This window comes from Drosophila montana, unplaced genomic scaffold, assembly GCF_035044405.1.
Source record: "Drosophila montana isolate Dmon_TW-CO22-7 unplaced genomic scaffold, ASM3504440v1 contig_1505_1, whole genome shotgun sequence".
NCBI lineage: Eukaryota > Metazoa > Arthropoda > Insecta > Diptera > Drosophilidae > Drosophila > Drosophila montana.
Genome location: NW_026996452.1, coordinates 435,724 through 502,316, shown reverse-complemented (window position 1 = coordinate 502,316; position 66,593 = coordinate 435,724). Strand labels below are relative to the sequence as shown.

Here is a 66,593-nt window from a genome sequence, read left to right as displayed (position 1 = left end):
AGCTCAGACAGCCGCAACGAGCTTCGGCTATTCCTTGCAGTTTTTCCGAGCCCCAACCGAGTGGGCGAAAGCTTGCCACACCAACACACACGCACAGCGCGACTTTTAGCTCCATTCATGACCAAGGTTTAAATTTGGCCCGAAGTCACGAAGTCGCTTTTCACTTTCGTTTGGGCTCCAGAACGAAATTGGAGCTTTGAAGTTTGCCCAAGATAACGAAACAAAAACAAAAAAACTGTACCCCTTTTCCCTTGTGTGTTTTTCCTGCTCAGCCTCAACTGATTTGTTAGTGCAACTCCCAATTATGGCTAATTAACTGTTGACAAATTATCTGTATTGCTTCGATTAAATGCAAATTGCGTTTCGTGTTGCACAACAATTTCATTTGTCATGGGCTCAAAATAAAAACCTCTCTCCCCTCCTCATTAGCGCTCAACAATTTGCGAGGCATTAGCAAACAGCAAAGCCGAATGTTGCCCCAACGGTTGACGCACGTGTCACTACGTGCTTGGCGCTGTTTACAAAACCGGAATTATGACTTACAACAAACGTAATCACAGTGAACGAACCTAATAAACATTAGATAGAGCAAAACAGAATTTAAACCGAACACCATTAAGGAACTTAATGCAAATCTGCGGACTTAAAGTTTAATCAAAAAAGCTTTAAGAAAGTAGCAGCAATTTGAGCAGCTGATCAAAAACATATTCCTTAAGCTCAACATAACTAAGAAGTCAGGTATGACTGCTTTAGTCGGCAGTGCACGACTAGGATATACCCTAAAGCCAACACGAAACTCCTGTTGCAAATATTCTGTGCTTCTTCCCTTCGCTGTCATGATTAGCATCGGGGCTTATAGGCCGATATTTATGTAATCTTACAAATATGCCATATTAATGTTTACTAAGGCATACAAATATTCCCCTAGACATTCGTTTTTTTATAACTTTGGTTGCAACCATTTTATTTTAAATATTTAAATATTTTATAATTAACAAGTTCACTTCTAGCTAATATTGGCACCTTAAGCTAGTAGGGGGGAAAATAAATGTAACAAAACTTACTGCTAATAGCTTGACGGACAGGCTATACATTTTCGCCCACCGGGTCGTGGATTTCCCATCAACATCTCTTTATCCTATCTACTTAACACTCTATATATTCTTGTATAAATTGCTTTACTTAATAACTTCTTTCTTTTTCCTATTTTTTGTATTTTCTTAAATAATATAGTAAATTACGATTATTTTTAATTTTTCTTAAGAACACGGTTTTCTCTACTAGCTCCTTCCATCCGGGCAGATAAAACACCTCCATCGTTCGGTGATGCTATTAGAAAATTGTGTATCCTAATTACGCTTTTAGCATTTAATTTGTATAATTTGAGGTATTGAATAATTAGGAAAACACTCGTTTTTGTCGACCATAAATAAATAAAAAAAATTAGTCTAAGGTGTACAAGGGTATTTTTTCTTAGAGCATCCTGTCAGGTTCTTGCCCTCTAAAAGGCAAACTCCTGAAGTGGGCCACCTAATTCTTGTTCTTCCAGGAGAAGCAGGGCGCCATGCCAGCGGGTTGGGATGGGAGCGAAGGGGCTCAAAGTATCGTTTGGCATGTTGACAGATTATGTCTTATACTTCGGAAACTCTTAGGTCTTTCTCGATGTCCCTCAAGAGCATTACATATCCTTCTAAGAATCTTACTTTGTGCGACGCTTACTTTGTAAGGTGGGATTTGCCGCCAATCCCGTACATGTGCAGCGCATATTTCCATATAGGAGTCAATATTTTTTTATATATCTTCACTTTGTTATAAGAGAAAGCTTTTTTTTAGCAGAATGCAGGCATGTCATCTTTTAGACAAAAATGTTCGTTGAACCAGTGAGATATATCTGAATGTGACCTTTCTGTCAAAACTGACTCCGAGCTATTTGGAACGAGGTAATAGAAAAGTGAAATATTCTGGATGCAAACATGATATTTAGGGGCAATTAGATAAGATACTCTTAAAATTTGTAGTCTATAGCTCTTAAGGTTCTCGAACTCGGTGAGTTCATACATACGGTAGGAAAGACAGACAGACAAGAAAATATATATACTTTATAGAGTCGGAGACGCCTCCTTCTGCCTTTTTATATATAAGCAATAGACAATTCTCTTTTCAATGGATTCAAGATATACAAATTACTAGATACTGCCCCATGAACACAATTTATAAGTTGAATTGAGGTTTTATATTTATATTTACCCCGTCACCAGCGTAAAGTCCCATTAGCAATAATAATTAGAGCACATTCAGCGACTTGTGCCAGATTTGTCATTTAAAAAGATTTATAGCCCTATTGGAGGAATTTTTAAATTGATTTTGGGTTTTTAGAAACCAGACCTGACCATATTTAGAGCACAGCAAATGTAAATCCCATATAAAATATAGCTCTAAGTTGTTATGAATTACAACACTTATTAAAATTAAAACTAAAAAAAAAAAATGAACTTAAATAAGCCCATTTTCGTTATGACTTGCAATTAGCTGATTTATATTATTAAGTTATTCCCAAGTATATTTTTAATTTAAGCCCCGCTGCGCTTATTGATTTATTTATTTACAAATCTAATTCGATAGCGCGCAAGTTGCTAATAAATTTTATAAATCAACAACAATAAGAACGACTGTGCCACGTGCTGCACGCAAATTAGATTACGTATACGCCACGCGGCCCATGTAAACAAAATGTAAACTTATTTTTTGTACGACAAGACAAGAACACATAAACCATATGAAACTCGAGGTAAACAATGCAATAAAAGTTGCCAACAATTTAATGAGTTTAAAGGTTTTGGCTTGAAATCAAATTAGTTAACAGCGTCTTGTCTTTCTGCGCTGTCATATGCGGCGTATGCGCAACTTTTTCTATGCAAATTGCTGCTGTCAATTAGAGACACGCCAAGCTCTTCGTCAATATATGTTATTATCCTTGTGGCCTTGGCGAAAATTCGACTCAACTTAAGTGCCCAAGTTCAGCAATAAACTTGCAACACGCATAAACCAAGTTGCAGCAATAAATCCACGCACTTGGCTCTGAGACGAAGAAGAAGCGCCTTTGGCAAACTTGGGCAGGGACATGATTCAGCGTAACTTTTAACAATTTGCCATATGTATGTAAACAGCTTCTCCTTGTCAAAACTGTATCGATTTCTTTTACTACGCCCCACACTATCTATGGGAAATGTGTTCTTGTTTAACTTTGATGAAATTTTGAGGGCCCGTTTATACTAAGTCTATATAAACTATATGATAACTTACACATTAAGTCTGATGCTTTGAAACCTTTGCAAATCGCTTTTTATCGACAGAAAGTTCTAAACGAGAACTTACATATACAGTCTGGTGTATTTAACGATTTTAATTTTCGAATAGGGCTTTAAAACCATTGAAAATCGATATTTTTCGATAGGAAAGGGGAAGGGGAAGTGAAATATTCCTAATCTATATACACTATACGAGAACTTTCATCTTATGTCTGATGCATCTAGCTCTTCTAATTTTATTATTGTTAGTATTATTAGTTTTCATTTCAAAACCTCTGAAAATCGATATTTATCGAGAGGAAGGGGGAGGGGGAAGTGAAATGTTCCCAATCTTTACACGTCTGATATATGTAGCTCTAATAATTGTTCGAGTTATGTCTTCAAAACCACTGAAAATCGGTATTTATCGATGCAACGAAAATGGGCGGGGGTTGGAGCATTAAGAATGCACAAGCTATAATTTTTGTCAATTTGAACAGGAAATTATGCACTGAGCATTTGATACGCTTAGTGCTGCTGAGCTCGGGTTCAACAGCCTTTGACCCGGCACATAAACTAATTACCCACATATTACAGCGACGTTTCTGGGCTAAAATGAGTTGAGAACAGAAAACGTTCCCAGGAGCTGGCAATTAAGTTTGTTTGCTCAGTCCAAAACCGGATGTTGTAGCTTAGCATTATCTTAACTGAATCTAACGAATCACCTGCACTTTGAGCATCACAATCTTGATCTCGACTTTATCGCGTGGCGGGCTGCTGGCACGTGTCTGAAACGGCGACTGGGCCAGAGGTTGGGGTTCAAACTCTGTGAATTGTTTGTTGCTGACTTTGAGCAGCTGTTGAGCCCGCGCCGCCTCGTTGTTGCCATTGGTTCCCATTAGGCTGGCATCGGGATGTATAAAACTCATTTGAAATCAATAGAAAACTCCACGCAAACTAAATCTGTGGCGAATATTCAACAAGTATGCACAATTGTTGTTGTGTAATTTCTTTTCGATCTCTTTGCTTAGTTGGTTGCACTTTATATAATCACAGCACAATTTGGGTGTTTTTTATTTGGTTAACAATTTGTTGCTGCATTCTGGCTGCCAAATTAATTAATTACAATTATTAGAATTTAATTTAAAGCCAAAGAGCATAGCAAATATTGTAATCACAGAACGGCCGAATCGCTGCGGTCGCACTGAGACGCACTGAGGTTTAGCTAAGGGCCGTCAGCGAACATTTCTTGGCTGCTTTTTCTATTATTTTCTTTTTTTCTTACTCTTTTTTCATTCGGTCGCTGAGTGGCAAAGTGTCTGTGTCTCGATTTCCGCCAGTGCCGCTCAAAAGGAAGCAAGAGCAGCACTTGTCTCCTAGGGTATTTATAGCTGGCCGCGCAGCACGCGGCAACAAGATACAAATCTATCTGCATGCTGCATTTGGCGGCAACTTCCGTTCGCTGCGACGGCTCAAAGTCAAGTTCAAGTTTACTTAGCTAGCCAACACAGTGGGAGAGTGATAGCGAGTAAAAGAAGGAGAGGGAGCGCGAGAGGGCGACTGTATTGGCCAGTTCATGACGTTCTGTTGTACTTGATGCCAAAACTACTGACTGACACACACATACACACGCACGTGTGGGTGCACACATTACGTCTGCTCTTCTTCTGTGTACAATGCTTGCCAATAAAGAAACAGAGGAAAGCATAACTGCAGATTGCCGAAACTTAAATACCCTTGCAAAGGCGGCATATATAACTATACAATATATAATATGCAATATAAAGTATATATAACTATACTATACAATCGAGAGGTTCCATATGCATAATATATCATTAGATATGGTAAAAGACGCTGCTCGTAGCTGTTTAGCTTGGTAAAGTTATCTTGATATTGGTTATTCATAACTAAACTAAGCTGACAACTGATATTTTCTCCGTCAGCTATAAGCTATAGTAGTACGATCTGCATGATATTTTGCGGTCCATTATTAAGATTCTAATGGCCACTCTATATACTTCGAAAAAGAAAAAGTGTTTCTTTGAAGATCTAAATACATATATATATAGTCGGATGAACCCGACTGGCTACGACAGAGGCACAGTCGCATCTATGCTAAGTTCCATCAAGATATCATCGAAAATGAGAGACTGATCCGACATGGAAACCTCTACCAACTGAGCGCCTGTTACTGATCAAGAATATATATGCCCTAAAGACGTTTAGATATCTTTTTCAATGCGATGTCTTCTTCATATCGTCACAAAAATATCATACCCAGTGCATAGAATGCTCACAAAACGCGCATACGCCCCGTCAGCCAAGCAATTCGTTTCATTCGAATTTTCTCTCTTTTATTTCGTTTCGTTTGCTTAAGTGTTTTCTAGATGTTGTTGTTGTTGTTGTTGTTGTTGTAATTGTCTTTGTTATTTTTCCTTTTCAATGCTGCTTTCGTTCAAGTGTCAGCCTGTGTATTTGTTTAGTCTTGCTCGACAAGCTTTTATTTGTTTTAATTCTTTTTTATTTATTTTTTATACTCAGCTGCCATAAGTCAAAACCTTATCGAAAATCGGGAATTTATATGGATACACATATATGTGTTTATAATGAGCGCAACACGTTCTCAGCAGCACGTTTTACACTTGTGTTTGCCTAAGAAGTTAGCTCGATTCATTCCATTAGACTTTACTTTGAATTGACGAGAGTTTCGGCTTCTTAGAGGCAAAACTTGTTTTCGGCTATACACTTTTTCTTTTCTTCAGCAACGAGTCGCAGTAACGTCTGATCCTATTCTAATTTAATTTTAAATTTATAATTATTGTTGTTTTGGCTACATTCCCATATGTACAAATAATATAATAGTTCTTAAGTAAAATTACATTTTAGAGAACGATGTTGCCCTTTTAAGACTGGCTTTTCTTCTGTTAGGAAATTATTTTCGTGGCAATTCTCGATAGGAGGTTGTTGGTTCGAATCCCAGACAAATGCATGGAAAGGTGTTAGAGCTATTTAAAAATTTTAGGCTGTCAGTTTATAACTCTGTTCTAAAATCTGTTAATAATATAAATAAAAACATTTTAAGATCTGCATTCTAAAATGTAAATTCAATTTTCTTCTATAAATATATATATTTTTAAATTTTTGAAAGCCTACAAGCTGGAATTCTTTAATTTGGAATACTTAAGAACAGTTTGTCTATACTCTCTCTCTCTCTCTCCCTCTTTCTCTCTCCCTCTATCTCCCTCCATCTCCCTCACCATCTCTCTGCAGCTTGATGGATTATCTAGCAACTGGGAAGCGGGCTGCATTCAAGCATGCCCATATGAATTTCCCACAAGTGCGATTTAGTATTCCGTTTGCTAATTTACATTGAATTCTGCATGAAGAAAATGTACTTATATATGTTTTGCTCGAGTCTTTCAATTGCATAATTTGCATGCACGTGTAAAAGTAAGCACGACAACAAGATGCAATAAAAATAGAAAAATAAAACTAGCCCATTTTCCGCATAAATCCCATCGAATCTAATGATAATCGTGTGTAATTTAGTATAGTATCTGCAATTAATCTTGCGCTGCTGCTGCTGCAATTAGTCATTAATTAAAAACAGAACCAAGTGCAACAAAATGCCAAAGGCGTGGAATTTTGCACTGGCTTGTTCAGTGGCAGAGTCGGGTAAAAAGTTCATGAATATGACGTAGCTGTTTAAAGTTCTGTAACGGCAGCCATTAGTCATATATATGTATATTTATATATATAGAGGGTTTGATTATAAATGCATTTGTATATTAGCTAATGGGCGAAACCTGTCACGTGCCCAACTCTTTATAATTCATCTATCTTATACCAAATGCGGTACTTTTTGTGTCCAGTATTTGCTAAGCGACTACTCTCCACAATTGTTGAGCGATTCATGAAGAGATCATGTTTTCCTCCAGTTACTGACCCCTGAAATAGGCGCAAAACACGTTTTTTTTATTTCTATTTTATATTTCATATTTATTTTTCTCTCTGATCTCGTATATCTCTCGCTCGCGCGCTCTCTCTATTTCTGTGCAAAAACCTTTTCTTTAATTCATTTTATGCATAATTCATTGGGCTTTGCGCCTCATTGCGCAGCGTCATGTGTAAATCGCGCGACGCTCGCGCCAATAGTAAATATATAAAAATTATATATTTGTATATTCCCCCGAACTCTGTAATTTCCCACAAACAGCGCTCCAATAATTAACTGGAAGATTTCATAGCTACTGACACTGACTAGACATAGACATCGACAATTGCAGATTAGGAAATAGCTAAATGAATAATTATAATTGCGATAAACCACAAAATTTATCACTTTTTAATAAACGTATTGCAGCAAATCGTGAAATTCTATTTATACGATATAACGATATTAATGACATTATACAATTATTTTACCAGGATCATTATCAGTTCTGTTTAAAGGGAGTTTTCCAAAAAAACATTTTAAAATCTGGTCACACTTTAAATATTTCCTGGAATACTTAAACTACTATTTTGAAGGATCATTTTTATTTTTTATATTAATATTGAATTTTTAAATGCACCAATTAAAAACCTTATTCAATTTTAAGTAAAAAAAAATGGTCACACTTATTTTTGGAACTCCTTTGGACACTCACCTATTTATTGTTATATTTGTATTTGGTATCACTGATATCCAGTCAGGATCAGTTTTCTATTCTTGGTATCATATTTCTTTCTATTCGCTAAAGCACTTTGAACACAGTGTTGGGGGCTTTCTTCGAAATATCCTTTATATCTATGTATTGTTCACTTTCTTAAGATCCTCGTCCGTTCGCAGCGAGCATAAAACGGATACTGATCTCAATAGCGTTTCGCTGGTTTTCTTCACACTTCACTTAAAGTGCCAAAAACTCAAGCTCCAGTAGTTTCTACACACGCACACACACGCACGAGCACAATGTCGCCAACTGGCAGCCAAAGAAATATATATATGATAATAACTGTATATACATATATATTGAGCAAATATTTATGTTAATAAACAGCGAATTATAAGAACTGCGAAAACAGCGCGCTTATTTGCTTTTAGAATTTAGCGCTTGTTGCGAAATGAAAACCGTTTTTGAAACTGAACTCAACTCGCGGACTGAGGTCGCGCGCCAAGCAAAAAAAAACAAAACGGGGAAAAAAACAGACCTAGCCAATCGGCAATCAACGATCGACGCCGATTAGCGATGGACGATTGCACGAGCGGTTAACCGATGACGCAGTCGTCGATAACAAAGCGACGGCTTCTGGTCACACGCAAGAACAAGAAGAAGCAGCACGGCAAACGGGTAACGAGCGTGGAAATTTTTGTTTATTGCACGCAGCGCATGTTCCATCAATTTGCACATTTTCGCGGGAATTTGCTTAGTTACAATTAGTTTAACTAATCTACTTTATTGATTGACTTTAGCATATTATCCGGTTCGGGTCAGTTTGCTTCTTCTTCTTCCTCTTCTTCTTTGTCATTTATTAGGCTTTCCTTTTGTTTGCGCGCAAAAAAACAATCATATGATGCCTTTGATTAACATTTAATAACTAATTTACGAATTAAGTTAAACTCGTTTTTGGCCAAAAAAGTGTCACGTTTATTTTGCACGAGCGCCTGACGGTCAGCATTTGTGACGTTCGTCTTTAAATCGTGTGTAAACAGCTCCTTAAACTTGGCAAATAACATGACTTAACCAAAATAGGCAAATATCGTTTATATTCAAATAAAATCAAGCAGATTTGCATCTCGAAAAATCGCAAATAAAAGACTAAAGATATTCTTTTGAATTCCTGAGTTAAATTTAAGAAACTTTCTTATAGCTGCTATGGATAGTAGATCATGCTTTGCTCAACTTTTGTAGGTTATGTAGATCTTTAGGGGATTTTTTTTTGTCCGATTTCAATTTGTTTTTATGCATATCTCACATTTTTGGTTAGCGTTTGACCGTGACTTTAATTTGGCCAGTTATTCAGAGCAACTATTAGCACAGCATTTAAATAATCTTTTTTAATGTATGTTAAACTTAACTTTTCTAGGTTATGTAGAAATTGTGTTTCTACACGAACAGTGTTTAATTAAAACAAATATATTATTTGATGTTTTATTTAATTACGTTTACGTAATTTAAGCACAGCTTCACATAGCAACATATTTAAGGATAATTCAACATTGCTTTTCTTACGTTTTATAGGTTATGTAGAGAACAATAATATCAAATAATCTTTATGCTTATAATAAACTTAACTCTTGTAGGCTTTGTAGAAATTGTTTCTACACGAACATATGTTTGATCTTTTATATAATTACGTTTATGTAATTTAGGCACAAATTTAAGCAACACATTTAACGATAATTCAACAATGCTTTCCTTACGTTTTATAGGTTATGTAGAGCCAGTTCGCCCAATAATTCGGTTCCTTTTAAAATGAATAACATATCTGATGTTTGTATTCGTTTTGATTATACTTCGAATACAGATACAGCTATCAAATTTATGCTAATTACTTGTGACGATTATTTTGCCAACTGGTAAATAAAGGCGACAGTTGGAGCGTTGGGAATTGCGAATTGGATGGATCTATGGGTCTATGGGTGGGGGGAAGTTGATATTATGCGTTTAGCCTTGTTATTGAACTCGCTGCCAACTGATTTTTACCTGTTGCCAGCGATATTTTTCGCAGCTGGCAACTAAGTGAGACCTATTAAATGCGACACAATAGCAGCAAAATCAACAAAACAGGTGACAAAAAATTTTGGCGAAAAAAAAGAAGTTTGCTTTCATATGCATACAAATACTTTTTTATTTGCCACTGTTGCTAATTAAATTAATTTGTTTTGTGTTTATTTACTTTTGAAATTTACCATATTTACGCTATTTGCATGTGCATTTCGCATATCATTATGTATGTATGTCAGCCTAAATGAATATGAATATGAATCCCGGTTCGAGCAATAATAATTATGATACATAAATTATAATATAAATTATATCAATTCGAATAACTCAATTTATGTTACGCTAATTATGGCGAAGTTTTCCCATATTATCTGGCTGTAAAATGCAAATTAAACACCTCGAAACGTTTTGGACACGCCTCTTAATTGGCAGCAAAACGGAAAATAGAGGAGAATAGAGAAAATAGAGAATATGGCTTGAACCAGCGACCCGTTCGATTTCTGGTTCCTGGTTTCGCTTTGAACCATATTCAATTATTCAATGAATATAAATAGTATTTTGAAAAGGGCAAGAAATTCTTTCTTAGCGTTAAAATTGTTCGTTTTACTGCTAATAATGTAAATAGTTGAAGGTGCATAGTTTTTGTAAACAAATTAATTTGGTTCGCATTTTAGTTCGATTCTAAACCAGCTTTGCGGCTTGCTATTAACTTTTGACTTTGATAAATTTGGCAGTCGGTTTTACCGTGGACTGGTCACAGCCATTGGAGCTGCCTGGCTGGGCGCCGGGATGCGGTAGGGGCAATTGTAGCATAAACATCCTTTCGGCGATCTTGTCAAGCTTCCTGTTGATCCCTGAAAGTATTTTCAATGTTAGGCCAATTCGAGCACTGACACGCGCACCAACTTCTATAGTTCGGATTCCGCATGAAGGTGCTCTGCCTGTATGGGATCTTTAGCCTGTATGACTGCTTTTTTTTCGTTAATTTCCCAGGACCAGGTCTAACGGCACCTCCATCTTCATTTAAATCCAGCCTGTTTTCATTAGGTATGAAAGCATCCGGTTCAATGGCCATCGTTTCTGGACTTGGCGCCCCACTCCTTTTGTATTCATCCCGATCCATGTCGCGTTTTTGTTTGATGGGCATCTTGCCTTGCTCGGGAATCTTGCAAAGGACCTGGGCGTGCAACGTGGGCGCACATATTAAGATAAATAAAAGAACGGACATCAGCGTTCCACTCATGTTAGATATTGCACAAAAAATGAAGAGCTTTCCTAGTTTTGGATATAGCATTTATGTGTGTCGCTTTAGCTTTGGTTTGATTTAATTAATTTTAAGCGAAGCATGCTTAACAAATAGCAGGCTCTAGTCGGGAGTGCCCGACTAGGGCATACCCTGAACCCTCTTCTATCAACACAGATAATTAATATATATATATATACTAGCGGATATAACCCGGCCTTGCCCGTGGCACGTATGTTATAAAATCAAAAAAGCTTTGAAAATGATTTTAAAACTGATCGGACGGGAATCAAACAACTTTTATGCAAATCGGACAAAACTTAAAATTCACCAAAAAAAAACTTTGAAATGCATTTTCCACCGAAAGAGTTAAGATTTTGCGAAAAATGTGAAACACGTCTCAAATGATTTTTCTTATAGATCTTTGAAAATAAATTTGAACACAAAACGTCACCCACCAAATCTTTGACCTCCATTTCCGCCAAGGAGGATGCGTTGATCACCAATCAGTCAGTCAGTCAGTCAGGACAAACAGTTTTATATATAGAGATATATATATACTATTCAAGAAGCTATGTTAAATTGGTTGACCCTAGCTCTTAAAACCTATGAGATTATCTCAAAAAACAGCATTTGGATATCGATTTTAATCGATTGCTTGGAAATTTATCGATTATCGAGCTGTGCAAGCTCGTACAGACTCTGAGATCTGATACGGACCGACAGACGATCAAAAATATATACATATTTTTTGCTTCTGCCTTTTACATGCATTTTTTACAAACACAATTCAATCCTTTTTTTACATTTTCATGGGTATAAAAATGTCACTTAAAACTTCCTTTTGCGTTTTTGCAGCAATAAAGTAAAACTATCTAGTTGCTGTTATAATTCCAAAATGTTTTGCATGCTAATACTTACATTTAAGCGAGTAAACTGTTCAAATTTAGCAACACGGGTTAATTTTTTTTTGTTAAACTTGCAGGAAGTTCGAATTTGTAACAGTCGGCTATATCAATTAGCTTTTTGACATGCACTCGCACACAAGCATTTATTGCAACGCCTTCAGTTATCGACAAGCCGCCACATTCTAGGCATTGTTGTGGTATCATTGTGGATATTGAGTGCGGTCACATTTAAGTTATTCGCGTCTAATTTGCCTAAAAAATTGTGAAGTTTTCTGAAATTTGTTAAATAAATTAAATAGAGTGGACAATCAGAAATGCCGCCCACTATAAACAATTCGGCAGTCAATAGCGCCGCCGAGAAGCGGCCGCAACGGCAAACGGAACGCAAGTAAGTATCATATATTAAATGAAGCATCATCCACGAGGAACTAACCTGCGTTTGCATGCAATACCCAGATCCGAGATAATTTGCCGCGTCAAATATGGCAATAATCTGCCGGATATACCCTTCGATCTGAAGTTCCTGCAGTATCCCTTCGATGGCAATCGTTTTGTGCAGTATAATCCCACGTCGCTCGAGCGCAATTTTAAATACGATGTGCTGACTGAACATGATTTGGGCGTCACAGTGGATCTGATTAATCGGGAGCTGTACCAGGCGGATCCCATGTCACAATTGGATCCGGCCGATGAAAAACTGCTCGAGGAGGAGACGCTGACGCCCACAGATTCAGTGCGCTCGCGCCAGCATTCGCGCACCGTGTCCTGGTTGCGCAAATCCGAATATATATCCACGGAGCAAACACGCTTTCAGCCGCAGAATCTGGAGAATATCGAAGCCAAGGTGGGCTACAATGTTAAGAAGTCGCTGCGCGAGGAGACGCTCTATCTGGATCGCGATGCACAAATCAAGGCAATCGAGAAGACGTTCAGCGACACCAAGAACGATATTACCAAGCACTACTCAAAGCCAAATGTGGTTCCCGTGGAGGTGTTGCCAATATTCCCCGACTTTACCAATTGGAAATATCCGTGTGCGCAGGTCATATTCGATAGCGATCCGGCGCCACAGGGAAAAAATGTGCCCGCACAGCTGGAGGAGATGTCGCAGGCCATGATTCGTGGTGTGATGGACGAGAGTGGTGAACAGTTTGTTGCCTACTTTCTGCCCACGGAGCCAACGCTGGAGAAGCGTCGCATCGATTTTGTGGCCGGTGAGCTTTACAAAGACGACGAGGAGTATGAATATAAGATTGCGCGCGAATACAATTGGAATGTCAAGACAAAAGCATCCAAGGGCTACGAGGAGAACTACTTCTTTGTCATGCGGCAAGATGGCATATACTACAACGAGCTGGAGACCCGTGTGCGGCTCAACAAGCGACGTGTCAAGGTCGGACAGCAGCCCAACAACACGAAATTGGTGCGTATTAAACAAATATTTCCCTCAATTATTAGCTAATCCTATTGAGATTGTGCCCTGCAGGTGGTTAAGCATCGACCGCTGGACGCCATGGAGCATCGCATGCAACGCTATCGTGAGCGCCAGCTGGAGGTGCCCGGCGAAGAGGAGGAGGAGGAAGAAGATGATGAAATGGAAGCAGTTGTTCAGCAAACACAGCCAGCATCTGAGCTGGAGCCGCAAGCAACAGCGGACAATTCAGATAACTCAAAAACACCACTTGATGTTAATGTTGCCGCTGCTGCTGCTGCTGCTGCTGCTGTTGGGTCCACGCCTGCACCGGATGTACAGCAGCAACGTGAGCGACAGTCACGGTCAAGAACCCACTCCGGAGGCACACGTTCACGCACGCGCAGCCGCAGCGTTGGCAGTGGCAGTGCAGCCAGCGGTTCGCGCAGTCGCAGCCGTTCCAGCTCAGCCAGCGGCTCGGGCTCACGTGCCAGCAGCCGTTCCAAGTCGGGCACACGCTCACCCAGCGGCTCACGTTCACGCTCCCAGACGCCAGCCGGCTCCCACAAGTCGCGCAGTCACACGCCCTCAAAATCTATATCAAAGTCACGCAGTCGCAGTCGCAGTGCTTCCGGCTCGCGTTCTGGCTCCGGCTCACGCTCGCCCAGCCGTTCGCGGAGCGGCACGCCCAGCGGCTCTGGCTCCAGCTCTGGCAGTGGCACCGAGGAGGAGTAAAACGAAACATAAATAGAAACTTTTGCAACCTGTAATATTAAGAGCAATACACAAACAATTTTACACAGAAGACAAACAAACAGAGAATTGGAACTTCCTCAACTACGTTGCGTCCATTAGGAAATGGCGAAAGAGCTCACCATCCGAGCTGGTGGGCTGTTCCGCCTGCTGCGGCGAGTAGAGGCGCAAATTCTGCAGCTGCTGCAGCGGAGAGCTGCTGCCATCAAAGTGCACGCTGCTGTCCATGATCACCGGCTGTGGCTGCTGTGGCGGCTCCACGCTGCAAATGCCCAGCTTTTGGCAGCTCTCGACCACAATGTCATCAATGGTTTGTGAGAGCAACGCCTCCTGATCCCCTCCATTCATCTGAATGGCCGCATTAATTGCCACATTCTCTGTCTGCACATGGCCCACTGTCACATTGGAGGACTCCAGCAGCGCCTTGATTAGCTGCTCTGGTGTCTGTGGCTCGTCCTCCGCATTGACAGCGCATTTATGTGTGCGCAACGAGACCTTGTAGCGAAATGTCTTCTGGCAGTGCTCACATTTGTAGGGCATGACGCCAGTATGAATGCGTGTGTGTACCAGAAAGGAGACGCGTTGCCGAAAACATTTACCTGTGCGTGTAGAGACATTTTTGGGTGAGCCAGAGAATTCATTAATTATCAGATACCCTATAACTAATTCTTAAATGACTCCGACTTTTGGGACCGTTCTTAATTGTTAATTGCAAAAGTTGCAAGGCACTTTATCTGCATTGTAAGTGCTGCTACTGGGCAACAGCGCACTGAAAACCATTTCAATCAACCTTGTTAAGACGTGCCGAATAAACAGCATTTATCCTCATGGCAGCTGCCATGAACTTTGCAATGAACCTGAGAAAACGCGACTAACTACAAGTTCTGTGCGTCTGTTTTCTTGCTCTTTGATCAAAATATCGGACTACCAGATTAAATAAGTTAAAATTAGGCGCTGTACCCAAACAAATGGGTATGTATCAGTTACAAGGAGATACTTCCGATATATATATATATAGAGTATATATGTATATATATACATTGAGTCTATTTGGATAGAAACAGACGTTTCCTTTGCCAACTAGTTTGCCCTGGCCTGGGGAAACGGTGGCCAAACTTTGTAATTTCTTTGACTGAGCGTCGGACTAACAAGCGGAAAGTTGCCAGTTCAAATTGGGTAGCTATTTTTTTAATTTGTTGGTGAAGACCGCAATTTATGACCCAGGCGAGTTCGGGTAATTTGTTTTAGTACGTACCGCACACCTCACACTTGAAGGGCTTCTCGCCGCTGTGGATACGCTGGTGATTGTGCAGTGTGGACAGCTCCTTGAAGGCACGTCCGCAGATGCTGCAGCCGTGTGGCTTCACCTCGCTGTGGTAGAGTAAATGCTTGTGATAGGACTGCTGGAAGGTGAAGGTGCGGGCGCAGTACTGGCAGGTGTACGGCATTTCGCCCGTGTGCAGACGTTTGTGCTTCTTCAGGAAATACTTGGTGGTGAACATTTTGGTGCACACATCGCACTCCCAGTTCTTGGGCGTGCTGCCGTACTCCGAGCCCGGCGCCGCATCTGTCGCAGCTCCCGGCAGCTCCTGCTTGAGCATGCAAATGGCCCCGCTCAATGCGTACGGTTGGCTGTTGCTGCACCCAGTGGAGGAGGCGACGCTGCTGGCGGACGCCTCCTTGTGCCGAATGCGATCGCAAATGCTAATTTTGGGCGTGGCATTGAGGCTGTTACTTGTATTGTTCTGGCTGCTGTTGCAGCTGTTGCCGTTTCCGTTGCCGTTGCTGCTGCTGCTGCTTCCGAGCGTTGCTCCCACCGTGTGCAGGACCTTGAGATGCACACGCAGCGAGCCCTTCATGCGGAACGTCTTCGAGCACAGATGACACTTGTAGGGCTCCTGCTGTGGCTGCTGTGGCTGCTGCTCCGTCAGCTCCGCATTCTCGTGCACCAACCGGATGTGAATGTCGCGCAGCTCTTCGTTGCGAAAATTAAACTCGCATATGTCGCATCTCGCTGGCGGCGGGACGGGCTCTGGCAGCGGCGGCGGCACAACTGGCGGCGGCTGCTCCAAGGGCTTGGCACGCGATTTCTTGCCACGTCGCTTGGGCACCGCGGCAACAGTCGAAGACGTTGGCGGCGGCGGCGAACTGGCTGCAGCGGGGCAAGGCTTGGTTGGAGGCAGAAGGGGAGCAGCAGGTTCTGCAGCTGGCGGAGCTGCTGCACCTGTTTCGGGCTGGTCCATCAGGCTGGTGTGGCTGAACAGATGTATGGTCAGCTTGTCCAAGCCCAGGAACAGCTCCTTGCAGTGCGGAAAGGGGCAGGCCAAAGGTCCATTCGCCGCCTTGATCAGACGTTGCTGCAATGCATCGATGCTATTGAAACTGGGCACCGCGCACAGCGGACACAGCACCGACATGGAGCACATTTTACAAAGTACAAACTACTGCGAGGAACTTTCCAATACGCGAACAATCCTCAAGCATTGCTGACCGACAAAAACTTGAAAAGATTGTTGTTTTTTTTTTTCCTATTCAGAAATCTTCTAAAAATACCTGCAACGAAAATATTGAAAAATTTTGCCTGCCGACCGCGACGACGTTCGTCTGGGCGATATCGAAAATAATGAAAATTATTGCGCTCCCAGGCCGGCGAGAATTGAAAGAAAAATCGGAATTTCGAAAAAGTACGAACTGTGCCGAAAAGTAGCCCGTAGACAGCTGTCTGCTGCTGCTGCTTCTTCTTCATCTTCCTCTCGCTTTTTGGGGCACCAAAACCCGCCGCCCAGCTAGTGGGCGTATGTAGTATAGCAGATCGCTTGGCTCTTTGTTTTGATCTTGCTATGTAAATGGATCGGAATGGGGCAGCTGCTAGGCCCAAAATGTGACATATTCTATAGATATATTTGGAAATAAATGGGCGACAGCTAAAAGCTTTAAAGGGTATTCTTGGTAATATTTTAGAAAATGGCAGAAAAGTTTAAGAGACAGCCAAAGATCTTACTTCCATATGGAAAATATTATCCACATTTCAGTTTTTCAAATAATAGTCGACTTCAGGGATTTGGATTTGCCGAAATTGGTTAAAAAAGAAAATGGTTACATTATTTTAAAAACGATTTTCATATATTTTCGTATATTAAATTTACATTTAACCCTTTTTCACCCATTTTTCACTCTTCGAGATGGAATTTCGAACATATTTTATAGATATATTTGGAAATAAATGGGCTACAGCTAAAAGCTTTAAAGGGTACTCTTGGTATAAATAATATATCAGAAAATGTTTGAAAAGCTTAAGAGACAGCTAAAGATCTTTTTCTATATGGCAAGTATTATGCGCCTTATCAAATATTATCCGACTTCAGGGATTTGGGTGTTCCGAGATCTGTTAAAAAAAAAGGAATGCCTACATTCTTTTAAAAGGGTTTTGATAACTTTCCTATATTTCGAAAGTGCTCCAATAAATTTTCATTTACCCGTTTCTCACCCATTTTTCACTTTGCGGATGGAATTCCAAAATCAATCGATTCAGTCGGGAAAGGTTTACTAAAAAAAATGCCAGAAAATAATATATTATTTGCTGCTTGCTTAACATTTAATGATCGAATTAGTTGGGTTAACCTAGTTGATATAGTGTATTAATCAGTTTGTGATCTGGGCGCCCAGGCTTTTAGGTTTGATAAAGAAGGTAGAGTATTTGCGTAGCTAGCAGCTGGTTTGTGCATATAGTTCAGTCAAGGGTATGCGCTGGCTGTGCACTCTCCAACGCTATTTATAATCAAGTATACCTACATACTATATATATATATGTATATATAAATATGTGTGTATATATTATATTGCATATCTGCTGCTCTCTTGTTTCTTGTTGATATCTGGTCAGCGCTTTGTTGTGCGCTATTTTTATGGTTCTTGTTGTTTTCTTTCTTGCTGCGCGATTTATTCGTGTTTCTGTTTAGTTGTCCGATTTGTAAACAGTTCATTGGCCAAGCACGTGAGAGCGAAACAAACAGAAGGAAAAGTTGTGGAAAATTATTTCTTCTTTTCGGGCGGAAAGTCCAGGGAGACGACGCTAATGCGAGCCGAGCTGGCCTCCTCTTTGCCCAGGCTCACCTCCGAGGTGGAGGAGCGTGCGCTGTAACCTATATTTGGGAGGTACATATTAGATAACTCTCTCTCTCTCTCTCTCTCTCTTACTCTCTCTATCACTCTCGACCCACCTTTGACTGAGTAGCAATCCAGCGAGGAGTACGAGGTTGTCCTGGAGGACACGCAGCTGCGTGCGGGCTTCAAATGCTGCGGCAGCTTCAGTCCTTTGCTCAGCATATAGTTTATTATCTGAGCTCCGTCGACGTCGCTGTTGGCCATATCTGACAATAGGTTTAGGGCCTTTCTGTTGCGATTCTCTAGCTCCTGCAGATTGAGATCGCGTTCGAACAGCGAGAGGTATTCGGCGCTAATGGACTTCTGTTTGATTTCCTTCAGTAGCAAATGAATATCGCGATTGGCTCGTTCGATTTTCGATTTTTGGTCCTGCAGCTCTTTGTTTAGTCGTTCCAGTGCGTCCGCATCTTCTGAGCATTTTTGCTTTTCCATTTCGATTTGCTTAATCAGCTCCTCCAGCGACCGTTTCTGATTCTCGATTTTATTATCGAACGACTCCGCCTTGCAGCGCAGCACCTTCAGCTTCTCCAGATCGTTGCAGTAGATCTCCTGCACTTTCTTTAGCTCCTCCTCGGCACGCTGTTCATCTAGGGGAAGAAAAAATCGATAAACTTATGACTGACTGATTGACTGATTGATGATTGAAACTGCAAGAACTAGGCAACTACATTTTCTATGGCTGTCCTTTGTGATGTAAAGCCCGAATAAGACTGAGTTTCGGAAACGATTTTATGCAACTCTTTTGTGTATATTTTTAAAAATCTTTGCATTGCTTACGTATTTTATGAAATGGAAAATATGAGACTATGATAATATAATGAAAAGTTGCAAAATGGGCGGATAACCTTCTTATTCATTTCTAATAAAGTCTTCAATACTTGTCCACATCCACGTTAACGCGCGGAACATAGGCGGAAAACTTATTATACCCTTGTAGAGGGCATTATAATTTTGTCTCGAAATGTGTAACGCATGGAAGGAGACATCTCCGAACCTATAAAGTATATATATTCTTGAGATCATGGCCGTCTGTCTGTTTCTATGCGAACTAGTCTCTCGGCTTTAAAGCTAGCTTTATGAAACTTTGCAGAAGTTCTTCTTTGTGTTGCACTGGAAAATTATTAAACATGTTTATGCAGAATCCTATCAACATCGGACGTCTATATCATATAGCTGCCATAGGAACGATCGGTCGAAAATGAGGTTCTTGTGTGAAAAACTTTTTGTTTTACAAGATATCTTAACCATACTCGGCATTAACTATGTTATGAAAAGGTTCGGCCTGCAAGGGTATTAAATTCTCGACGTGTCAAAGATAATCTTTTTTTTTCGTTGAATGGAAGTTTTGGTTATTCTTCTGACTCATATCTAAGGTCTGTTAAAAGAAGAAGACCTGTTTTAAGATGAAAAAATGCCTGTTTCATCGAAAACCGAAAACGGAAGTGCTGATATGAAATGGAATGGCAAATCCTTTGTCAGGGCAAAGCCGAAGAAGACATACTTATTGGAGTACTCACCCTTTGAGTTGTCCTCGTAGGTTTTTAGGTTCTGGCGATAGTTGTCGTTTGATTTATCAAACTGACGCAGTGTATTCTCTAAAGCGATGACCTCCTTCTCAGCCTTGAGCACCTTCTTGTTAAGAGAATCACCCTCGTCGGCGAGCAGCTGTCGCTCCTGGGCATTCTCGACCTTCAGCTGGGTGGCCGTGATCACGGTGCCGTCCTCGTTGACGCCCAGCAGGGCAGATGTCAGCTCGTAGCGGGCGCGCATGGCGGTAATATGTTTCTTGCGCTCGCCGAGATCGGCGCGCAGGGTGCTCAGCTCCTCGTTGAGATGTTTGCGCTTGAGCAGCAGGACATCCTGCTGGCTTTTTAGCTCCACAAAGCGATCCTTGATGATGCGCTGGAAGGCCAGTCGATGCTGATTCAGACTGTAGGTGCCCTTCTCGCAATTGTCGATCACATTCTGGAGATCACAACAGCGCATCTTGAGCAGACTCAGCTCCACGACAAACTCGGAGTTGTCGTAGCGATTCATGCGCAGCCGCTTGATGGTGCCCTCGCAATAGACCTGCGCCTCCTTGATCTTGAACTTGACCAGCTCCAGATCCTTGGCATCGCTGTTGTAGACAATCACCAGAGCGTTCATGCTATAGTTGAGCTTCTTGTTCTGCGCCTCCGTCGAGCTCAAACGACGATGCAGCTTGGCCAGATACTGTTCCTGTTCGGCGAGCACCAGCTGATTGCGCGCCTCCGTCTCGGGGTCCGCGTTCTTGCCAAGCAAATCGGCCATACGACGCTCGCTCTGCAGATACTTAAAGGACATTTCGTAGTATATTTCCGTCTGGCGTTTGAGCTCCAGCCCCACCTGCCGCTGATTGCGATTGACGGCCAGCAGCGTGGAATGCAGCGCCGCACTCTGCACTATGAAGGTCTTCTGCTCATCCTTCAGGTCGCTGATCTGGCGCTGGGCGCGATAAAGCAGCTCATTGCAGCGCTGCTGCTCTTTGTTTAGCAGAATGAGCGCCTCCTCTTCGCCCTTCATCATCTCGTCCAGTATTTGGAGGCGCTGATTGGCATCGATATGCTTGTTCTCGATCGACTTGAGGCGATCCTCCACCTGCTTCAGCGTCTGGTCAAAGTTCTCAATCTCCGTGTTCTTGTCGTCGCGTTGCTTGAGCAGCTTGCGATTTTCCAGTCGCTGCGAATGCACCATATTGGACAGATTCTCTAGCTCGTGACGCAGGGCCTGAATCTCGCGCTCCTTGAGCAGCGAGGCATCTATTAGGCGCTGTATTTCATTTTTCGCCTCCGAGGTCTCCGTATTCAGCATTTCGATGCCCTGCTCTACCATTCGATTGTTCTCCAGGACATCGTTCAGCTGCTCGTTCGCAATGCGATAGCCGGTGGCCATCGCCTCCGCCTGCTCCATGAGCTGGGCGCACTCCGTCTCACTGTTCTGTATCTCCAATTCGCGCTGTGTCATTTGATTGACCGCCTGCTTCCAGGTCTCCACCATCTGGCGGCGCTCCAGATGCGCCTCCCTATACAGGCAGGCGGTGCGCTCCAGATTCTTCTCCAATGTGTTCTGCTCATCGTACAGCATGATAATCAGCTTGCGCCGCTTGTCAATGTCCTCCTGCAGCAGCTGGCGGCGCGCGTTCAGCTCCCGTGCCCGCTGCTGATCGTCCTGGTAGTAGCGATCGATCAGCTGGTAGCCCTTGTTGCCATCCTCCATGGCCTCGGCCCAGTCGACCAGGCTCGTTTTGGCCGTCTTGATGCGCTTCGTCAGATCATCAATTTCGCGCTTGTTCTTCGTGATTTTACCTGCAATTCAATTTACAATATGAAGCAGCAAGAGCGACTAGATCAGCCGAGTCACCGGGAAGAACAATAGGTTGACCATCTACTGGGTGCCGGGTCGTGCGGGAATGGAGCCAGTTAACCTATATGTGCAGTCAAAGACATTCTGTGGGATCGGACCATGCCTAACCATAATATTTGTCTAGAGCCGTGAGGCATAGTAGGGAGCTAGACAGCAACAACTGATAAATAACCTCCTTAGATCCTTCTCATTAACCGACTATCCTACGGAGCCATGCAGAGCATGCTAGCATCTAGACAAGCAAATGAATGTGGAAAGTGTACACTGCAGACTCTGCCTCGAGCTCGGCGAGACGCCAGAGCACTTTCTACATAGGGGTGAGACTTAACTTAAAGGGGTACAGACTCGGATAGGGAATTAAGGATCCTAGACCAGGGATAATCAGGAAAACTGGACAGAGGCACAATAGACCCGATATCGATCGCATTAAAAGGAACTTCAAATAACAATAATGACTGAGCATCAGCCATTGATTGACTCACGTAGTGTGTGCTCCGCGTATTCCGTGTACTCCGCCAGTTCCTTTTGATTTTGGCGCTTATCCTCCTTCAGCTTGTTGCGCTCCAATATAACCAGCTGCGTGCGATGCGCCTCCTTCAGCACATCGTTCTTCACCGAGTTGAAGAAGGTCTGTAGTCGAGATTAACTTTGCATTATTGTACAGAAGCCAACTCCTCCCTGTCTCACTCACAATATTCTGCTGAAGCGTGGCCTCAATATTCCGCTTGTGCCGCTCGATCGCCTTGTTGCGCTCATCCAGGGCCAAGATTCGCTGCTGCAGATTGAATTTCTCTGCGCGCATGCTGACCATCTGCTGGAGTATGGCCAGATTCTCTGCATTGGCCATGGGTATGTCTGCCTCCACGGTCCAGCCCATGGAGCGCATCGCCTCCAGCTTGAACTCGTCGAGCGAGCTGCTCTTCATGTCGTCCGTTTTATTCTCGCCGTCGTTGCCCATTCTGGTATATGAAGTATATCAAGCTGTATATACTGTATATAGATTTGTACTATATCCAGCTCTGATTTTATAAATTTGAAGTTCACATTCGACAAACAAACCAACCTGATTCCCAATGGCAACCGGCTTGTTCAGTTTATCTGCTGTCCCGAGCAACGCCCGTTGTTTGCGCTCGCCAAGGGGCATTTCCCAAGCCATGGGAGAGTCGCTTTGATTATAATATCTAACAAAAGTAATTCAGTTGTGTGTACCACACTAGCAGATACCCTGTAACCTACCAATAGGAGTAATCATTCCCAATTAACTTTTTTACATATATGTATATATGCTGAAAGATTCAGTTCAAATCAAGCTTTTTCAGATCTTCAATCTATATATATATTCTTTTAACATATTTGGGAGACAGGACACAGCAAACGAGGGATCGCTGGTTCAAACCCAGCAAAGATGTTTTGTAGTTGTTTTGAAGTTTATTATCGGATCGCATGGGTTTTTTGTTATAAACCAAAGTCCTCGGCAAACTTGCATAGACCAGGATAGTTGACATTCATGCCCGTACCACACTGGCAGATACCCTGTAAGCTACTTATATTCATAGAAATACGAAATATTATTCTCAAATAACTTTTTAAAGATTAAATTAAAATCAAGAATTTAAAGATCATAAAGTTGTATATATATTATTTTTTTTTATATATTTGGGAGATTGGAGATGTCTGAGCGTCGGACTAGCAAACGAGTGATCGCTGTTTCAAACCCAGCAACAATTGTCAAATGATATTTTTAAGTTGCTTTTTATGAATAATCTTGTTTATTATCGGATCGCATGGATTATTTGTTATATATCAAAGTCCTCGGCAAACTTGCATAGACCAGGATAATTGACATTCATGCCCGTTTGGCAACCTGCGCCCACTGGGCCACTCACGTAGACCGGCTGGCCAGCGACATTGTCCACGGCATAGTTGCAGGCGAGTAGGAACTGGTTGAGGCCGTTCTTGAAGAAGCGGGCGGCAGCACACCCCAAGGCAATATTCCGCTGCTGCGCCATCAGAGTAAAGCGTTCAATGGAACTGTGAAAGAGAAGAGCGGGTTTGGCTGAAGGAGTTTCTATTGGGGCTGACTGCACCTGGTACTCACTCTCCACTCCAGTTGCTGGGATAACTATCGATGACTGCCATGTCGGCATTGTCCCGCTCCTGCCACCAGTTGGTGACGGCCTGCGTCAGCAGATACTGATCCGTTCGAGAGCTCGCCTCACCCTCATAGCCGAAGAGGGCTATATTCTGGCCGCTGTTGCGGAATCGGTCCGTATTGTGGCAGGCATCCCGCTGGCGCACACACTGCTTCACATTCAGCTCCGCCAGGCTGGCCAACTCGTCGTTCCAGCGCATAAGCGCCATTCTCCGCGCCGAAATATAGCCAGCCAGCTCTCCCAGTGCCAGGCGATTGCGTCGAGCATTGTGGGTCGCCACCATGAATTCGCGCAGATCCTGGCTCATGTTGATGATGTAGGGCGCGGGACTGGTTGGGCAGCTCGAAGACCAGGCCTGAAAAAGACAAAGAGTCAAAGAGAAGGTCTTAGTAGACTCCCAATACTTCCCCTGCAGCTGCACTTACTCCACTATTCTGGCAAGCGATGTGCGTGCTCCCGCTGCTGCACAGACCCTGCTGACAGTAGTTGGTCTGGCCGAGGGCCAAGGTCAACATCAGGCTAAGCACAAACAGTCGCAGCATGTTGAAAAGAACTAACTTATCCAAGATCCAAGGTCTAGGGCTTATATAGTCCCAACATGTATTTGAGTTCAATAAAAACTTATTGAACTTTGATAGTCAAACTGTAATTAGATAAAGCGTGGGAACAGCTGTGTTTGTTTGCCGGGATATTCCACACATCTGTAACATATCTAAGTTAGAGTAAACATCTTTGTATTTACTTAAATTCTATATAGTATTTTATCATCTCAAATCTTAAATACATATGTAGAATCATAAAGCATATCAATGGGTAACTTGAAATGGCGCATATTGTGGTTATGTTAACTACGTTTGCCCGAAATCGATAATTATCGATTTTCAGATACGGGCAATAGAATAGCTATAAAAGCTTTAGCCAGCAAACTTAATATGCAGCAGATAAATTTGATTTTGTATTATCAGTACTTCCCGTCATCTCTCTTAAAATCGATAAATATCGATTGGCAGTTGCGGTTTTATTTGAGTAAGCCATTTTCCGCGCACGTTCTCCTGTACCAAGCGCCAATAAAATCGATTATTTATTATTCACAATTGCCAGGCTCTGGCTTAAGATCGATTAATATTGATTTCAAAATCCGATTAATCGAATAATTTATTCAATAAAGATAATCAGCTCCGATGTTATTAGCACATATCGGATTTTTTAGGTAGGTTGCAACTAATTAAGCTGGACTATAGGGTATCTTTCAGTCGGTCAGCTGATACTAAACATTATTGTTACTAACTCAGATCTTACATAAAGTCCCAAAAAATATTAATTTTTGCTAGTTGTTGTTTTTGAGGGCCCATCTGTCAATTGTTTAAACAATTTGACAAAGCAAATAATAAAAAGAGAAATCTATAAACATTTTAATTGTAAAATATTTTCGGGTTTCTTTCTTTTTGTTTTATATGCTTGCTTTTGTTAACTTTTGGGTATTAATTATAATTGTAAATCATTAAAATGTGGCACATTTGTTAACTTGTCTAACCTTTTCTTCACCTTCTTTGCAGCGGTCGCCCGTGGACCTGCAGCTGACCATCGGATCGCAAGGCTTATAAAAGCTTACGTAAGAGCATGGAGGCTTTTGATGAAGTTGGACGAGAATTGCTCTGAATCCTACAGGACGAGCACTTTCATACCCAAGCTGCAGATCGAGCTAAAGGACACATCCACACGGGGATTCGCCCAGTCTGTTCTTGAATGTGCGGAACAATAATAATCGCATTCTGCGTAAATAACTGCTTCAAGGTTATTTACCCTCAAATTAAACATGTTCTATTAGCCTTTCAGTGGGGCGTCTTCTTCTTCTCTGCTCTCTTCAACGCACCATCGTCCTGGAGACAGTGGCATCTGAATATCTGACCAATCAGCAGCTTAAGCACGTTCCTATCGACAAGTCTTAGTCCAATAAGAACCGTAGGATAAGGACAGTAGCTCTAAGTTTTCTATTTATTTGATTAATTATTTATGTTAGTGCGAAAAAAACAAAGTATTAAACAATATCCCTACACACTGTGTGGCTTAAACAACTGCGTTTCCTCATCTGCTCTCACTCCCCGTCTCTCCTTGGGGGATAAGGGTATTAAGAAAAGGAGTTGGAGCTATTTTTCGGAAAAGAACTTGTCTGATCCATTGATTACCCTTTTTTTACTTTAATGCCAATCGATGGAGTTAATCATTGCAAGTATAAAACAGGAAGTCCTGTCAAAATCCGCAATGATTTAGCTGAGTTACGACTGTTTTTCTAAAAAGGATATTAATATAGCAGATAGTCCTTGTTCTGCCAATTCAAAATGTGCAATAATAAGGACGAAATGACCAATTTATAAGAACATTTGTCTGTACACAAATAAGGCTATAACGTGGCCATAGCCTTACGGATGCTGAAAAGTTCTGTGTCAAACCACTTTTACGGACCAGGGCTATCAACTGTCTTAAGGACATCAAAATCGTCCTTGTAGTTTCCGAGATATGGCTATTTTTATAAACAGGACATTCTTTAATGGCCATATCTCGGACATATCCTTAAGGATCTTGGAAGAATATACCTTTTAGAGCTCGTAGAACTTAGGACTATCGACTGGCATTCAAGGATTTCCAGGGTGCGATAAAAAATTTTCCTTCCATATCGGCAAGGGGGTTAGTCAGAAAATCGAAAATTTCAGGACTAACTTCGCCATTTGAAGGACTATCGGGATGCCATTTTGCTAGTTAATAGTCCTCATCCTCCAGGCTCAACTGCATCGATCTGCATTAAAAAATTATGGGGTCATCTAAGAATCTAGCACTTGTCAAATTTTCGTCGCGGGCCGCAAGGAAATTGGCTTAAAAACACAAAATTGACGATATCCCCTAAACTAACGGGACGATTTGGATGTCCTTTGGGCAGTTGGTAGCCCTGGCCCATAGAAATTAATTGACACATAAATCGCCAGGATACGCAAGGATACGGCCGAATTATAAGAACTTTTGTGTTTAGAAAAAATCCCTATATCTCAGCTATTTGAAGGACTTTCGTCCTTTGGATTGCTAATTCGTTATCTGGAGGATGAGGACTTTTAACTGGCAAAAGGACATCCCGATAGTCCTTCAAATGGCGAAGTTAGTCCTGAAATTTTCGATTTTCTGACTAACCCCCTTGCTGATATGGAAGGAAAATTTTTTATCGCACCCTGGAAATCCTTGAATGCCAGTCGATAGTCCTAAGTTCTACGAGCTCTTAAAGGTGTGTCCTTCCGAGGTCCTTAAGGATATGGCCGAGATATGGCTATATTAAAAAATTTCCTGTTTAAAAAAATTACCATATCTAGAAAACCACAAGGACGATTTTTATGTCCTTTAAACAGTTGATAGGGAGGATCAGTAAAAGTTGTTTGACACAGGACTTGTAAGGATCGGCAAGGACACGGCCGCGTTATTTTTTAACAGACAAATGTCCTTATAACTTAGCTCCTTGAAGGATTTTCATCCTCATTTTTGCATATTCTGGATTGGCGGGACAAGGACTATTTGTTGGTGAAAGGACATCATGATTGATCTTGAAATGGCCAAGTTATGAACGATTTCTAGTTAATATCCTTTTTTGGAAAATTACCATAACGCGGCCGTATCCTTGCGAGTCCTGTGTCAAAAATCTCGTACGAACCAGCGCTTTCAGTTGGTCAGTTACCAAAGGACCTTGGAATCGTTCTTGTAGATTCCGAGCTATAAAGGATTTTATTTTCTGGAGTTTTGTCCTTAGAGAAATGAAAGGATATGGCCGTTGACATATACATTTTAGTAAAAACCCAAGAAACTATAAGATCTACATATAAGCATTTTGTCTTATATTTTGTTTTTATTTCACGTTTTATTTGCTTGTTTTTGTTGATTTCATTGATAAAGAGCAATTGTTGTTGCTGTAACTATTTTGTAATTTTTATATGATAATTTAATGCTAGCTTTTTGTTTTGATAACTTGACGCGGTATCCTTAATATTTGTATAATTATTATAATTGTAAATCATTATTATTATTATGATCAGTACTGCAAAAGTTGATAAATCGCTTAATATGCTCAGTTATATATATGTGTGTGTGCATATCGACTATATATTGATATATATATATATATATATCTTTATTTCTCGATTTTGTAAGTCGATTTATTTATCTTGTTTAAACAAACTCAAGAATCGTATATGCGTGTGCTTTTAAATACAATACAATTACAATTACAGTTATTCAATAGATATTTGATTTATTTATAAGTATGATTATATAGATATTGTTTATATAATGTGAACTAAACGCTAGCGAACTCCCAGTTCTTCCTGGTCTTTCCTTTCCAATCAATTGCTGCTCCTTTTGCCCTTTCTCTCTCCAGCTTTGTTGGCTATTTCATTCAAGTTGACACAGCTTGCAGATGAATTGCTCAAGGGCGGCTTGTTAGATACATAAGTGTATGTTCTTTTAATTTTATAATTATAATTATGCATATTTCTATATATATTTATGTATATATATAAATGTATTATTCATAAATTTAAATTTCAAGGGTGGGCGTTCTTTTTATTATTTATACGTTTATTTTGCTTTGAATTCATTTCATTTCTACATATATTTATAAGTTTTGAGGGGAAATCAAACTAAATTGCCGCATTATCAGATTGCCACAGTAATATATAGCATATATATGTGTATGTATAGCATAAATAAGCGTTTCCATTTGAATGCTTATAGAGAATATACACATAAAATAAAAACATTCGAAGCGCCCGCAACATAACAAAAACTTAATAGCAAAATATGGATTGATTAATTCAAAAATATGAACAAAAGCCAAATCCAAGTATTTGAAACTAAACAAATTTAGGTGGAAAACGATGAAAACTCGATTTTCCATTTTCGTTTTCTTGCAATTTATGCGCTTTACTAATTAATTTATTTAATAGCATTTTAATTGTTGGCCTTTTTTGTTTAGTGTGTGTTTTTGGGTGTGGGTGTGGGTGTGTGTGTGGGTGTGTGTGTGTGTGTGTGCGTGTGTGAATGCAACCACTTATGCAGAGAGGGGGCAAGTGTATGTATGAGTGTGGGTGGGGTTGTGGGTGGTTTTAACAACAGGCTGCACACACGCAAAAGTGAGCCAGTGTCACATTTTTTTGTTTCTTTTTTTTGTTTTTTTGCAAATTTGAGAATATTACAAAATATATATAATATATATATGATATATCGAAATTTGGCCAATTGTAGAGTGTGCGTGTGTGTGTGTATTTGGGTGTGCGTATGTGTGTAAAAGAGAAAGAGAGAAATTGCAGAAGTGCGCAAACATTTGAAGGTCGTTTTTGTTGTTGTTTGGGTCCGGTTGCTGCAGTGTTTTACAGAGATACTATCATCAGATACTACAGATAGATAGTACTATATAGAGTGTAATCGAGTGTGTGTGGGTGTGAGTGTATAACGTTTTGTTTAGTTAATATTTGCTTTTGTTTTTCTTTTTAAGACAGATGGAAGGACATGCTGCCCTCGTTGGCAGCCACTTTCAGCTTCTGTCGCATCACATCACGACTGGAGTAGTCCGGCAACTTGAGATAGTTGACACAGGTCATCACAGATGGTAGATAATCATTGGGATTCTGATTCCCATCCAAGGTCTTGCGCACAATGGTCAGCGGCGGGGTCAGCGACTTGAAGCCGCCAGTTGGCAGGCGAGGCGAGCCTGTCACAAACTGAAGGAACGCTCGCTGCTCATCACGATTGTAAGAGACGAGAATCTCGTAGAGAAATTGTATGGCTTGCGATTCCTGATGGAAGCCATGATCGGTGCGGCAGCTGTCCTGCAGCATTTTGAGATCCCAACGCTGATGCTGTTCGCTGCCAGAGCCGCAAAACACGCACTCCAGCTCCTCCGGATAAAACATGCGCAGGCGTTGTATCGGAAAAATGGAGTCAAAGCCTGCAAAAAGACATGCGAATATAGCAAATAGCTTTTGGGCTATGTATATGCGAGTTTTTATTCATACCCTCGCGCAGCGCTTCGAACTGCTTCTGCACGCCCTCGACGAGGAACCAGTAGGTGACCAGCGAGATGTACTGATGCAAGTTGTGCACGGTTACGGGCGTATCGCGTCCGCCGCGACAGAGCTCAATATTGGCATGTCCGGGCAATACAAAGTCCAAGCCCAAATCGGCAATGGGGCAGCCATCCAAATCCAGTTGCTCCATCTGCACAACAAGAAATATATGTTTGTTTTATTTGACTGTTGCGAGAGAATTTACGGATGCTCACCTTTTCCTTCTTCTCCATGGCATCCAGATTGGCATCCGTTTGGATATCCTCGCGCTGGCGCACCACATCCTGCAGACGCACCAGCGTGGTCTGCACCTCGGGCGCCACGCGCATTAAATCGGACAGTCCAATTGAGAGCTCCTCGCTGACCAGCCAGCGGTAGAAGGGCAGAGAGAATGGCAAATCCAGCTGAAGAAGGGGGCGAGACCGAAGCAAAGTGTATTTTATTATATTTATATATTAAATATTGGAGAGGGGGTTAGGCTCCGGGTAAAGCCGAGTAATAGAATAGATATATAGCCGGATTGGATTTCTTACCATGCGACTGTCCATTACCGCCTTGGCCATAAACTTGCCCAGGAACTTAAACTTGGACTTGGCCTTGGTCATTTGTGGCAGCTTGGAGGATTTGCCAAGCGGCAATGGGAACAGGCCGTGCGCCGTGTGGACATAGCTGATGGTGGATGCAGTCTGTATTGTTGTTGTTGTTGCTGTGACCGTTCCAGCTGCTGTTGTTGTCGTCGTCGTCTGCTGCTCGAGCACTTGGGGGGAGTTGTTGGCGCCACCATCAGTGGCCGCCATATCACTAAACTGCTGTGCGATGATCATGTTTAAAGCGTTATCATTCGAGCTGGAGGAGCTGTGCTCCGCCAGCAACTGTTGCTGCTGCTGGTGGCGCAGCGCATTGCTGCGACTGCTGCTGCGGGTCAGATGTGCGTTCGTCGTTGTTTGTGAGGTGCTGTTGGTGGTGCTGCTAACCACTGTGGTCAGCACAGCCGTCTCGCTGTTGGGCTCCAGTGCATCCTCGATGTGCAGCACAGCGCTGCTGGACTTGACCACATCCGCAATATTGGATGAGTTATGGCGATAGCTGTCACTGCCATTCCACAGGCCCAGATCGGTGCGCTGCAGCTCGGCAGAGACCAGAGCATAGAACTCCAGCGTGGGTCCCAGGCCAGTGCCCACCTGAACGAATAAAGAGACATTTAATATAGACGCTTCTATGACCAAGCTCCACCCCCAACTCACCTCATTCTCGTACTGGATCTCCAGCAGCGCCTTGGAGTTACCAAAGTCCTGGAGTATGTGCTCGGCCTGCTTGAGTAGCTCGGCGCGTGAAATGGCCCGTTTGCGCCTGTCCAGACGCGGCGCCACACGCTCCGACGACTCCGCCGAGTTCAGATCCGGCGTGGTGTCCAGCAGTCGCTGCAGTGCACGATCCCGATCAAAGCTGGTGGCGTAGAACAGTAAATGGCGCGTCTCGAAGGGGAACAGGAATGGGCAGGCCATGCCAATCTGTGGCAGCCATTGGGGCAGATTGCCCGTCATGATGACCAACGGATCCTGCAGCTGACGATTCGCCTTAGCCGTGATCTTCGGATGCACAAACTCGGCATTGGCAATGATATTTTGACGCACCACACAGCCATAAAGATGCTCCCAGTGGCGATTCAGTGCATAGATGACGCGCAGCATGCACAGCGCATCCAGAGAGGCGTCCTGCACGGTGACCACATCCCCGGGCAGGCAGCTGCACAGGAATGGCTTCAGCGGCGACAGCATCGGCGGGGCAATACCCTCGTGCCACAATTCCGTTTTCTTGCGCATGAATTTGCTGCTGGACTTGTGCGACTTCTTGCCGGCGGCGGCAGTAGCACTCGAGCTGGCCGCCGAATGGGATGACGTGGAGTTGGAGCCCGAACCGGCGGCGCTGGACGTGCCATGGTTAGCGCCGCTGCTGCTGCTGTGGGCCAGCTGCTTGTGGGCCTGACTGCCGCTGCTGCTGCTGCAAGAGCTGTTGGCACCAGAGCCGGCGGCGAGCAACTCCTCCTCGACGGGGCGATAGTAGATGGTGTGCTGCTGCACCCAAATGCTGCTGTTGCCTGTGGATTTGGATGAGTATCAGTATTTGTTGCTTTTAATATTTCCTCCCCAGCCACACTCTTACCTAGCAGCATCTCCGACTCGTTGTCCGTCTCGTGCTGCTCGTTGACCAGCGGTGAGAACTGTTTGACCGCCTGGTAGACGGTCATGTTGTAGGGCAAGACATGCTCGCCAATGAGAAACTGCAGCTTGTGCTTGAAGCCCGACTGGGTCATCACCACGGCGGCCACATTATCGTCCATATCCTCCTCGCTGTCATCGTCAGAGTCGGCGCGTATGCCGCCATAGCCGCGCACCACCAAGTATCGTTCGATGGCCTGGACCATGGCCAGGGGGTCGATTTTGACGGTGCCGCCCTTCCATTGACGCAGATTGCTGCACTGTGGATGACGCTGCAGATTGCACTGGAGCAGAAATACGAAAAACAAAATTAGTAAGCGCTTGCGAGATTTGGCTCCAGATTAAACCCAACTTACCTTCAGCTGATGCGTATTGAAGAAACGCAGCGCGCTCTGATTGGTGCGCCCACCGGGTCCGGCCTGGAAGTCGTGCACCTTGACCGGAAACTGTTCCAGCTGCGTGACGCAGCCATTTAGCTTGGCCACAAAGGCGCCAAAGGCGAGCGGCTCAATGGCCGGCAGCTGGCCCACATTCTGGAGCAGCGGCTCCAGCGGCAGCCCGGCAAAGACGTGCATAAAACTGCGCAAACGCGCATCGCGCTCCACCAGACCCGATTCACTGGTCATGTAGTTGAGCATGGCCTTTATCAGACCCGAGTGGTTCACCTCGAAGGGCGAGATATCGCTCTCCAGCAGTATGGTCTTCAGCTCGAGCAGCGCATCCAGGCAGTCGTGATAGCTGCCGTTCAGCTTGAGCAGAATGCTCGACAGACGCTCCAGGACGCTGGTGCTGGCCAGCGATGTGGTTGCCGAGGCAACTGATGATGCGCAGCTGGAGCCACCGGTTCCACCAGTCGCTGCTCCGCCCGCGGCACTGTTGCCGCCCTCGCTTTCGCGTGCCTTGCTGCGCCGCGCCTCCTGCTCCGTGTAGCGTTTGACAAAATCGATGGCCTGTTCGCGCACCCATTGTCGGGCACGCTCCCGATTGGCCGCCGCCATCAGATTGGCATGCGAGATGCTCTTGCTAATGCTGGCCGCCACAGCGGCGGCATTCATGCCTCCGGCACCAGAGCCCGTATAGGTCAGGCCCGAAGCAGAGCCGCAGGCGCCAGCACCAGTCGAGGAGCTGCCGCCGCTGCTGTTGGTGGTGTTGCTGCCATCTTTGGTAAGTCCGTGGTGCGATCCGGTGGATTGCTGCTGATGATGGTGCGCCGCCTGGCGGCCCCAGCGTGCCGGATTAAGCGAGGCCAGAAATGAGGATTTGGTCGAGGAGCTGCTTGTGGTGTTGTTTGTGTTGCCGGCGCTAAAGCGAGACTTTGAATTGCTTGAGCCGGTGCCGGTGCCGGAGCCTGAACCGGAGCCAGAGCCAGAACCAGAGCTGGGCGTGCTGCGGCCACCAGTGTTGCTGCCAAGACCTAGCGAAGAGAGTGAGAGAAATTGAAATGGAGTTCGGAAAAATGTTCATGAGCTGAACACTTACTCGTGGCACGGCTGAGCAGCTCGTGCATAGCAGAGCTGGCCGAGCTGGCGGCAGCAGCTGCTGCGGCATCCTCCTGCCTGGACTTGGCGCGTCCGCTACTCTGGGATTTGCGCTTGGGCGGCGCCTTGCGCTTCAGCATGTCCGTCATTTTATGCTGCAGCGCCGAGGAGGAGCAATTGTTGCTGCTGCTGTTGTTGTTGTTGGCGCTGCTGCTGTTGGCAGCTGCGGCGCTGGTGGAGGCAACGGCCACAGTCATCTGCTGCTGCTGGTAGTTGGTGACACCCGGCGCATTGCTATAGACGATCTGTGTGGGAGGCAACTGTTGCTGCTGCTGTGCTGCATTGTTGGGCAGCAGCTCGAGCGGCGCAGCTGGCTGCTGGAAATTCAGATACTGGCGTGGATCAGCAGCTGCTGTGGCGGCCACAAAGTAGGCAGCGGGTGCAGGCGCCGCAGAGGCGACAGCTCCAGAGGAGCAGGGCGCGGAGCTGCTGTAGTTGTAGCCAGCAGCAGCTCCAGTTGCGTCCAAAGCAGCCGCAACAGTTGCTGTCTGCTGATGCTGATGTCCATGTTGCTGGTGGTGTTGTTGCTTGACCACCGCATTGGCGCTGGCGGTGAGCGCGTTCATGGCATGCGAGAAGCTCTTCACGCTGTACGATTGATGCTTCGAGCTGCTGGGCGTTGCATTGGCGCTGCTGGAGCCACCACCAGTTGTCGCTGAGCCGGCTGAGGCAGCGCTCACATTGTCCATAAAGAAGGGATTCACCTGCAGGCTATTCGCCGAGGCTGGCGCGCTTTGTGACCCACCAGCATTTGCCGTGGGCGTGGCGCTGGTGCTCAGCGGCTTGGGCGAGGGATTGGCGCATATGGGATTGCTGGGATCGGTCAGCTGTGTGAACTGATAGATGACGCCCTCGCGACGAAAATGCGTGCCAAATACATCGGGCAACTGGCGCATCAGAATCTCAGCCATTTGCAGAGCACCGACCACGATGCGCAAATCGTTGCTGCCCAGCATGCCGGCAATATGGCTGGATACCAGCTGATACTTGAGCACCTGGCGCAGCAGCTCCGGCGTCGCATAGTAGACCATGCGCAGCAGGGCGCGCAGACATTTATAGCGCACATTGGGACCCGCCGAGGAGCTGTACACCTCGTACAGTACGTTAAAGATGTGCTTGATGAAATCGGCGGCCAGACCGCGCTCCTCCTTCAGGCAGGCGATCCGAGCGTCTAACGAGGGTCGTCGCTTTACCGCCAGATGCGACGAGTTGTTGTTATTGTTGTTGTTGTTGTTGTTGCTGCTGGCTGTAGCAGCCGCTGCTGCTGTCGATGTGGTTGCCGCTGCTGTTGCACCAGTTGTGCTCAAATCCTGTCCACTTGCAACTGCTGCTGCTGCGGCCGCTGCTGCTGCCGCGGGTGCCACATAATTGGGATTGTGTTTGCGCTGCACGGGTCGTGTGGTGCCCGTGTCCTCGTTGATCTGTTGCATGGCATGAAAGTCGACCGTGTAGGTGCGTCCCAGTGTGCTCAGGCTAATCTCATCCTCGCTGCTCTGGTGCGCTGCCTCAATTAGACGCGAATCAATTGTCGAATAGTTGTGCCAGGCGCCGCGATCGTCGCGCCATTGCCACTGCACCTGGTCCTGGGTATTGAGTGTGGGCCGATCCAGTAGAGCGTCCACGGCAAAGATGCCATCCAGTGGCAGGCGTGGCATTAGCTCGCCAATTAAGCAGGTCAGCTCGAGCAGTTCGAGCGGCGGACGTGTGACCAGATCCACATGATTGGCACTGGCTTCCGCCGGCTCCGCATTTCCGGTGAGCAGATAAAGCAATGTGGAGGCTATATCGTTGCGCAGCAGCGAAATGGCCAGATCCGGGCAGGCGGCGCACATGAGGCTCAGCATGCGCACCACATTGGTGAAGGTGCCCGTATTGAGTATGGCCGGCGTCACCAACAATAGCTGCTGGCAGTTCTTGAGCAGATCGGGGCTGGCGATCTGCTGCAGTCGCTTGCCATCGTGGGGGAAACTCTCGACCAGACGCCAGAAGGCGGTGCAAACGCTGTCCACACACTTCTTGTCCTGCTGCGACAACAGCCGGGCAAGCTGAGGCAGACTCTCCGACACGAAATGAAACTCCTCGGCGTGCATGTTCTGGCAGCAATTGGCCGTGATCGACAAGGCGGCACGTTGGGCCACAATCGAGAAGAAATCCAAATAGGTCAGGCAGGCGCTGATGCCATTTGCCTGCAGAATGGCCTTGTTGTGACGGCGCGAGAGTATCTCCAGTGCGGTCAGACTCTGTTCGGCCACGTCCATGCACTGGATAACCTGTAGTTTCTCCAGAAAGACGGGCACCGCCTCCACGACAGTGCCGGCGGACCGAGGCAGTGCCTCCAGCATGTAGGCCAGGGCGCGGCAGGCATTGTTCATGATATCGAAATTATGCTCCATGCGCAGCAGCTGGATGAGAGCCGGCACCACCTGCTTGACGGGAAAGCCAGCGAGCGTATCCTCGTTACCCATGACCAGCATTTGACACATCTCGATGGCTGCCTGCAGCTGCTGGGATTCATCGTGCGACTGCAGACCCTGCAGCAGCTGATTCGCCTTTGAGGTGCTGCTGTTGCCAATGGTCCGATGCAGGATGTGGGTCATGCGTGGCCCCAATGCCCCAAATAGATGAGGCGGCAGGCCGCGTGCCTCAAGCAGAGCCTGAAGACGTCCCACTTCGCTGTCATCGCTTTCCGAATCCGCTGCCGCTGCAGCAGCAGCAGCAGCAGCTGCGGCCGCAGCATTCACAGCAGCAGCAGCGCCTGTTGTGGCAGCCGCCGCTCCTGTTGCTGTTGTCGATTGTGCAGCAGCAGTAGCGGATGCAGTTGCTGCTGCTGTCGATGATGTTGTTGTGGTTACATTGTTGCTGCTGCCGCTGGCTGAGGCAATGTTGCCGCTGCCGCCGCCGCCAGCGCTGCTGCTGCTGTTGGCGCCCACTGCGCTGCTAACGTTGACGTTGACTGCGGAGTCGCGTGCGGCGCTCAATGCGGCTGCGACAATGCTGAGATTGGCCGAATTAGTGCCTGTGTGCGAGAGAGAGAGAGAGACAAAATATTGCAATTAACATAAATTGTTGCTGTTGCTGCTGCTGTTAAAGAGGAAACTAGTCAAAATGTAAACGTACAGACAAACAAAGTTAGAGTGATAAAGGGAGAGAGAGGGGGAAGTAAATAGAAAACAAAAATTTAACAAACAAAAAATGTTAGAACTAACATAGCGCTATTTATCAATAGTTAACAGTCTTGGCAAAAAAAAAATAAATAAGATCAAATGTTAACAGCAGTCAAATGTTAACAGCAGTCAACTGTTAACCGGAGTCACCCTGTGTGCCGTGTGTGTGAATTGTAAATTAGGAAATCAAATAAAGTGTAATGTATGTATGTGTATTTGTGTGTATGGGTTAGGTGCGCGTGTGCTTGTTGTATTGCTGAGTTTTTACCTGACGTCAGTTGCTGTCCACCTGCATGCGGCGGTCCATTTGGCGCTTGATGTTGTTGCTGTTGTGCCATCAAACTATATGTTAAAGCATCCGAAGCTGCTGAATTGAAATTTTTTTTTTTGTAACAGAGCGCGCGAGCGAGGGAAAGAGAGAGAAATGCAAAGAGTTATTAGAACTGCTTTTTCTTCGTTTCGTTTCGTTTAGTTTTTTTTCTTTTGGCTGGGTGGGTGGTGTGGGAGCAGGGGCAGACACCGCGAGCAAAGCGACGCGCGCGACGGCAGCAGAGTAGTGGATAGGGGACAGGGTGGGGGTCAATGTATGTATGTATATATGATGTACAGATGGAATGGTAAAGCGCAAAAATTAAACTTTCGATTGTGCACAAAACAGTTATCGATGCCCAAACAAAATATAATAAGGATGTTCCGTGTTAATAGAAAAAGAAACAAACATAAAAAGAAAGTTCTGTTATCGATAGTTTTTCTTCTGGGGGCGACTGTTTTGTGCAGTTAAACTAGATTTGCTTGATTGATTGATAACCCAACACCAGTTGATAATTTATGCACCAACACAATCCGAGACACCGTGACCAAGTATATATATACATATATATACACAAACTGTACAAATCGCGGACCACGCCTACACTCTGCCTCAACCTAACCCAAAAGTAGAACGTAAAGTGCTTGCGTGCGTATGTGTGTGGGCTTACAAAAAAAATATATATGTAGAAGGAGATTGAGGGAAAAAAAATTGAGAACTGTTTCAAGCAAATGTGATTGATTGATTGATTTATGATGGTCGCAATCGGCGTCCCGCTTTGCTGGCCGCTCCTCCGCTTTTGCCTCGTTCTCCACACTCCGACTCCGAGCTCTCCTCCGTGTCCGTCCACACGACTTACCACTGCTGTGCGTCGCTTTGGGCTGCTGCTGTTGCTGCTGTGGCGGCTGGCTATGATTGCTGCGGTAGCTGAACAGAAAACCAGGCTGAACAATTGTGGCACGCTGTTGTTGTTGTTGTTGGTGTTGCAGCGCCTGCTGATGCAGTTGCTGATGTTGCTGCTGAAGAGCCGCGTGTTGCTGCTGCTGCTGCTGTTGATGCTGACGCACAGCAACAACCACCGTATTGCCGCCCAATTGCTGATGATGATATTGATAATGGCTTGGCGGCTGTGGCTGTTGTGCAGCAGCAGCCGCGTTGCCGGGCGCAACAACAACAGCTGCTGCCAATTGATGTTGCTGCTGTTGCAGATGATGCTGCTGCTGCTGCTGTGCGGCTGCTGCGGAACTGACACAGGAACCCGTTTTGCTACGTGAACTGCGGCGCAGTGAAGAATGCTGCTGCTGCTGTTGTGCGTAGGCCGCGTGTTGCTGCTGTTGCTGCGCTGCCGTTGGCGGCGGCACAAATGTTGCTGCTGCGTAACGCTGCTGCTGATAGATAATGGGCGGCGGCGGCGCTGTGCGTGGCTGTTGCGTCCCTGTGGAGTTATAGTGATGTGGTTGTGGGTGTTGCTGCTGCAGATTGAGCACAGCGACAGCAGCAGCTGAACTATGATAATAATGCGGCTGCTGTCGTTGCTGTTGCTGCTGATGATGTTGTTGCTGTTGCTGTTGGTGCTGCTGATGATGGTGTTGGTGTTGTGGATGCTGTTGATGATGTTGCTGCTGCTGCTGTGCGGCTGTGAAATATGCTGCCGCTTGAAAATGTTGCGCTGCTGCTGCTGGCGCTGTTGGCGTCACAAAGGAAGACAAATGAGCAGCAGCAAACTGATGGGCGGGCAGCAACTGTTGCGGATGCGGCACTGACTGTTGCTGCTGTGGCGGTGCATAGGGCGTCGCCATATGTGTGGCGGCAACTGCTGCTGCTGCTGCCGCTGTTGGTGGCGCGGCCAGCACGCTATAATCAACAATGCCAACAGCAGCGGCAGCAGAGCTATTGTTGCGTGTGGCACGTGCCGCCCCGTGCCCGTGGCCAGGGGGGGCGGCACGCTGATAGCCGGACGTTGTAGTTGTTGTTATGCCAGTTGCTGTTGCTGCTGCTGCAGCGACTGCGGCTGCTGCTGGAGTTGTTGCCGACGCTGTCGGAGGCGCAGCTGATGATGAATATGTTGCCAGCGTGTTTTTGTTCGCTTTGCTGTTGCTGTTGTTGTTCTGAGTTGTTGTTGTTGTTGTGTGTTTGTTGCCGCTGCTGCTGCTGCGTTTTGAGTATGGCGCACCTTTTGTTGTTGTTGTTGCTTTTGTGTTGTGCGTTTTTGTCGTTGGGCGGCAAGTAAAGAGGGGGGTAGAGTAGTGGGAGACAACAGTTAAACAGCTTTGATTTTTTTTTATAGTTTGTTATTTTTGCTTGCAGCTACTCTACTACGTTAGTTGTTGTTGTTGCTTTTGGGAAATGGTAAAATGCACAGGCATATGGATAAGGGGGAGTGGTTGGTTTGTGCTAGACAAAGGGGCAGGCGGGTTTGGGACGCTCAGTCGCTGACAATGATGATGTTGCTGCTGCTTGCTGATGCTGCTGCTGCTCGTCACTAAACTAATTTATGTTGTTGCTGTAGGCATGTATGTATGTTTGTTTATAAGAACACACACGCACACACCCACACACACACACGCGCAAGCTCAAGACACTGCAGCAACATGTTGCTGTTGCTGCTGCTGCTGCTACAGTTGCTGCTGTTCATAAGGCTGTTGCTGCTGTTTTTGCCCATCGCTTTTCGTTGTTGCTGCACTTTTGTTGTTGCTGCTGCTAATAGTTGTTGTTGTTGTTGTTGTTGTCGTTGTTGTTGTTGTTGTTGGTGCTGCTGCTGCCGCTGCTGCTACTTAAAAAATTCTCTTTCTCTCTCGCTCGCTCTCTCCCTTACGCTCTTCTGCCCATATTCCTGCCCTGCTCTGCGAAGGCGCCTCTGCTTGCGCATATATATGTTAATTATATATGTCTACATGATATATATAATATACAATTTTGTTTGCTTGCACAAAAACAACAACATCATCATCATCATCAACAACACAAGGCATCAGCAATGAAATATGTTTTACATATATATTTCTATATTTATTTGTATATATGTACATATATGTATAGATGTATATACACACAGATATTTATATATACAGTAAAATTGTTAAATATATATATATTCTGGCATTAACAATAATATTATTTAAATTAAACAACAATAGAAAATTTGCAACAACAGCAACGTGCAAAATGAGATATCAAAAATGAAAAAAAAAACTGTTGCATTTTTCAACACTGTTTTGGCACCCCACAGAAAACGGTAATAAATAAATACAAACAAAATGTGTACACACTGGCCACGTACATCACTTAAAAATAATTTGTGATGCATAAATAAGTAATAAGTAATAAAAATAAATTGAATAAAAATACAAATAAAATAAATGTGCAGTTGAAATTAATGGGCGTTTTTTCATCGGAATGCGATATTGAGTAGATGAGTGGAACTGAATATTAACTGACGGTTGAACGGATAGATATATTTACAAATGTTGTTGTATATTAAAATGTAAGCCCTGCTTTCTGACAGATGATAGCACAGCACACAGGGGTTTGCAGGGGGGTGGGTGTGGGTGGTTGGTTATGAGTCGGCAGGCGAAAGTACGCACACCTCAGAGCCTAGATAATTATTATGGCTATAAAATACATTATCGATCAGTCAGCAGAAGTGCTGATATAGTCGTTCCGTATAATATTATTCGATGTAATTAAGTTAGTTTTATTTATTCGAGTTATCTTGTAGAAATTTGACGCATATCCGTCCTTTTGTTGCAGACAGCACACAAGTCGTCATCGACTAGGTCGGAACGCTATTGTGAAGTCTCCATAGCAATAATATATACCCTAAATATCTGCAAGGGTTTTTAAAACTCGGCAAACTGAAGACTTCTTGATTTTATTTTCACAATTCTTTAAATTTTTCGATCTAAGCAGCGCGACGTAAAAGTTGCAACTGGATTTTGCCAAAGTGCGTTGCCATTGCGAAACATTATATACACGTATATGTATATATATATTTTTTTTATCAACAAAACAATTAATTTAATACGTATATATATATGTGTGTATGTAGACTGCATGACGCTGCGCAAAAGGCAGTTGTACAAGAAAATGTTTCAGTTGTTGATAAGAAATTCGCGCACTTGACAAAAAAGCCGAGCACGAAATAATTAATTGTTTTTGTATTTTTTAATTTTATGGTGTGGTAGCACTGGCCCGTCGTATGTTAATTTGGTGAAAAATATGAGAAAAATAAAGCATTCGGGTTTTAATAGAAAGAGAACAATAGAAAAATATAAAACTACACAAATTTGAACTATATACAAAACGGAAAATACAAGCGATTCGTAAAGTCAACCAAAGAGAAAAAAGTTATCTACAGAAACAAAATGTACATAATTTTGGGTAAATATGTTCAAGATATAACACTGGAATTCACCAACAAGATAATATGGTCGGTCTATTTGATACACAACAATAATAAAAAGAAAAAAGAAAAGAAAACAGAAACTTATCACACAATTTATGAAAACAGATGCTCAACTGTATAAACTTCACACTGCCAAATATTTTCTTGCTTTACAAGGTTACTTTGGAAGTTTTATAGCGAGGTGCTATTGCTCGTAATCAATTGTTATCGATATCTACAATTTGTGACGCGTGACTGAAAATCGATAAATCAAATTTGAGGTAAACTAGAAATTAGCCATCAAATGATCAGATCAGTAGGGCAATAAAATTAGGGATAAGTATTCCAATCGGACGAATAATACTAAAAATCAATATACCGTCTATTTACGTATGAACAGAGTATACCTTGAGCCTCTACATTTCTAAGCAATTCTGTTCACTTTAATATAATTTTTTCTATTTTTTCTTGTTGTAAATTCCAGTTTATATATGTACTGACAATTCGGTTAAATTTTCAATATTGAACAATTGAGATAATCAACCGATTTGTACATTTAAACCCTTTGCAAACCTAATTGTTAAACAAATATCAAACTAATATTTTATATTACAAAGATCAGTATATATTCTATGGTGTATATATCTTTTTAAGTAGAGTGACAAAAACTCACCACCAAGTTCACCAATAATATGCTCAGCGAATTCACCCTCTGAGAGATCGTCTTCTTCCTCGTCGAAGTCCTCTTCAAGATCGTCGTCCTCCTCGTCGTCGACGTCCTCCTCTTCGCTGAGTTCGTCCTCTTCGGCAACAATTTGGGCGTCCTCCTCGTACGATGAATCCGCCGAGTTGACTATCTCGTAGAAACCCACCTCCTCCTCTTCGGCTTCCACTTCCTCCTCCTGGTCTTGATCTTCGTCTTCGTCCGGCTCCTGCTCGTCCTCGTCGGCAGAGTTGATGCCGCTGGCGACCTCAAAGTGCGCGTTCGCAGCGTCTACGTTGTTGGACTCCCGCTCAACTTCTGCGGCACCTCCTGTTTGTTGCTGCTGATCCACCAAGCTGCCGTAAGGGTGCTCGTTGTGTTCCTCGTTCGCGTCGTCCTCGCCTCCAATTTTGTCCGCTGTGGCGTCAATCCTGGCGAGCAGCTGTTGCTGATAGTTGCGTAAACTTTTGCGGTACTTTGTGTACTTGTTGTTGCTGTTGCTCTTCTTATCCAGGCGCTTCACAGCGACGTTGTTGTTGCTGCTGGACTCGTGACGAGCTGCGTCTATGGCGGCAGCGGCTGCTATAACCGCCGAGCTGCTGGCCTGCAAGCGCGCGTTGCTTGTCTCCGCGAATTTGCCAATCAAATCTTCCTGCTGTTGTTGCAGTTGTGCTCCAGTCGTTGCCGCGGGCTTGGGGCGCGTGTGGCTCACCTTGCGCGTCTTGCGGTAATAGTTGAGCAGGTTGCCCCCGCTGCTGCTGTTGCCGCCGCCGCTGCTTGTGCTGCGTGCTGCTGCGCGGGCGGCTGCTCCACGCTGTGGCGTCGCCCCAATCACGTGCTGGCAGCTGCTCTCACTATACTGCTTGTTGTTGCTGCAGTTGCTGCTGCTGTTATGGCGCGCTGCGGCCGCGCTGCTGGTGCTGGGCAGCTCTTCGGGCGTGAGTGTTTTGGAGCGTGTGCGCTGGGCCACACAATCGCCGCCAGAGGTCAAACGCGGCGTATTCTGCTGCTGCAGCAGATGGTGCGGCGAGGCTTCGACTGATGCAGTTGCTCCACCTGGCGAGACGACCTCACTGACAACGGATGCAACTGCAACTGCTGCTGCAGCTACTGTTTGTGGCTGTTGCTGCTGCACGCGACGCTTCTTCAGCGGCGAATTGAGCTCTACGTACTGATCTCCACCGGGCGCAGCTGTAAAGGACATGATGATAACGGCGAAGGCTTTAGTTGCGAGTGTGTGCGTATGTTTAATTTTCAGTTTGGGGCTTGAAGTTGGGGGGTGGGTTGATGGGTGGGGGGTGAAAAACTTGCTTATAAATTTGACGATTCGAGAAACCAAAAAAAAAACTTGGCAAAATTGTTTCTAGTCTTTTTTAGTTTAGAATATTTTTGATTTTTTGAAGGGTGTGGCGCTGCTGCTGTTGATGACCTTTTCAATTTTGAGAAACAAAATAGTATGCTGTACCGAGAAGCAATAACATTTCTCTCTCTCTCTCTTTCTCTCGATTCCTACGAATTTGGATTTTCAGCATAGAGACATAAGGGTTTCGACTTTTTAAATGCAAATGAGTTTGCGATAAATCGACAACTAAGTATCGATTGGTAATGCACGACTAACTATCGACTATCGATAAATATGAAATCAAATTACACTGGTCACTCTTAAATATAATAAGCAGTTCGTTTTCTATCGATAAAACAAGTTGAGTGTTGCCAACTGCACTTTCCAAATATAGCCACGATTCAAATAGCCTAATTAGCTTTATGATCGCGAATTGTTAAGCAGGCAAAACTAGAGATGGCCGAGGTTCGAGATAACTATAATATTAAGCATTTATCGAGCCTATCGATATATTAGTTTTTAATCTTTGCCCTCTGCTAAGACTTCTATCGAAAAAAATTGGAATATGAGGTATACTATAACATGACTTGATTAAATCTATCTATGAGCCCATGGACGACTTTTTGACTTAAGCTTTCGACACATTTACTTACATTGGATGTTGTTGCGATGTTGCTGGTGGTTGTTGTTGCTGATGTTGCTGTGGCTGTTGCACTGTTGCTGCTGTTGATGCTGACGCTTGCGACTGCCTGGCGATAAGGACGAATCGTTGGCGTTGTTTGACGAGGTGGTGTTGATGGATGAACGCGAGCTGGTTACGCCCCCAAATGCTGTGGAGCGTCGAGGAACGTCTGCGATAGCTGTGGATTTCTTGCTGTTCTTGCAGTTGCTGCTGCTTGTTGTTGTTGTCGTATTTGTATTTGTATTTGTAGTTGCTTTTGTGAGGCTGCGACCCTTGCTGCGCGAACGACGTGCGGCAGTTACGTTGGGGGCGACGACTACGGTGGATGTGGCAGCAGCAGCAGTTGTTGCCGCTGCTATATTGCGTTTCTTGTTGATGTTATTATTGCTTTTGCTATTATTATTATTATTATAACTATTGTAACGCCTGTGCGTATTGGCTGTGGCTGTATTTATTGCTGTAGCTGTTGCAGTTGTTGTTGTACTACCGTCGTGCTGCCCCTCCGTCAATGCAGAGAGCGTTTGACTTTTAACGGACTCGGCCATAGACGACACTTAACCGCACTGGCATCGAACACACTTAACATGCCAACTTCACGGAGAATTGTTTGCAATTATAATTTGTCTTAAATCTAAAATGTTTTGCTAAATATAAAGTAAACCACACTTTTTTGTTTGTTTTGTTAATCGAGTGCTGCGCCAAGGATAGCAGAACGCCTTGGTACAATTTGATATAGATCAATAATATTATTAGTTGGTTTTCACACACTTTTCAGAGTTTTGAGGACTTTGTTTTGTCGAGTTCTGCTGAGTGCGCGGCATCAACTGTTTATTGCGGGCAGAGCTGAGGAGTTTTGTGCTGTAATTGTAAAAATAATAGAGAGCACACAATTTATTTAGTAAATTTGAAGGAGGCAAGTTTTTTATTATTATTTATTTTTTCTGCTTTGTATTTGCTGTCGTTTACACACTAATAACTTAAAGCAAACGATTACAGTTGTGTTTTGTTGCAATCGATAAATGTTTTATGTAGCCAACTTAACAAAAAAAAAAATAAAAAACAAAGCGCGGCGAATTTAAATTTAAATAGGTAAAAACTTGAACGCTGACTTGATGACCGAATGCATGGATAGCCAAATGAGAATTAACAGAAAAGATCATAGGGGTTGTGTGTGTGTGTGTTTGCGTGTGTGTGTGTGTGTGCAGGCAGGCTTAAACAAGGAACCGGCCGCTGTCACCAAGGGTAGTCAGAGATTTGCTGCCCCTTTCAGACAGGTACTCGCATGTACGCAGAAGTAATGGAACAGGCAGCAAGAATGAAAATTGATAAGCAGCCAGCAGCGAGCAGCACAAAAGAATACACCACCACCAGCAGCGACACACACACACCAATGCAATCACATACTCACTCACTCGCACGGACTGACGCAGTTGAGCATATTTTAACAACATATGTGCGCAGTAAACATACACAAATATGTAAATAAATTAACAGCTGTTCGCAGCAGCAGTCACCAACACGTGCATATGCCCAAGAGAGTTGAGTGAGCGAGCGCGCATACGATTGTGAGCGACTTGTTTTGAGTGAAAACTGTTTACAGCGCACTCACTCACTCGCGCACACACAACCACACAGCTCTCGAGCTTACATAAAGTAACCGCGCACATGCTGCGCTGTTAATCAGCTGTTCTCGGCCGTTTTGTTTATATTTTGGTATTCGTAAGCAGCGCTGCGCTGTTGGCTGACTGCCCCTTCTTCCTATGTATGTGCGAGCGAGCGAGCAGGCAACGAGTTCGGACTCGTTTGTGTGACTTGTCATGCTTGTTTCGCTGCGAGAACGCAATGCACGATCCCGCAAATACATATATATATACACACACACACACACACACACACACGCGCGCATACATACGTATAACAATACAATAAGCACACGCGACGAACAAAAAATAAAAGCAAAACAACCAAAAGGCAATTGTAGCAGCAGCAGCAAAACGTGTTGGCGGCGGCGACGTCAACTGCGCCCTTTGCAAAGCCAGCAGCGACGTCGCGTCGTCGTCTTCGCTACACTATAGAAAATAAATGCGTAGTTCATGCGATGCGTGTGCGCCCTCATATTTAGCCGTTACATTGCCAACAACTCAAATCTGACATGAAACCCAACAAACCCAACAACTGTCAATCACAACCAAAAAAATCAAATTCAGTTCAAGGCCGCTTTAAATGAAACCAGCAACGCAGTCACCGTCGTCATGAAAATTTGTTTGAATTTGGTTTTTTTTTTCTTATCTTTTTTCGCCAGTTTTGTCTATCTTGCAACCACAAGTTTTTCACACCAAAAAACAACAGACATGAAAAAATTTGCGAGGCCGCAAATGGCAGCGCCGTCATGTATGTTTATATGTACATATGTATGTTTGTGTGCGTGCGCTCCGAGCATTTTCCTTGCGTGTGGCAACTCCAACATATGGCATGTGGTTGTTTGTCAATGCTGCTGCTTTATCTATCGGCAGCAATTGAAAAATGTAAAGGGCCTCGAGTTGTATACTGTAATTATGTACAACCTATGTACATATATATAAATACACATACAGTAAAAGCTGTATGAACGGGCAGCTTCTTTAGCGGGTCAAATTAGAACAGTGGCTACTCGCAAAGGCGAGCTTTCACTGTACGTTCGTATATTACAAAGTATATTTAAGCCATGTGCATTGTAATTACCATTTGTCAACCCTGAAGGCAAAAATAATTGATAAAAATTTTGTTCACTTACTATATCGCCTTTTTCATACCCCACCCCCGCCAACAGCTACCCCTTACTTTATCTAGTGCGTATTGTTTGTAACTTATTTGTATATACACACACACACATTGCTGTAAACTCAGTCGAGCATATGATGCCAGTGAATATAACGGACAACTAACAGTGTTGCCCCATCAAGTTTTGTTATTTATTTTTTCATTTTGTATTTCTTGCTGCTTTTCTATTTTCTATTACGAAACTGCTTTTGTGGCCTACGCACAGCTGAGCAGCAGCCGCAGCAGCGCTCGCCGAATGTGCGAGCGAGAGCACAAGCTACGAGAGTGGGGTGTGTGTTAGTGGGTTTGTGTGTGTGCAGAAGCAGCGCTTTCTACAGGGTGGAAGGGGAGACAACACAATAATCAAAGGGCCCGTCGTCACTGTGGCAACTTAACCGTAAAGTAAATTGCATTGGAAATTTTTCGTGTCGCGCTGCGACTGCGACGCAGCTAAAGCCAGGTTGAAACATTACAAGAACGCAATAAAGCACTCGAAATATTTGTACATATGTATTTATATGGCAGCCCTGACAAGCTAAGTGCATGCAACAATTAAGCAGAAACCTTGCCATTGTTATTGTTGCGGTTGCCAAGCAGTGGAAGGTCTGCGGCAAGAGTTGATATTCGAGTAACGCTTACTAAAAGTTTTTATAAGTTCTGTTAAAATATACAGAATAACTTGTTGCAAGGCGTAGTAGCAAACGTCAGAGGTAGTAAATACATACTACATACCTACGTCGATGATGGGCACTTACAAAATGCTATACATTGACAAACGGGCTATATAAGCATTCCCACGTACACACGCACACCCTGTATACTGTTATACACACAAAGATTTCCTCTCTAAATACTACGGACAACGTATAAATTTGCTCCATTTCCATAGAAAAAAAGGTTATAAGGAGTTTTCTTAAAATCTGCACAAATTTTAATTTAATATGTGTGTTCCCTTATTTACTTTTCCTTTAAGTCTGTTTCTGCTTCCTTTGCTGACGACTAACTGTCGATTTCCAGCAAATAAAAAAAATACGAAAAGGGAGCACTGGCAGCGACGCAGACAGCGTCAGCGACGTCAAAGTTGTCGCTTGCCTCGGCCTGTGCATGACAGAGAACGCACGAGGGGCAAACACATGACGACTTTACACTAACACACACACAGCCCCAATCTTTTACACACAAAGGCATACACACTCAAGCGTATATACGTATACGTGTGTACATAACGCAAGAAAGGCGAAGTCGAAAGAATTGCTAGAAATAAACGAATGCATAAACTTTGAATCAACCAAATTTTGCATAGTTTTAAACTGCTACGTAATAAGTTATGAATGTACCTATTTTTTATTATATAAATATGTACTGCACCTTTGCTATACATTATGTACTTGCACACAGTTATATAGAAAAATAACGTTTGCACGAACCATTTTGCAGCTGTGCACGCACTCAAAGCCAACTCACGACTGACGATGGCATCAGCAGCGACAACGTCAATGGCGACCCCGTGTGAACGAAACGAAACTAGTGAGCGAACGAGCGAATGAGCACAAAATGAGTGAGAGTGAGTGCGTCAGGCAAGAATACATTTGAAAGCATACACACACACACAGATAATATACGCTAAATACAATATTCTTTATATAGCGTTATTTATCAAGTTGAATAAATTGCAATATAAAAGACAATTTAATATCAATATCTAATTTAAATAGATGGGACAACTGAACCAGTTCACACCAGGCAACAAAATCACTCAACAGGCCGTTAAGCAGGTCACTCAACCCTTGTCGCTAAATGGCAATGAGGCCAACAAACCGACTCAGCCGCTGAACTAATGTAATTTTTTTTCACTTAATAAAAAACGCGTGTCTAGTACTATAAGAAGTTGGTTTACTTTTAATAAATTAAGATAAAATTGCAAAAGAAATAAAAAAAACCATTTTCTTCACTGCAAACGAAATTTATTTTCACTCAAAATGGCTGCGACTGAGAAGAGAGCGCTCTCTGGTGCTTTGGGGGTTGAATGTGTACTCGTTTCTCGCTGAAATTGTTTCCCTTTACCTGTGACTGCGCCCCTTAGAGTGAAATTTGTATTGACCTGATCAGCTGATCGAGAGAGTATTTGTGTATGTATATGTGTGCGAGCATTATTCTTGGGTTACACAAACAGCTGTTTATTGCAGTTTAACACACACATGCACACACACAATTACCTATAACTTGTGACTAATCTTCTTATAGGGTCTCTGGCTAGTGACCCGCCTACACACACAAACAGACAAGTAGTTTTTTAAAATACGCAATAAAAATAGCAGCCACGTAGGGCACTCACTCAGTCGGACAGGGACTGATACAATGACAGCCACTTATTTATTCAAAGATAGATAACATTTCAATGATTTTTTATATTTTGCAGCCATTGCTAAAATGAGGCAGAAGCGTTACCAAAATGGCTGTTGACCTGTGTTCAATTCGCAGCGAGCGCTATATTGAGCGGCCCACGCAGCGCAGTCGACGTCGCTGCTGGCCTACTTGAAAAGCTACTCACCTGCAAATGCAACAACACGCTTGAAATGCAACTAGCTGGCAATTGCGAGTGAGCAAACAGATGAGGTTGTAAAACCAGTAACAATAAACTATAAATATGCAAGCGAACAACAACACACAGACACATAACAGGCAATGCAACAGCTCAACAGAGCGAGCGCTGCGCTCAGTCAGCGTTGACGTCGCCGTTGCTGCTGCCGCTTCACAAGAAAAAGAGGCCACGGCCTGCGCAGCCAAATTGGGGCGAACAGCACAGAGAGCAAAAATAAAGAAAAAGTAAGATAAAAGAAAACAAACACAAATAAACTTTCGCTTATCGATGATTTGCTGCCCATTTGCATATCGATATATAGCTCACGCGCAAATATTCATATCGATTACAGTTTATTTTCGCTTAATATTAGTTTTATTTTTACCGCTAAATGCAAACAGCTGGCAAAATTGAATGTAGGACCACTTGACTGCGAATATCCAGCTGCAAGCAGATGCAGCGCTCGTTATCGATTCCAATCATGATCTCCTCGTTGGGCAGCTGGAGAGCATTAAAGAAGGCGGATGCCTTTCGTGTGTCCACGGAACAGAACACCTCCAATGCCGCCGACGACGACTGAGGCTGGTTGACCTTGTGCAGCAGCAGGCGACTAAAGCGAGTCGTGATTGTGGCCATTTCAGACTCGGCCACCAGATTCAGTTCGCCTGTGGCGCTGCCATGGAATATGAGACTGGGCGATATGTTCTTTAGCTTGTCTACCAGACTGCGCAGAAGACGCAGCGAGGGCACACCCAGCACAAGCTGTGTGCTCGGCACCTTGGGCAGGACAAACGAGGGCCAATCGCTCGCCGGGACTACGGTGACGGGCACATCGTGCACCACCTCGCGCGGCTCGGCGGAACTGGGCGACACCACAGAGGCAATCACCGAGATGCAGGGAAATTGTATCTGCTTCAATTTCAACTTGCAGCTGTGCACGCTGCTGCTGGTGCCGGAGCGCAGCACGGCCAAAGCGCGACTAAGATGCATCGCAGACATGACCAGCACTATGAAGTCCTCTCCAGGACGTGCTGGCGTCATTTTATATTCCGGAAAATATTCTTTGGAACCTATGCTGACCCACACAAGCGGCGATGAGGTCGAACAATGCTCCTCGTTCACAATGAAATGCATGCGCTCCTGGCCCAATATCATGACGCAATCCTTGGCCAGCTTGGCCAACGTGGCGGCAATAGCCTGGAACTCGCGCATATAGAGCACGTCCAACATCTTGGCACGGAACTTCATGACTGTCAGCGACCAGTTGCTAAGGGACGCGACGTACACGCCGAACGACCAAGAGAACAAAATAAAAAAAAAAAGAAAGAAAGGAAAAATCAAACGCTGGCTGCCAAAAAGAAAACCAAGCAACAACAAGTGGAGGCAAAAGGGTAACAAAACTACACCGCAGCGAAATACCAATATCTAATACTCTATTCGGTATTTAACTACGTAATAATTAAATAAAATTTGTTATTTTAATAATATATCAAGAAACATTTCGATCGATAGGGACGAAGTTTGTATTTCAATTTCCCCTAACTAAAATGAAAAGATCATAAAACGAATATGCCACAAACCTGGCAGCAGAAAAAAAAATACAAATGCAGAACGTGACAGACTTGCAACTCGAGACGTCTCCAGGAATAGGACAGAGCACTTGGCCTGGCACCCGAGTTCAATGTACAAAGGCGCACTTATACACAAATAAATATACACACACACATACACACCTAGCTAAATCAGCCAGGCGATGTGCAGACAAAGCGCAGAGCAAGTTCGAGTTGTGTTTTGGATTTTTGAGGGGGCGAAACAGTGTAGAAAGAGTAAAGCAAATGAAACGCACCAATACCAACGCGCTAACCCTCACACACGAGCTATGCATACAAAGCCGAAGTCAGACACACAACACAACACACACACGTAAACAACAGGATTTTGTTTTTATTCGCTGCACTGAAAAAAAGGAAGGCATCTACACCACCAAAATTTCTGCAGTGGCAGCGTATTAAAAGACGGTAGCAGCTCCTCACTCTCGAAAACGGAAATCAAATTATGTATATGCCGCCTGAAAGCGGCGGCGGTGGCCAGGCAATTGACTGTTCTGGCGTGTGTTTGGGGTCAAAATATTTTCCTGTTGCAGGTTAATCAACTTTCAAGGTTGAGTTATGCGACACGGCAGCGTTGCCACATGGTTTATATGATTATGCTATGACTGCATGTATCTTTATTAATTTATGGCTAAGTCCGATAAGTTCAGTTATCGATATTTCCAGCACATAAAAAAAAACATTTAAATATGACCTTGGGTTTGGCTATCGCAGGGTTTTCAGCCGTGTTATCCCAATTCATGAACACCTTTAAATCGTAGATTCTCAGTGACGTCACAAGACGCGTATGTTTTTCATAAGTGTGTGTAAGTACATTTAATTCAAATGCCGATCATTGCTTCTGCAGCAAAGCATTACTTGCTAAAATTGAACACGAGTTGCCAATCACCAGAACAAACCTTCAGCGCAACTCAATGCAATGTGACCATAAAAGCTACACAACTACTTACAAACGAACGAACACACACACACACACACAAACAGCACAGCACAATGCAAACTGAAAGCCATATAAAAAGCTGACAAGAGGCCAAAATTAAATACAAATATAAAATAAAATACGGTGCGCATGAAATTCAACGTGACTGCATTGAGGGAGGCACACATCACACACACGCACATTTAGACGCTGAGCATAAATAAAAGAGAAAGTAAAAACTTAATAAGATGCTGCGCATCAGTTCAAAAAAAATGAAGCATTCATATAGATTATTAGATTATGTGCACTACATATATACAGATAATAAGGAATAGAATTGAACAAATGGCTTCATATACACACACAACACGCAGCCAAACACTTGGTAGGGCACCCTACACTGACTGCGCCGATCAGCGTTGCCAACCAAGTTGAGAACATTGTCGAACACATTCCTATTACCCAAATTAAAATACGGAAAACTAAGAAAACAATTTCTACCAGGTTAATAGACATTTAAACTCTGAGTGCATTAGAGCAGGCAATTTTCTTGGCGTTTTTAACCAAAAGCCATTGTAAAAATCAATATCGTTTGCTTTACCTCACACACAGCTTTAGCGTTGCTCACTCTATGGCAGTGGGATTCGGCGTTTTTTTTTGCAAATTCTCATGCATAGGTTGACAAAATGTTGTATCAAGTACTTGTTGAAATCAATAAGTGCACACGAAACGTTTCCAAAATTGTCTAAAAAGCAATCAAAAATGCAAATGGTCGACATTTTGTTTTCTGTCTGTGTGAGACAGGCCACTCGCTGCTGCTGATTCGACGAAATACACAAATGTGTGTGCGTGTATGTATATGCAATGTGTGTGTGTCTCGTTTGAGTGGCCAGCGGAGCACCAAGGAGCAAAATTGTGCTGAGTGATCGCAATATGCCATACATACTGCATTTACATAACCGTTTTAGAGGCTAGAGCTATGTATTAATATTACACTTACCTTTTGGCTATTTGTTTAGAATGATTTGCACAATTTTCACAGAGTTTTCTTTTATTAATTTCTACACGTAACAAAACTCCGACTCCGACACTGCTGTCAACAGCACAGGTCACACTGTTCTCGAAAACGGTGTTACCAAAAACCGCAAAGCAAAATATCATTAAACTGACTGCGAGTAATCGATACATCGACACATATCTAGCACAATGTGTTGCGATATATTGTTGCACTAGCTGGTAGCAGCAGTTGCAGTTATGCGTGACAATGTCTTCTCTGTTTACATATATCGTATCGTTTCGTGTGGTGGCAAACGATACATTATCATCAACCCTAGTTATTGTAATTTGTATTATTTACAAGAAAAAAACAGCCCGCGCACAGCTAAAACATTTGCGTAGTTTTATATCAAATCGAATTCAAGTTGTATATAAGCAATCACAATACTACGTGACATCGTTAAGCACACACATACACACACACGCACACCCTATTCTACGTGCAAGCAACGAAGCTCCTAATAAGAACGCGCCAACAGCAATAAAAAGACAAAAACAAGCGGCTTATCAGCAACAGCAGCAGCAACAACAACAGGTAAAGTAGCATTAATTACACTTATGGAGTCAATCATCAGCAAAGCTTAAATTTTGCCTCTCCAGTCAACGATTGTCGCGATCCGCACACAACGCCGTGTGCTGACTTATTTCTGTCGATTCTGTGACGTGTCCCAGTTACCACGATTGCAATGTGCGGCTCACCCAACATAGCTGCCGGCAACGGCGCCCGGGCACTTATCCTGGTGGGCGGCTATGGCACACGATTGCGTCCGCTGACGCTGAGCACTCCCAAGCCGCTGGTGGAGTTCGCCAACAAGCCCATATTGCTGCATCAGCTGGAAGCGCTCGTCGATGCAGGCTGTCGTCAAGTGAGAGTTTTCACGGCGGCCACAAAAGTTACATAAACAAGTTTCTCTCGAATGTAGGTCATATTGGCGGTCAGCTATCGGGCCGAGCAAATGGAGCAGGAACTGAAAGTGGAAGCGGACAAACTGGGCGTGGAGCTGATCTTTTCACATGAAAGCGAACCCCTGGGCACAGCCGGGCCGCTGGCGCTGGCCAAGCCCCTATTGACAGCCAGTGCGGAGCCATTCTTTGTCCTCAACTCGGATGTTATTTGTGACTTCCCGTTCAAGCAGCTAATGCAGTTCCATCGCAATCATGGCAAACAAGGCACCATTGTGGTAACCAAAGTAGAGGAGCCTTCCAAATATGGCGTTGTGCTATACGATGAGCTCGGCTGCATTACAAATTTCATTGAGAAACCGCAAGAGTTTGTGAGCAACAAAATCAATGCGGGCATTTACATATTCAATCCCACGGTGCTGGACCGTATCGAGGTGAAGCCCACATCTATTGAGAAGGAGGTGTTTCCGGACATGGCGCTGCAGCAGGAGCTTTATGCCATGGAGCTAAACGGGTTTTGGATGGATATTGGACAGCCCAAAGACTTTCTTACCGGTGCGTTCCCTCTGAACCTGAATCATAGTCGTCAGCTATCTTCCGTTTGGCTTTATCAGCGGAACAGTTCAGCAAAGTGTGTAATCAATTTTTGTTCCCAACACCAACTTTTATCTGATTTCTTGGAACAGGCGGCAGCTAGTGATAAACCAAATGCATGATAGAACGTTTCTAATGAGCTCTATTAGCTGATAAACGGATGCCCGTGGGGGTGTGATCTGGTCGACAAGTTGAGTCGATCCAGCCATGTTCGTGTGGCTGTCTGTGTGAACGTGCTCCGAAAACTAAAAAAGTTAGAGACTCAAAGTATGTAATCTACATTCTCGTATACCAGACGCAGAACGAGTTGTATAATTTTTTCGATATCTTCTTTAGAGATCGGGCTTTTTAAGCACAAATCGAAGATTAAAATTCGTTCGTATATTAAATACAGATTACAAATATTTCACGTTTAGGATAAGTCTTCCCAAAATCTCCCATAAATAGAAAAACTTAAGTTTAAAGGCAGGGTCTTGCCCACATTTATATGTCATATAAAGCCCTTCAAATTTCATAAAGATCGAACCAGTAACACAGAAGTTTATCAAGAATGAATTCGCTTTATATAGTATAGGGTATTTGTGTTAGCTTAGGTAGTTTAGAGCTGGGTGCAGAGTATCTTTTAGTCGGGCACTTCCGACTAAAACACACTTACTTGTTTTTTATAATTTCCTTTCTCCCGCAGGCATGTGCCTCTACCTCAGCTCTCTGCGACAGAAGCAATCGACCAAGCTGTACACAGGTCCCGGCGTCGTGGGCAATGTGCTGGTCGATCCCACGGCTAAGATTGGCGAGGGCTGTCGCATCGGACCAAATGTAACCATTGGGCCCGATGTGGTCATCGAGGATGGCGTCTGCATCAAGCGTTCGACCATACTGAAAGGTGCCATTGTACGCTCCCACTCCTGGCTGGACTCCTGCATTGTGGGCTGGCGCAGCACCGTTGGGCGCTGGGTGCGCATCGAGGGCATCACCGTGCTGGGCGAGGATGTTATCGTCAAGGACGAGCTGTACGTGAACGGCGGGCAGGTGCTGCCGCACAAGAGCATTGCGGCCAGCGTGCCCGAGCCGCAAATCATCATGTGAATCTGGAAGCAGTTTCTCCAATTAGTGGCCTATTGTAAATATTATAAGTTATATCATTTTCTTATGCGATATTTGCCTTGACTCTGTTTAAATGTTTCTAACGTTTAAGCCGAATGTTTGTCAATATTCTAAAAACAACAACAACAAAAACAAAAACATTTCCATTAATTAGCCTGGCTAAAATATAGTCTTAAGGACTTTGAAGCTGAATTAAGGAAGAAAAAACGAAAAGCAAGTCAGTTGAGTTAGCAGCATTTTGACCAAAACACTTTTTCACCAAACAAAGCATAAGTTTTTTATATTATCTAAATTGTAGTCAAATAAATATTTGTATTATTAATATAAAACAAAACAAACTCTGCTCTTATTATTATTATTATTATTTGTACTAAGTAACGATAACTTTGATCCCGTAGAGAATATGTAGATATATATTCTGCGTGAAATTGACCGCTTCGGATCATCTACATATATAAGAGACTATAAAAGTGGGCCGACAAGCGTGAGGTTGCTGGTTCAAATCCAGCAGGAATCAATTTATATATTAGTTTACTTCATTTTCTTTTTATTCACAAAGGAAAAATCAATAATTGTCAATTAAAAAGCAAACAAAATAATGTTAAATGAATAACGTTTGCAATAATAAATAAATAAAAAATTATCATTTGTTTAGCTACAAATATTCTTTAGGCCTTAATTTTAGGGTTGATTTTTATATATTGATCAACAATCTGTCTGCAGGGGTACTAGAAGACAACTGTGTTAAGTTCAAAGGTTGCGTAGCAACACCTGCCAGGTGCGCAAAGCACAACAAACACCTGAGATTCGCTGTGGCAAAATGTTGAAAACTCTGAGCAAAGCGGACACACTCCCGCAGAGTCTGCTCTGGGAGGATAAGGAAGTGAAATTTGATACCCCACAACTGTGAGTTGGGCGCAATTTAAGCGGCAATCAGTCCTTATTCACAATTACTTTACAGACACACGCGTCTTCGCAGCGGCGAGAAAATATTGGATACGATTTACCATATAGAGGACAGCAAGGGCAATCCTGGCGATACGGGCCGATTGCTGGTGACCAACCTGCGCATCATTTGGCACTCGCTGGTCCACAAGAAGTTCAATTTGTGTAGGTTTCTTAAGAAATCCCAGCTGTGACTGATTGACCAACTGAATGACTGACTGACTGATTGATGGATGATGTGAGCACAGCCCAAACCGCAAGAGCTGGGGCTGGATACGTGTCTGAGGTTTTTTCAAAAGGGATGCATGCTGGATTTGAACCAGCGACCTAACGTTACTGGCTCTATCTATTAAAAGCTGTGAGTGATTGACCGACTGACCGACTGATTGATTGATGATGTAAGCACAGACCAAATCGAAAGAGCTGGGGCTGGATACGTGTCTCACGCTCCAAAATGGATGCCTACTGGATTTGAACCCGCGACCTAACGTTTCCAGCTCTATGTATTCAAAGCTGTGACTGATTGAACGACTGACTGACTGACTGATTGATGATGTAAGCAAAATAGATGCTTGCTGGATTTGAACCAGCAACTACACGTTTGTCTGTCCGTCGCTTAAACACAAATTTCCCGCAAGATCTTGAAGCCACTCTCGGCCCAAATGGAAGCTTCAGTATACATTTAAGCTTCCTAGCTCTTACGGTTTGGACTGTGCGGTGATTACCAAGCTGAAGGGGAGACTCTCTTAAATATATAACCTATTGATTGATCAATCCATAGCCATAGGCTATGCTCGCATAGGCACCACCAACACGCGCCTGGTGCACATGCACACAAAGGGCCGCATACCCAGCCAGGCGCTGTACATTCTGGCCATAAGAAATGAGACGCGATTTGAGTTTCTGTTTACGGACGTCTCTGGCGATACGGCGCGCAGGGATCAGCCGATCTTTGCCAGCGTTTTCGATGTGCATCAGTGCGTCAATCGACGGATTTAGCAAACGTTTCCACTCAACTGTTTTGTTCCACAGCTTGTATCAGCGCACGTTTCTCTACAGGGATCTCAAGTTGCGCGGCGCCATTGTGCAGGCGGGTCAGCTGATTATAATGCCGGATGAGCAGGTGTACAGCCAGGTGCAGGGCGTCTGGAATTTGTCCAGCGATCAGGGCAACCTGGGCAGCTTTGTGGTGACCAACATCCGCCTGGTCTGGTTTGCGGATGCTAATGAGACCTTCAATCTGAGCCTGCCCTATCTGCAGATCGAAGCCGTGAGTCCCGTGCTCAGCACTTAACCAAGCGACTTCTTTCATTTTGGAGCACTTCCAGCTGCGCATACGTGAGTCCAAGTATGGCCCGGCGCTGGTCATCCAGACGGCTGAGACGGCCGGCGGCTATGTGTTGGGCTTTCGCATTGATCCCGTGGAGCGTCTGAATGGGCTCTTAAAGGAGCTGGGCTCCCTGCACACCATCTACACGGAGCAACCGAACTTTGGCGTACAGTACGATCCGCTGGACGCGCGCAAGCGTCAGGCCGCCGCCGCCGAGGAAGCTGCCCAGGCAACACAATTCAAAATTGAGGAATATCAGGAGCTGGACGAGCGTCAGGAGCGCGAAATAAATACCAAGCTGAACAGCTATCTCGCCGCGGGCTGCCTCGCCGACACGGAGCAAGCGACGCCGGAGCCCATCTATTGCAGGGAGCTGGGCTTTGCCATGGAACGCATACCCGCGGGCTACAAGCTGCAGGATTTGTGGAATGTGATGCCCACAAAAATGGCAACGCTCGACGAGTGAGATTCGGAATAAAGTACACTTCAAAAATAATCCTGCCAATTATTCAACCAGTTTTGAATGTGGAATACCCAAATTCTTTCCCAAGTTTCACACTATGTTTAGGACATTTATTCTTGATTAACTCAGGGGCTTAAAGTCCGATCTTGTGTTTTTTACAATTTCAGGGCAAAGGGGCGAGGATACACAAAGTGAAACATTTATAAATCTGTATTTAGTCTATGGGAGAGCACATAACAAGTTTTAATGCCTATAGCTCTTATAATCTTCGAGTTATGCCTACAAAACCATGTCTTATAATCGATATTTATCGATAATTTCAAAATTCGAAAGTATATCGAAAAAGTATAAACTCTTTCTGATGTACTTGAATATTCATATATAATGAATTTCAAGTCAATAGCTTTTCAGGTTTCAGAGTTTCGCCTTCACAGAGGCGAGCAGACATACAAGGATCAACTCAGCTCGTAATCCTGATCAGGAATATATATATATATATATATTTTATGGGCTCGGGGCTGCTTCCCTCTGCCTGTAACACTCTTATAATCTGTGCGTTATTCTCGATATTTATCGATAATTTCAAAATGGGCAGATATGTCGAAAGAAGATCAAATCTTTCTGATTGATCAATTTTGTAGTTTCGGAGCACGAGAGTGAGACGCGAGCAGACGTACAGACGTACAGCTCAACTTAGCTCGTCATCCTGATCAGGAATATATGTATATATGTATATACTTTATGGGCTCGGAGCTGCTTCTCTCTGCCTGTTACACTCATTTAAACAAAGCCCTTTGAGTTCAGGGCACAAGAATACATAATAGAATAAGAGTTTAAACTAAACTTCTGGGTTTTCGATTTTCCAAATAGAAAAATCGACCTACTATATATACATTTATAATTATAGATGGTTTTATTGACGCATACAACTCGCTGTGTGTTTTAAGTAATTTAGCTCTTGTATGTGCGTTGTTCTCTTTCGTATTATCCATAGACCGATATTTGGTTGTTTTGGGAATCAATCGAAAGTGTGTCATTAGCTTAAGGTTAATACATGGTTTGTCAGTTTAGCTGTTTGCCCGATTCGTTGGTATCTCAGTGCTTAGAAATTATTTAATTGTATTTTAATTTTAGTACTTATTTTCTTTTTCGTTTTATTTTGTATCTTGGTTGGGAGAGAGTTGTCTTAGTACGTTCTGTTTTATTTTTTTGTTCTCTTTTCTTTTTTTTTATAAATTAATTCATATCACAACACACAGTTGATTTTACCGGCATGCACTATAATCAATATTTGTATATATACTATATAGTTTATATATATATATATATTTATATATTTTTTTTATTATTTATACGTGAATGAATTGTTTACTTTGTTTTCTAAGCTATAAATTCAAACAAACTTAGTTAAATGTACGAAAATTAATATTAGTTGTGGCGTTTTTCACTGCATGTCGGTGTTTTTTTTGGCCTCAAAGGCAGTCTGAAAAGAAACGTGTTAAGAGCCTAACAAAAATAAAATAAACGTTATATGTAGCTATGTATTTAAAACAAAATATCAGGAATGGCTTAAATTAAGATTTCTATTCTTTTTTGTTTTTACAATATTCTTAATTTTTTTTGTTTTTTTAGTTTTAACTACCTTTTAATACTTGTTGCTTACTTTTTAAGTTTTGTTTTTCTTGTTTTTGTTTTTTAAATTCTTAAAGGTTTTATTTTTGTTTATCTTCTTTTTTTTTTGCATATCAGTTGCCCTTAAATGAGTGGTTTTTCTTTGTAATATTCGTTTAGTTTTTCATCAGTCTTGAAGACCAGTTTATATTATTATTATTATTAAATATATATTATTATTTTAAGACGTATTTAGTTGAAGCAAGTGAAGTTGCAAAGCCAACTGCTGACCAAAGTAAACAAATTTACAAGATTTATAAACATAAAATATGATAAATTTAAAGCTAAATTAACAATTAGATATCAGACGCGACAAAGAACACAAATAGGATAAACGACTAAAGACTAAACAAATTGGGTTTGGCCGTCTGCTATAAACAAATGCAAAGCGCAGCTCTAGTTTCTGCTGCTTAGGGGTAAGGTAGGAATATCTCTTATGATAAACATTTACTTAGGGTCTTGTGTCTTGCTTGTTGTTGTTATTGTTGTTGCAGTTTGGTGCTTCACTTGCTTCGGTTCGGTTGACGCAAACGGTAAACAATGGAAACGCGTCGCTTAGAATTAAACAGTAACTAGAACCAAAGACTTAGGATTTGTGGTTGTGTTTGTTTGTTTTCTATGTTCTACAGCAGTTTTGAGCATTGGATTACAAAACAAGCCTTGATGGCGTTCCAATGGCCGTGGACATACGTGGACATAGACAGAGAGATAGGTATAGGGGAGGGGTTGCTGCTTATTTGCTGCTGTTGGAGATCTGTAGACGCGCTCGCTGACGTGTCATGGGCGGCGAGTGGCGCATTGGCGATATGGAATTGCCCTTGGCGGCAGTGCGTCGCTTCCGTTTGGGCGCTGCAGCAGTCACTGCGGCAGATGTGGCGGCTACCTTGACTGCTGGAGTTGTTCCAGCTGCTGCAGCTGCTGGTGCTGTTTTGCGACGTCTTTTGGCCGTTAGCAGCGGTGCGCGGCGTCGACGCTTTGCGGCCGCTGCTTTCGGCTTGGCTGTAACTGCGACTTCGCTTGAGCCGGTGCCTGTGCCTGAGGTTAATGTGTTGCTACTGTCCTTGGTGTGGCCCTGGGTTTGAGTGGGCTCGTGTGGCACAAAAGCGGACGCGGTGGCATGTTGTGGCAATGTCAGTGTGCTGCAAGAGTGAAAAACCAGCGCTGTGCTTAGAGCTGGAGTGCTTTAATCAAAAACTCTGACAGCTTACCTGAGCTTTGGTTTAAATGCCTGCTCCTGCTCCTTCTGTGCTGGCTCCTCTTCGTACTCCTCCTCGTCTTCATCATCGTCATCATCGGCATCGCTGTACACATTTGCAGCGGGCGGCATAAATTTGGGTCGCTTCAGTTCAAAGCCGCGTGCTTTGTTGCTAAAAGGGCAGACATTGTTAAGCCTGCAGTGAAATTGAGATATTACTTACATTTTGATGGGTGTTATGGGCATGGGCCGTATGGGCTTGAATAGACACAGATCCATGAGTAAGCTGTCTGTGCTGGCATTACGTTTGCGCGCCGTTGCCGAGCGATGCAGCATGGAGGGCGCCACCGTAAACTGCCGCAAATAGGCAGCCGTGGGCGCTACGTATGGCTGACTGAGCACAAGCTGGCGATTGCTGCTGCTACTGCTGCTGGCGCTGGAGCTGGAGGTGGTGCCGGAGCCAGAGCCAGAGCCGGAGCCGGAGCTGGAGACGGTGACGGAGCCCATGATGCCGCCGGCGCCAATCAGCTTGCGTTTTAGGCTATGGCTATGACTGTGGCTGGTGCCTCCCTCTGTTGCCGGTGGTGCTAAAACTGGCGTCGAGGCATTCATGACCAGCGCCTTTTGCACAGTGTCCTTGATGAATTCGGTGCCGCGATGCAGGCGCACTGAGAGCGTTTTCATCAGCGCACAGGCCGCATTGCTGGCTATGCTGCTGGCGGTTGTGGGACGTGCCGCCAGCGTGCCCGCTGCTCCAATTGTTTGGGTGGGTGTGCTCGTGCCTGCGCTGACATTGTTGTTGCTGCTGCTGCTATTATTGTTGTTGTTGTTGTTATTATTATTGTTAATCTTGCGCGACGCGCTCGAGTCGTAGGTATAGGGCGCTGGTTGCCCGGCTGCCGCCAGCAACATTATTATTGCTGGTAAATGCAGCTGCCCACTGCTCCTGCTGCTGCTCCGCCTGCTCCCACTCCTACCCCCTCTAGTTTTTTTTGCTCCGTCAGCTGCTGCTTTGCTGGCGACTGTGACATGCCCGGCTTTTGATTTTCCTTTGTCTCACGCACAATTATTTCATCAAATTATTTCAACATTTTTTGTGGTTTTTTGTTTCTGTTTCTGTTTTTTGTTTTTTTTTTTTGTTTTTTACCTATTTGCACTTGTGTCTGTATATTTTTTGTGTTCGTCGCGCTTCTTCTTCTTTTCAGTTTTGCCAGTTTCGGCTCGCACGCTGTTTCGTACAACTACACACTACTACAAATTTATTCAACATACTCCTACTACTACTTTGCTTTCCATTGTGGCTGCTTTTTTTGCTTGGCATTTACCGGTCCCAATTTTATCACTATTTTGTGCACAATCGCTATATGCTCTTCCCGTTGTTGTCAATTCTGTTTTCACATCACTGTTTGCACTTTGTTTAATGTTAATTGCATTTGTTTTGTTGCGGTTTTTTGCCAGAAACGAAGAAATTTTTACGTTTTGCTATGTTTTACACCTCACTACTGCATGTTCATTCATCAGCAGCTGTAGTCCCTGGCTGTATTCACCACACTGAGCTGATGGCTTGGGAGCTCAACAGTTGCGCCGCAGAGGACTTTAAGCGCTGCGCAATAATTATACGGTACGTCATAAATGCAGCAGACCGATTGGTGTTTCTTAAACATTTATGAAATCAACCCTTATTTTGTTATTTCGTTAATGCGTGTATTTAATATTTGACAAACATCTGCAGGCTGACCAGAAAATATTTAATTTGAGTATACAGTGTGTACACACTGACAGCTAAATTCCAATATTCCCTGAACCTGGGTCGCAAACTTTTCTTTCTAACATCAATTTAACATTTTTTATAATGCTTGACAAATTTAACCATTCAAAGTGCATTGTAACTGATATTTATTTGTTTTGTGCTTAAATTGCTAGTTTGCCTGTTCATTACGCGGTTTTTATTTTGAGCACAATGAGTGTGACCAAATTAAGAGAACACAAATTGGACATGCTTTATTTTGTTTCAACTAGGTGGCAGCACTGATACATTGCTACGCAGCGGCACATTAAATTTAAAATTGTAATTTTCGGGAAAATCATTTGATATAATTTTTACAAATAAACCAAATACTTTGATAGAGACTAACATGTTGTGCCCATTTAAGCTGCAATTACCTAATTCTTTAGCTTCTTTGACTTGCCGCCTTCTGCTGTGCTGTTCGATAAACATTAAACTTCATTTGAAATAAAATAATTGCAGCTACTGTGCGCTGGCGCAAAAGCCAATCTTAAATCATAGATCGCGCATCGGTATCAAGTTTATTATGGCTAAATAATTGCCAAAGCGCATGCGGTGCACAATTTACGAGTACGCGGAGTCACGCTTCGGACTGGTTCCTCTGGATACCACCTAGGGATGCGCCGCAGCAGCCGCTGCCGTTGCTGCTGCCGCTGCCGCTGCTGCTGCTGCTGCTGCTGCTGTGACAGAAGTGTTTTTTGGCATGTCAAATGGCCGTTGAGCTGCACCCGTTTCGCCGCCCTCTTATCCATTGACTGGCCTTTAATAACATTATGAAAACGCGTGTTTTACAGCTCATCAGAGTCGAAACGTTGCCGCATTGCTTGCATTTTTTCGTGCACTCTTTTTGGCCCGTCCGTCTGTCCCCGTCAGTCCGTCTGTCCGTCTGTTCGCCTGGCTCTGCCTGCCAGTTAAGAGTCAAGTCCTCGCACCGCTGGAGGTCGCTTGGGGGTCGTCGTCATCGTCGACAGCGGCGCCCTCCCATTGCGGCACCATGCAGCCACGCGCGTCGCCTTCTGCGCAACCGCAGCCACCGCAGCCACAAAAGCCAGAAGCAGCTACACATAAACACACTCACACACACACACCCATAGACATACACATGTAGAGATCTGTGTATATATAAAGCTGGACAGGCGTTGGCTGTGCCCGCGCAGGCTATAATTTTCCAATATGCAAATGTGTTGTGTGCGTTGCCTCAAAATGGCGCAGCGGATGCCGAACGCACGTGGGACGCAGCCACAAGGCAAACGGAAAGACGCGAAACGGTTGCAAACGACTACGAAATACCCTGTTTACGGCGTAGAAACAAAAAGGGTACAAACCGATTCTAAGTAGCTAAAAAAACTTAAAAAAGGCCAACCAACCAAAACCAGAGTACACACGGCAAACAAATTAAAATTTACCAATACTATATATTACATTTTGTATTGTGGAAGAGAGGCAAAGCAAGAATCGAACGGCATTTAAAGGCGAAATACGGGCAATTTTCTTGGACTGATAACGATTAAATGGCTCTAAAACTGTTTATCGAGGGCAGTCACTTTGAGGTGTGGCCGCAATATATAGATACCATACAAAAACAATCGAATTGCCAAATTCATTGACTGCAGCTGGAAGTCTATAGACTCATATAGATTAAGGCAGCTCGCTTGCCAGCTAAAGGGCATGGCCAAGGCCTTATAAACCATACATTATACAAGTTTTCAATCTACAGCTATAATATACCGCACAGGGATTGCGCAAATAAAAACGAATATACCCCTTTGGACTCTGTGAGCAGAGTATATAATAAGCAGCGGCCAACTGGCGTCGTGCGCTCATTAAGGACATCGAGATGTTGAGGTCCTTCGAGCCGAGTGGCCAACCATTGACAATTATGCAATTTTGCGGAACGACTAAACAAATTATTTTCACTAAATTAAATCTTAACTCGTGCTGGGCGCACTTTTTTTTTTTTTTGATTTGATTTTTTTGGGGGAACACGTACGCCTCCTAACCTCAATTATGGGCTATGAAAATCTTCAGGCGTGATGAGTGCCTGTGGATTGACATGTGACCCGCTGCTGCTGCTGCTGGCTTCAAGATCTTGGGCGCAGCTGCGGCGGCTCCTGTTGAGTTCGCCAAGAAGCGCGTGCTTTAACAAAGCGCCTAACAAAAAAACTTGACGAAAACGCATTTGACATTAAAGCAGACAAAAGCTGCGTGCTGTGAGGCTCAAGTAAGCGTAAGAACAGAGCCGAAGAGCACGGCGAATGCTGAACCCGCCTCATTAAAGGCGAATTAAAAGCCTCGAACCACATGCGAATCTAATGAAAGTTAGTATGTGACATCAGCTAAGCTATAGAACAAAGTTGGCCCCACAATTATGGCTGCTAAGCATATGGGAAATTAAAATTAGTTGTACTCTTAATGACTTCCCATTTGCAGCTAATGAAGCTGCGCGAGCCACGAACTTTAACGATGTTTGGTTGTTTATAATCAAGAAATCGAATGCACAAGATAAATGATTATTGAATACACTCAAACGAAAATTTGTGCGCAACAAATTTAGCGCATTGTTTTCGTAAAACGAATTGTTCAATGCACAAATCGATTTACAAGACGAAACAGCTCCCTCTCTCTCTCTCTCTCTCTCTCTTTCTCTCTAGTTCTCTGGCGATTTCAATTACATTTGCCTGGGCCTCCACTTGTTCACAGGTGTGAATTGTGTTCTGAAGTGGGTTTTTTTTGGGCTCTTTTTTTTGGTAATGAAATAACCATAAATCATGGCACAAATGAAGTTCAGCATTTTAGTTTTTTGTGTTTTTTTTCTTCTATTTTTTTTGTGGGGGGCTATATACAACCCTCGCTGCCATATTTTATTTCTCATCTATTTTTCGTTTCTTTATTGTAAAGTGTAACATTGATTAAGCATTATTAGCGTTTATTGTTGTTGTTGTTGTTGTTGTTGTTCTATTCTCTCTATTCTGCTCGACGTTCCATTGTAGACACATTGGCCGCATTGGCGTTGTTTTTCTGTTGTGCACAGTGGGACACTTTCCATCATCAACACTTTGGAATGATGGAACGTTTCGTTGGCCAGGTCTGGCAGAGCGTTTCACTCCACACCCCCCCTCAAGCACCCAGAAGATGCGCCTGCGCCATTTGGGGGGGGGCCCGAACGCATTGATCTATGTCTATT

At 43.8% G+C, this 66,593-nt stretch overlaps 11 protein-coding genes across 18 annotated transcripts; 4 read left to right on the top strand and 7 right to left on the bottom strand.

The window, feature by feature from the left end:
• Positions 1–10,633: 10,633 nt before the first annotated feature.
• On the bottom strand, positions 10,634–11,265 carry LOC135435357 (uncharacterized). Its single transcript, XM_064692372.1, has 2 exons — positions 10,904–11,265; positions 10,634–10,851 (listed from the first exon to the last, which is right to left on the bottom strand). Exons 1-2 carry the CDS (start codon positions 11,238–11,240, stop codon positions 10,703–10,705), a joined length of 486 nt encoding a protein of 161 aa, XP_064548442.1. The 5' UTR covers positions 11,241–11,265; the 3' UTR covers positions 10,634–10,702.
• A 1,103-nt stretch (positions 11,266–12,368) lies between these two features.
• atms (RNA polymerase II-associated factor 1-like protein antimeros) lies at positions 12,369–14,374 on the top strand. Its single transcript, XM_064690029.1, has 3 exons — positions 12,369–12,536; positions 12,605–13,571; positions 13,635–14,374. The coding sequence occupies exons 1-3, from the start codon at positions 12,463–12,465 to the stop codon at positions 14,292–14,294; spliced, it is 1,701 nt and encodes a 566-aa protein (XP_064546099.1). The 5' UTR covers positions 12,369–12,462; the 3' UTR covers positions 14,295–14,374.
• On the bottom strand, positions 14,312–17,070 carry LOC135433803 (zinc finger protein 721). Its single transcript, XM_064690041.1, has 2 exons — positions 15,568–17,070; positions 14,312–14,911 (listed from the first exon to the last, which is right to left on the bottom strand). The coding sequence occupies exons 1-2, from the start codon at positions 16,736–16,738 to the stop codon at positions 14,397–14,399; spliced, it is 1,686 nt and encodes a 561-aa protein (XP_064546111.1). The 5' UTR covers positions 16,739–17,070; the 3' UTR covers positions 14,312–14,396.
• LOC135433807 (uncharacterized) lies at positions 14,636–26,054 on the top strand. The gene is made up of 3 exons (XM_064690055.1): positions 14,636–14,935; positions 25,570–25,761; positions 25,850–26,054. The coding sequence occupies exons 1-3, from the start codon at positions 14,866–14,868 to the stop codon at positions 25,960–25,962; spliced, it is 375 nt and encodes a 124-aa protein (XP_064546125.1). The 5' UTR covers positions 14,636–14,865; the 3' UTR covers positions 25,963–26,054.
• Positions 17,884–22,898, bottom strand: Ccdc39 (Coiled-coil domain containing protein 39). Of its 2 annotated transcripts, XM_064693839.1 has the most exons (5): positions 22,552–22,896; positions 22,343–22,490; positions 19,994–21,802; positions 18,533–19,063; positions 17,884–18,454 (listed from the first exon to the last, which is right to left on the bottom strand). In XM_064693839.1, exons 1-5 carry the CDS (start codon positions 22,816–22,818, stop codon positions 18,345–18,347), a joined length of 2,865 nt encoding a protein of 954 aa, XP_064549909.1. In that variant the 5' UTR covers positions 22,819–22,896; the 3' UTR covers positions 17,884–18,344. The 2 variants fall into 2 exon arrangements, with proteins under 2 accessions (XP_064549909.1, XP_064549901.1); XM_064693831.1 differs by having other exon boundaries at positions 17,884–19,063; positions 22,552–22,898.
• On the bottom strand, positions 23,657–24,564 carry LOC135432973 (antigen 5 like allergen Cul n 1-like). Its single transcript, XM_064688884.1, has 3 exons — positions 24,439–24,564; positions 23,959–24,368; positions 23,657–23,891 (listed from the first exon to the last, which is right to left on the bottom strand). The coding sequence occupies exons 1-3, from the start codon at positions 24,553–24,555 to the stop codon at positions 23,657–23,659; spliced, it is 762 nt and encodes a 253-aa protein (XP_064544954.1). The 5' UTR covers positions 24,556–24,564.
• Positions 26,055–28,272: 2,218 nt separating the features above from the next.
• On the bottom strand, positions 28,273–53,502 carry ctrip (E3 ubiquitin-protein ligase ctrip). Of its 5 annotated transcripts, none has more exons than XM_064693456.1 (13): positions 53,363–53,502; positions 44,425–45,311; positions 42,400–43,620; positions 38,202–39,533; positions 37,301–37,399; positions 33,810–36,884; positions 32,687–33,744; positions 32,275–32,614; positions 31,356–32,209; positions 30,645–31,292; positions 30,327–30,515; positions 30,061–30,262; positions 28,273–29,993 (listed from the first exon to the last, which is right to left on the bottom strand). In XM_064693456.1, the coding sequence occupies exons 2-13, from the start codon at positions 44,996–44,998 to the stop codon at positions 29,536–29,538; spliced, it is 10,050 nt and encodes a 3,349-aa protein (XP_064549526.1). In that variant the 5' UTR covers positions 44,999–45,311; positions 53,363–53,502; the 3' UTR covers positions 28,273–29,535. The 5 variants fall into 5 exon arrangements, with proteins under 5 accessions (XP_064549526.1, XP_064549533.1, XP_064549542.1 ...); XM_064693463.1 differs by having other exon boundaries at positions 37,301–37,396; XM_064693472.1 differs by lacking the exon at positions 37,301–37,399.
• On the bottom strand, positions 50,110–53,485 carry Hus1-like. Its single transcript, XM_064693537.1, has 2 exons — positions 53,363–53,485; positions 50,110–51,100 (listed from the first exon to the last, which is right to left on the bottom strand). The coding sequence occupies exon 2, from the start codon at positions 51,079–51,081 to the stop codon at positions 50,221–50,223; it is 861 nt and encodes a 286-aa protein (XP_064549607.1). The 5' UTR covers positions 51,082–51,100; positions 53,363–53,485; the 3' UTR covers positions 50,110–50,220.
• Positions 53,503–53,682: 180 nt separating the features above from the next.
• On the top strand, positions 53,683–56,357 carry Gmppb (GDP-mannose pyrophosphorylase B). Of its 3 annotated transcripts, XM_064693515.1 has the most exons (5): positions 53,697–53,953; positions 54,019–54,284; positions 54,342–54,876; positions 55,601–56,035; positions 56,111–56,357. In XM_064693515.1, the coding sequence occupies exons 2-4, from the start codon at positions 54,105–54,107 to the stop codon at positions 55,999–56,001; spliced, it is 1,116 nt and encodes a 371-aa protein (XP_064549585.1). In that variant the 5' UTR covers positions 53,697–53,953; positions 54,019–54,104; the 3' UTR covers positions 56,002–56,035; positions 56,111–56,357. The 3 variants fall into 3 exon arrangements, with proteins under 3 accessions (XP_064549593.1, XP_064549585.1, XP_064549576.1); XM_064693523.1 differs by lacking the exons at positions 55,601–56,035; positions 56,111–56,357 and adding an exon at positions 55,008–55,083 and having other exon boundaries at positions 53,683–53,953; positions 54,342–54,952; XM_064693506.1 differs by having other exon boundaries at positions 55,601–56,357.
• Positions 56,358–56,839: 482 nt separating this feature from the next.
• BBS5 (Bardet-Biedl syndrome 5 protein) lies at positions 56,840–58,761 on the top strand. The gene is made up of 5 exons (XM_064688919.1): positions 56,840–56,925; positions 56,981–57,129; positions 57,746–57,941; positions 57,997–58,234; positions 58,293–58,761. The coding sequence occupies exons 1-5, from the start codon at positions 56,840–56,842 to the stop codon at positions 58,758–58,760; spliced, it is 1,137 nt and encodes a 378-aa protein (XP_064544989.1). The 3' UTR covers position 58,761.
• Positions 58,762–60,543: 1,782 nt separating this feature from the next.
• LOC135435452 (putative mediator of RNA polymerase II transcription subunit 26) lies at positions 60,544–63,344 on the bottom strand. Its single transcript, XM_064692518.1, has 3 exons — positions 61,847–63,344; positions 61,637–61,795; positions 60,544–61,567 (listed from the first exon to the last, which is right to left on the bottom strand). Exons 1-3 carry the CDS (start codon positions 62,533–62,535, stop codon positions 61,162–61,164), a joined length of 1,254 nt encoding a protein of 417 aa, XP_064548588.1. The 5' UTR covers positions 62,536–63,344; the 3' UTR covers positions 60,544–61,161.
• Between the last annotated feature and the right edge of the window lie 3,249 nt (positions 63,345–66,593).

What these genes read in the sequence shown, in the direction of transcription:
- Hus1-like (XM_064693537.1), bottom strand. Translation starts at nt 51,081, where the DNA reads ATGAAGTTCCGTGCCAAGATGTTGGACGTGCTCTATATGCGCGAGTTC.
- Ccdc39 (XM_064693831.1), bottom strand. Translation starts at nt 22,818, where the DNA reads ATGGGCAACGACGGCGAGAATAAAACGGACGACATGAAGAGCAGCTCG. An exon ending in ATACGCGGAGCACACACTAC is followed by an intron (nt 21,803 to 22,342) that starts GTGAGTCAATCA and finishes ATTGAATTGCAG; the next exon opens with GTAAAATCACGAAGAACAAG. An exon ending in CTACGAGGACAACTCAAAGG is followed by an intron (nt 19,064 to 19,993) that starts GTGAGTACTCCA and finishes TTCTTCCCCTAG; the next exon opens with ATGAACAGCGTGCCGAGGAG.
- LOC135433803 (XM_064690041.1), bottom strand. Translation starts at nt 16,738, where the DNA reads ATGTGCTCCATGTCGGTGCTGTGTCCGCTGTGCGCGGTGCCCAGTTTC. An exon ending in CTTCAAGTGTGAGGTGTGCG is followed by an intron (nt 14,912 to 15,567) that starts GTACGTACTAAA and finishes CTACACGCACAG; the next exon opens with GTAAATGTTTTCGGCAACGC.
- LOC135433807 (XM_064690055.1), top strand. Translation starts at nt 14,866, where the DNA reads ATGCGTGTGTGTACCAGAAAGGAGACGCGTTGCCGAAAACATTTACCT. An exon ending in GCGTGTAGAGACATTTTTGG is followed by an intron (nt 14,936 to 25,569) that starts GTGAGCCAGAGA and finishes CCTTCTTTGCAG; the next exon opens with CGGTCGCCCGTGGACCTGCA. An exon ending in CGCCCAGTCTGTTCTTGAAT is followed by an intron (nt 25,762 to 25,849) that starts GTGCGGAACAAT and finishes TTAGCCTTTCAG; the next exon opens with TGGGGCGTCTTCTTCTTCTC.
- BBS5 (XM_064688919.1), top strand. Translation starts at nt 56,840, where the DNA reads ATGTTGAAAACTCTGAGCAAAGCGGACACACTCCCGCAGAGTCTGCTC. An exon ending in AAATTTGATACCCCACAACT is followed by an intron (nt 56,926 to 56,980) that starts GTGAGTTGGGCG and finishes ATTACTTTACAG; the next exon opens with ACACACGCGTCTTCGCAGCG. An exon ending in CCTATCTGCAGATCGAAGCC is followed by an intron (nt 58,235 to 58,292) that starts GTGAGTCCCGTG and finishes GAGCACTTCCAG; the next exon opens with CTGCGCATACGTGAGTCCAA.
- ctrip (XM_064693456.1), bottom strand. Translation starts at nt 44,998, where the DNA reads ATGGCCGAGTCCGTTAAAAGTCAAACGCTCTCTGCATTGACGGAGGGG. An exon ending in TATTATTGGTGAACTTGGTG is followed by an intron (nt 39,534 to 42,399) that starts GTGAGTTTTTGT and finishes ACAACACAAAAG; the next exon opens with CAACAACAACAACAAAAGGT. An exon ending in TGGACAGCAACTGACGTCAG is followed by an intron (nt 36,885 to 37,300) that starts GTAAAAACTCAG and finishes TCTCGCACACAG; the next exon opens with GCACTAATTCGGCCAATCTC.
- atms (XM_064690029.1), top strand. Translation starts at nt 12,463, where the DNA reads ATGCCGCCCACTATAAACAATTCGGCAGTCAATAGCGCCGCCGAGAAG. An exon ending in CAACGGCAAACGGAACGCAA is followed by an intron (nt 12,537 to 12,604) that starts GTAAGTATCATA and finishes TGCAATACCCAG; the next exon opens with ATCCGAGATAATTTGCCGCG. An exon ending in AGCCCAACAACACGAAATTG is followed by an intron (nt 13,572 to 13,634) that starts GTGCGTATTAAA and finishes TGTGCCCTGCAG; the next exon opens with GTGGTTAAGCATCGACCGCT.
- LOC135435452 (XM_064692518.1), bottom strand. Translation starts at nt 62,535, where the DNA reads ATGTTGCTGGCGGCAGCCGGGCAACCAGCGCCCTATACCTACGACTCG. An exon ending in CCCATAACACCCATCAAAAT is followed by an intron (nt 61,796 to 61,846) that starts GTAAGTAATATC and finishes CTGCCCTTTTAG; the next exon opens with CAACAAAGCACGCGGCTTTG. An exon ending in GCATTTAAACCAAAGCTCAG is followed by an intron (nt 61,568 to 61,636) that starts GTAAGCTGTCAG and finishes TCACTCTTGCAG; the next exon opens with CACACTGACATTGCCACAAC.
- Gmppb (XM_064693515.1), top strand. Translation starts at nt 54,105, where the DNA reads ATGTGCGGCTCACCCAACATAGCTGCCGGCAACGGCGCCCGGGCACTT. An exon ending in TCGATGCAGGCTGTCGTCAA is followed by an intron (nt 54,285 to 54,341) that starts GTGAGAGTTTTC and finishes TCTCGAATGTAG; the next exon opens with GTCATATTGGCGGTCAGCTA. An exon ending in GCCCAAAGACTTTCTTACCG is followed by an intron (nt 54,877 to 55,600) that starts GTGCGTTCCCTC and finishes TTTCTCCCGCAG; the next exon opens with GCATGTGCCTCTACCTCAGC.
- LOC135435357 (XM_064692372.1), bottom strand. Translation starts at nt 11,240, where the DNA reads ATGAGTGGAACGCTGATGTCCGTTCTTTTATTTATCTTAATATGTGCG. An exon ending in GCGGAATCCGAACTATAGAA is followed by an intron (nt 10,852 to 10,903) that starts GTTGGTGCGCGT and finishes AAATACTTTCAG; the next exon opens with GGATCAACAGGAAGCTTGAC.
- LOC135432973 (XM_064688884.1), bottom strand. Translation starts at nt 24,555, where the DNA reads ATGCTGCGACTGTTTGTGCTTAGCCTGATGTTGACCTTGGCCCTCGGC. An exon ending in TCGCTTGCCAGAATAGTGGA is followed by an intron (nt 24,369 to 24,438) that starts GTAAGTGCAGCT and finishes TGTCTTTTTCAG; the next exon opens with GCCTGGTCTTCGAGCTGCCC. An exon ending in CCCAGCAACTGGAGTGGAGA is followed by an intron (nt 23,892 to 23,958) that starts GTGAGTACCAGG and finishes TCTCTTTCACAG; the next exon opens with TTCCATTGAACGCTTTACTC.